At 40.6% G+C, this 72,089-nt stretch overlaps 3 protein-coding genes across 3 annotated transcripts; 2 read left to right on the forward strand and 1 right to left on the reverse strand.

The window, feature by feature from the left end:
* Positions 1 to 22,055: 22,055 nt before the first annotated feature.
* Positions 22,056 to 31,202, forward strand: LOC311083757 (uncharacterized protein; the record flags this gene model as incomplete). Its single annotated transcript, XM_084115512.1, has 11 exons — positions 22,056 to 22,161; positions 22,255 to 22,417; positions 22,544 to 22,712; positions 23,030 to 23,104; positions 23,321 to 23,410; positions 24,429 to 24,534; positions 24,636 to 24,706; positions 24,796 to 25,024; positions 26,593 to 26,739; positions 26,826 to 26,879; positions 30,888 to 31,202. 11 exons carry the CDS (start codon positions 22,056 to 22,058, stop codon positions 31,010 to 31,012), a joined length of 1,335 nt encoding a protein of 444 aa, XP_083971638.1. The 3' UTR covers positions 31,013 to 31,202.
* Positions 31,203 to 63,069: 31,867 nt separating this feature from the next.
* On the forward strand, positions 63,070 to 64,449 carry LOC311082638 (uncharacterized protein). Its single transcript, XM_084113586.1, has 3 exons — positions 63,070 to 63,434; positions 63,751 to 63,907; positions 64,001 to 64,449. The coding sequence occupies exons 1-3, from the start codon at positions 63,299 to 63,301 to the stop codon at positions 64,362 to 64,364; spliced, it is 657 nt and encodes a 218-aa protein (XP_083969712.1). The 5' UTR covers positions 63,070 to 63,298; the 3' UTR covers positions 64,365 to 64,449.
* Positions 64,450 to 65,052: 603 nt separating this feature from the next.
* LOC311083758 (uncharacterized protein) lies at positions 65,053 to 66,499 on the reverse strand (the record flags this gene model as incomplete). The annotated part of the gene is made up of 2 exons (XM_084115513.1): positions 65,053 to 65,986; positions 66,384 to 66,499. 2 exons carry the CDS (start codon positions 66,497 to 66,499, stop codon positions 65,053 to 65,055), a joined length of 1,050 nt encoding a protein of 349 aa, XP_083971639.1.
* Between the last annotated feature and the right edge of the window lie 5,590 nt (positions 66,500 to 72,089).

The following is a 72,089-nucleotide window of genomic DNA, read 5'->3' on the forward strand; positions in this document are numbered from 1 at the left end:
GTCGCTGAGATTCTATGTCCAGAAAAGAAGGGCTTGTTCAACAATCTCTCTCTATCTGCAAACACAGTGGCCGAGCGGATTAGCGAGTTGTCGAGTGACATTTATGATCAATTGCGCGGCAAAGCTAGAGTTTTCACTGCGTACTCTTTGGCGCTCGACGAAAGCACAGACAAAACAGACATTGCGCAGCTAGCTATTTTCATCAGGGGTATTAATGAACAATTTGAAGTGACAGAGGAGTTGTTAAGTTTGTGTCCAATGCATGGCCGTACTACAGCCAACGATATATTTCAGCAGCTGTGCGACACGAATGAGCGCGCTGGTTTGCCGTGGGCATTACCACTGATAGCGCCCCATCTATGACAGGCAAAAAAAAAAAAACGGACTGGTAGCGCTGGTACAAAGAAAGTTAGAAGAGGAAAATACAGATCCAGCAGTTGTTCTGCACTGCATTATACACCAACAGGCTCTGTGCAGCAAATGCCTGAAATATGAACATGTCATGTCTGTTGTCCTGAAATGTGTCAATTACATCAGGTCGAGAAGTTTACAGCACCGCCAGTTTCAGGCCTTTTTAGAAGAAATTGAGTCAACATATGGCGATGTACTTTACTTTACTGAGGTGCCCTGGCTCAGCAGAGGGAATGTCCTGAAGAGATTTTTTAACTTAAGAGCAGAGGTGAAGAGATTCATGGAAGATGGCAGAATGGATGTTCCTGAATTTGATGATCCTAAATGGGTCATGGACCTTGCATTCTAAGTGGACATAACACAGGAGCTGAACATCCTTAACTTGAAGCTCCAGGGTCCTGGTCAGCAGCATATGAAAGTGTGAAAGCTTTCTCCACAAAGCTGAGATTGTGGAAAACTCAGCTTTCTGCAAAAAACCTCAGTCATTTCAATACATGCAGATCTCTTGTGGAGGAGGGCACAGCATTCAGTGGTGATGAATATGCTTCTGCTATTGACAACCTACTGGAGGAATTTGATCAGCGTTTTGCTGACTTCAAGTCACACCGTGACACTTTCCAGCTGTTCGCAGATCCCTTCTCAACTGACGTGGAGAGTGTCCCAAGTGTGTTGCAAATGGAGCTTATTGACTTGCAGTGCAACAGTGAGCTAAAAACTAAATTCAGAGAGGCACAGGGAAAAGCAGACAAGACTGGACAGTTTTTGAGAGAGTTACCTCCATGCTACCCAGAGCTGTCCAAAGTGTTCAGTCGGGTAATGTGCCTTTTTGGAAGCACATACCTGTGTGAGAAATTGTTCTCAACTATGAACTTCAATAAATGCAAGTACAGGTCCAGGCTTAGTGATGCCCATCTTGAAGCTGTACTCAGGGTTTCAACTGTGACCTCCATCAGTGCAAACGTGGCTCAGTTGTGTGAGCAGAAGCGCTGCCAGGTGTCTGGCAAGAAATAGAATAGTGTGCAAATGTATTCAGGGATTGCATGAGTTCACTGCAATGTTTTGACAAGTTATTTAAGTTAAAGTAAAGTAAGGGAAAAAAGGTTGCACTAACTGTTAAAATTATATTATATATTGTTAAATATATGTTTAATATACTGATGTTTACATTTTTTTATTAAGTATGACACAAATATGTTAGTTACATAATCTGAGGTAAATGAGAGCTAACATTTCAGCAAGTGAAGTAAATTTCCAGAAAAATATTGTGCGTTCTTGTTGTGCTTGAATGTTAAAATGGCCCTCCTATGAGCTTTCGTTCACAGCAGTGGCCCCCAGCCAATCTGAGTTTGAGATCACTGGTTTAGATGCTGGAAAATCTCATTTCTATTCCAGCCTGTGAAACACACATGGTCATTTTGGACTGCTCTAACCAATAGTATGCCCTTTAACCTAATAAAAAAATTCAAGAGAGATTATCTCTGCTTTAACATATGTTATCAGCTGTATGCCACGTACTGTATGTGTGCCATATATATACTGTAGGTTATTTATTTTTACACCCAAGTTTCATCATTTAACCTGAAGTTTAATGTTGTGCAACTGTGTATATGGAAAGTATTTATGAGCAAAGACAAGGGATGGTTGTACTGATCTGGGTGTCATCAAGACAACCTATTGTAAGGCGGGTGCCAGTAAGTCTGGGCTACCACGCGAGAAAGCAAAAGGCTCTCCTGAGAATTAACATTTGAGCTCTCTCTTGCATATGTAACAGCAACATCCGAGATGCACACAGTGCAGCTCACACCTCACTTTTACAGTCGCATCATCTCCCCCTGCTCCCACTCTTCTCCTCCTCACCTAAAACTCACTAAAAACCTATGCAATGTTAAATGTGTACAATAAGTAATGGTATCAGTTTGGTATCATTTGAAATGTCTCAGTGCAACTGATACAAATGTCTCATTCCCAAAGAAGTAAAACAAAAAGTAATAATGTTTTTAAGAGTTTAGAGATAGCTTGCACACAGAGGAGGTTGTGTCTTCCAGGCAAATGGCCTCCTGCTCTCAAAAGGTGTAAACTCTGAATGCAAATTCCCATTGTTAGCAAATGTTTCCATGTGAAAGAGGTTTCTGTCTTGGTCTGGGTATATAATGAATTGCAACAAGAGGCTCGGGGCGATTTGTAATTCAAATTAGCCTGTGATGCTGAGTGTATGCAAAACACTTCGAATCAAGTATTTTATAATGTCAGGTTCGCATCTTCTCTCTTTATTCCAGAGCATTTGATGTTTTCTATTTATCTTTGAACTGATTATGAATTTGGCATGATACATTTACCTGACATAATAAATTCTTTCATTTGATTTATTCAGACTGACTCTGAAATCGTTTTCCCAAGAAGATTAAACAGATTTGTATGTTACCGCAAGTTTTGCGTCAGATTAGTGAAGACTAATATTTGGCACTAATTCAAGTGTACTTGGTTTGCAAAGACAAGAAGTGAATTTCTGTTTAGGTCAGCAAACGTGCTGCTTGACCACCCTAAATAGATAAATTTAGATAAGTGTACATGGGAAACCACGGCATGGCCAATCCAAAGCTATTATAAGAAAAGTAAAGTTGGTTGACTTTACTTACTTAGTAGTGACCATATCTCCACTGAAGTAAACGTTACGTTAAATTCAAGTGTATGCAATTCCATGGGGGCTATACCAAAGTATCTTTGATTGTGTAAGCGTGAATGCGACCAATCTCAGGTATATAGCAATTACCTCTGTTTGGTGATGAAAACTGACGAGCTTGTGAACGTGAGACCCGCGTTAAGCGTGAGGACCTCTGAGTGACATAGCTTCCTAATATGAAGGGGTAAAATATAAGTAAAGAGTTGAAAAGAATTATCAAATGTGATGCTAAACTATTACATGATTGACCAATAACTAATTGACAATCTAACCTAAATTTGAGGTCGTTATAAAATGGAGTCAGATAAAAGCTTAAATGGAATTAAATTACTTTTCTGCACAGAAAGACAGTAACAAGCAGAGACCTTCACCCGTTCTATCGGATGCCACCTTTGGACCGATCCAGGCGGGCTTACACTATCAAACAAGTAGTAAGCTAGTTAGGGAAAGGTTGTTGCCAGTGAGAAGTAGTTTTGTTGACATTTTCTCTTTGGTGGTTCTCTTGAGTGTAATAAGTATTGTCTTTCATTTGTGTCTAGGTCATGGGCTGATAATCATCCCTTTTAAGGTGGAGACAGAAGCTGCGTTTACATGGACCCTAATAATCCGATTGTATTTAAACTAGTTCAATTCTTTCACTGTGGTGCACTTTCGTTTCTCTCTAAAAGCCCAAACTTAACATCCAAATTAGGCAGAGAAGTTTGTGTAGTAAAATGCAGTCTACTCTTACTAAACTGCGGTACATGTTTGATATTAAACAGTGTTATTAAAAGCACATTAAAAAGCGCATTTCAGTGTGTGCGCTCCGAGTCGGAGCTCAACACGGATAAGCAAATGGCTTCGGATACGAGCCTAAACACGTATACACAAAAATGTCAAAATGTCTTTTTGGAGAGTATTCAAGTAAACACAAGGGGTTATGTCTTAAGTAAACATTCACAGCTGAGAAAGAAAACACGTGTAACAGTATATTGGATCCGTGCATTAGTTCTTAATTTGACAGCAGTCTAATATACCTGCTGCAGTCTGTCATTAATGATAATCAAACAACAAATGACAAAGGAAAATCAATCACTGATCTTGACTGAATAACTTAGCTTTAATAAGGCTTCATCTATATTTAATGTGTACAATGAGACTATGCAGTGTTATTTTACATTTGAATATTCATTTTTTGTTGTTGTAGGCTATTACTTAACTGAATACCATCATAAGTACATCTTCCTGAAATACTTAAAGGTCCCATGACATGAAATTTCCACTTTCTGAGGTTTTTTAACATTAATATGAGTTCCCCTAGCCTGTATATGGTCCCAAAGTTTCTAGAAATTTTAATCTGTGTAAATCGAGTTTTTGCTATTTTTCTCTGCCTTTGAGAAAATGGAAGCTCAACCGGGCTGATCTCCTCCTTATGACGTTATAAGGAGAAATGTTACCTCCCCTTTCTCTGCTTTGCCCGCCCAGAGAATATTTCTCGCCCATGAGAAAATGAGCTAGGAAGTAGAACGCGCGCGCGCGATTTTAGTTTGTCCACGAGAGATATCATGGCTTTTGAGCCCCAATAATTGGATGTACAAATGAACACCGAAGGGTACACACAGCTACACACCTCGGACAAGTAAGTCAACAAATGATATATAAGTGTGTTGTTGCTTTACTGTTTATGGTTACCTAGCTTCTTACACGTAGAATGTGGCTGTCACATTAGCTATGCAGTTACTCGCGCTAATGTAAAGGTAGACAGCATCAAGTTACACATACTAAGGACTACACGACTAAGGCATTGCAAGTATCCCACATTTAACTAAGGTTTAACAGAGGTTTAGTCTAAGCGGCAGATCCCTTGATAACAAGGTGCTTTAAATTAAGATGAATTAAATTAAAACTTTTGTGAACATTCACCTTTGTAATGATTCTGTGGTCACTGCTTGCAAAACAAAGTCCCTTTGACAATGCGATCACAGCTACATGCTATGAGTAGTAACTGTACCCAGTAAGAAAGTTATTTTCCTGTTGCCACGAAAATAACTTTTCTGAGAGTTGATAACCACCTTGGCAGGAGCTGTAGCATTGCTGTCACCTCGAGAGGAGTAGGAGAAGGCAGCTGCCATCACAGGAAGAATCTGTGGAAATATCACAGCCAACTGTGGAAGTACCTCTGTGACCACCGAACTCAGGACCACCAGATTTGGGACAACCTGACTCGTGACCACCAGGACACTAGACTAGGGACAACTGGATTGGAGAGCTCTGGGATCACTGGACTGGGGAGCTTTGGGACCACCTGACTGGGGAGCTCTGGGACCACCAGTAACATTTTCATAGACGCACTAACCGACATCCGCCAACTTGGATGCCAGTCAATTAGGTGTCCAAACTGGAGGATGAAGAGAACTCTAGGCTGAGCTCCGGGGCTGAAACGGACTCTGGAGACTCAGGGGCAGGCGTGAAGAGTGATTTCACAGAGTTGAATCCACTTAGGAGGGAATGGAGGATATACTGATCCAGTGTGCAGTTGTTTGTCTCCTAGGACATCTGTGGAAACAAAGGCTCATCCAAGCCCTCATGGAAAAGAGCCATTAATGTCACATCATTAAAATACACAGCTGTAGAAAGTTCTCAGAATTCCAATGCATTCTCATCTATCGGGTGGCCATTTTGGGAAAGGGAGAACAACAGGTCGGCTGGGCGGTTTGGAGTCATACCAGTTCCTGCAAGGTACTTGTTGTAAGAGTTCTGGCCTTCAGTCAGTATTTACCATGCTCAAGAGACAAGGAGTGGTATAACTCAGTTTCAGGTAATTAATTTTTAATTTATTGAACAGTATGTGCAGGAACAGGTGAAACAGGCAAGTAAACTTGAAGAAGAACAGTTCAATGTAATATTCATATAAATAACTTGGGATTTCTTATCTTAGGTCCCAAGCAGCATGCACAGATACAGGATTACAGATTCACATCAGTTTCTAGCTACATTCATATGTGGTTTGAAATAATATTAAAATCGCATTTCTGAACGGATTTCGCATGGTTAATGTGACTTTCTCACGTTACGTAAAACGCAAATGTCAGATGTTGTTATAGGAAACATGCTGAAAGTCGCTGCAGATACAAGGTTGTGTTGTTTTAGAGTGCAGGACGAGCAGAAAATGACAATATAAAGGAGACATTTTTTGAAACCGGTGGAGATGACAGCATGGAATAAAACCACTCATACTAGCCTCATACGGTTCTGCCGCTGCCTCAGAAGACAGTAGTCAGCAACACATTGTAATGTTGTAAATCAGACAACATCTGTATTGCAAACCCCTCCATGTTTATTTTATTTAATTTTTATTTATTTATTTGACTGGGACAGTGCATGTTAATGGACAAACATGGAATACATGCATGTTAACATGCCGGATTGTAGCCAAAGGCTAATTTCCATCCATAGTCCCACGAGCTAACGATGTTGCGGTTGTTGTTGCAGTATGCCTACCTACAAAACTTCATTGCCATAGAAACCAATTCAGATAATCCGGAAAATGAAAGAGTATCATGGACACACAAATAAGATTTGAACTGTTGCGATACACATTGTGGACATCAATAATTTTAGATCAGAGTCCAATCGGACACAAAAATAATCGGATTTTGACTGACAGTGTGAACGTAGCCTAACGGCCATTTCACACTGCAAGCTTTTCACACTGGAAGCGTTTGCGTCATGCAACGGCTCCAAGGCTACATATAAGCGAACATTTCTTTATAAAGACAACTAAAAATGTTTTTATAAGTTGGTAATTTGGGGGAGGTGTACAACATTTGCATGTGAATTGTAAACAACAAACAGAGACAAAAAAACTGTTCCGATCATGTTGTTTCAGTCATACTAGAATGACATTCAGATACATTCAGTCAAATTAGAATTGTAGTAATCAAATATTTGCTTAGTTATCACCAAAGCTCTCTCTATCCTGTTGTAGATCACCAAACCATTATGATGCCAGTTTTGTGAGGTACCTTCCTGCACAAATGCTGAATGCGATAAGGAATAGGCATGGTGTAAATAACTCTGCACACAGACCCTTAGTGAGTTTGCACTGAACTACAAGGCTAAGACTAACAATATAATGGGACCCACACAAAATTGTTCGTAATTACAATATGAAGGGTCATGTAAATATTCAGTGGGTCTTTTAATAGCTAAATCAACAAGCATCAAGTGAGTGTCTGGACATGACATGTGAAAGAAATGTAATCAGTAGGACTATTAAGGGGACATTGGACTTGCATGATGGTAAAAATGACCTGATGTTACTTGAGGCCACTCTAGCAAAAACATGTGCCTGGAAAACACTTTCTTTTCTTTAGACACATACAGGAATATACTCATGTTGGTGTTTCATTTTCTTATAGGCCTACATTGTTTTTAACCGTTGTTTTATAAGGCAAAAGAATGCTTTAGGATTTTATGTACATTGCTGAACAAACTTCAGCTTATACAACAAATAGATATACACACTGTGAACATGATCAGGGACATTAAATGGAATGACACAATGATCATTTGTAATCAGTTTATTATGTTATGTATTTTTGTGAACATTTCAAATAAAATGCATCAGAATCCACAGACTGGTTAAAACAGACATTCTTGATCTGACTGGGTACTGCAGTGACTAGGAACTCTCCAGTGGACTTTCTGTCTGTCTACCAGGTACAGTATATAAATACAGCTTCAATGTTATACTTGTGTTATAATGGTGAAGTTACAAATAATGAAAATCATTAAAGCACACTTTCATTGGAAGTGTAAGTGAATATATTTCATCTTTATTTATTTCTGTGGGTGGGAAAATTACAATGTTGTAGCAGCAAAACTTCACAAAAAGAAGACATCTAAAATGTTTTGCATGCATGCCTGGAAAATGTACACTTGACCAGAAATATATGGACATCATGGGCGGAGTTTGGGCGGAGTTTGGGGGGGGGGGGTTACTGGGGGGGCTGGGGGGGGAGGCACTGCCCCCCCAGACCAGAGCCAATTAATGCCTGTCCTGTGCTTTGAAAAATAAAAAAATAAAAAATTTTCACAGAACGTTACATTTACCTCAGGAAAGCCATTTAATGACCAACACGTTGACTAGAAAAAATAGCTATAGAGAGGAGTATTTTGCTAAATATGTGCACTATATTACATTTGTATTATATTTTTACTTGTGTCATAATTGTTATTATAATGAAAACCAAATTATATTTAATTTAATTAGTTAATTTTTAACCTTTAATAATACCAGCTGACAGGGCTCTCTGTATGTTTACAGCATTATGTGAGATATATTTTTTCTTGAGAAAAATTAACATGTAGGCTATCTACTGTAGCCTACCTAATATTTATCCAAAGAGTCAATATTGAATCAAGATTGAAATCAAATCCCAAGAATTTAATTGAAATCGTGAAAATTGTGTAAAATTCTGAGCAATTAAAATATCGTGATAATACCGTATACCGTGATAAAAGCTCAATCAATTAATCGCAGCATGAAAATCTGATACTGGCACATGCCTACATGGAGTACTCAATTTCACTGGATTCAGTTTTTTGTTTTTGCTGTCGCCACTTTTCTTCAAATATTGCAAGATCAGACGCAGACAAACTATTTACAAAGGTGGGAGCTCGGAACTGGAAAAAACTGTCAGAGAAGCTGACAAAACACGCTTCGTCACAGGTACATTTAAATAGCATGAAGATGTGGGAGAGCTACAAACAGGCTGGTGCATCGGGATCTGTGGCAGCACAGCTGTCACACAGCCATCAAAGCACGGTAGAAAAAAACAGACAGTACCTGTACAAATCCGTTAATATTATAAAATTGCTTGCTAAATTAGGCCTTCCTTTCCGCGGACATCGTGAAGATACTGATGCAGAAGCAAGGGGGAATTATTTAAGCATATGTAATTGGTTTTCAAAATACGACCCTGATTTCGAATCCATGCAGTCCAAATATTTTAACTGCACAAGCCGAGACTTTCAGAATGAAATAATTGCATTGTGTGCAGAGCTCGTTCGTGAAGAAATTTCTAAGAAAGTACACGAGACTGGTTTTCTTGCTGTTATTGCTGATGAAGCAAAGTCCTCAAAGACTGAGCAACTTTCTGTTTGCATTAGCTATCCAACTGCTAATGAACTGTTCCAATTCTCGCGATGCTGCAGGGTGTCAGGTTTGGCATAGACGAAGCAGACAGAATGGTAAGTTAAATGCTTTAATTTGCAGAATGGATCGGTACAGCGAAACAGGTGAGTAAACAGTAAGTTGAATTTCAGATGATAGCTTAACTGAAGTGTAACCAAGTCTCTCTCTCTCTTTCTCTTGCAGATGATGATGAAGGAGTTCCTTAGAAGACGGAATGGTGACTGGCTGAGAAGATCGGGATCGAAGGTAGGTATACAGGTAAGTATGGCAGAGAGTCTGTGTCATGTGTAGACGAGATCAGACAATGACTGAATGTTTGTAGCAGGTATATATGGGTGAACTGATGATGAGGTCCAGGTGACGGTGAATAGTAATCAGGTGACAATGAGCGTGTGAATGACTGAGTCGGCGGAGTGAGGGAATGAGTGGAAGGAGATGGTGATGGAATCCTGACACAGGGATTGTTTCTGGCATTAAAGAAGGATTGTAGTCGTGTGGGCTGAAGGACATTCCCATAATTGCTCAGGCATACGACGGAGCCTCTGTAATGTCGGGGCATTTGAGTGGAGTTCAGCAACGGATCAGAGAGGAATTCCCCTTTGCTGTGTATGTGCATTGCATGGCACATAAACTAAATCTCGTACTCGTTGAATCGTGTACAGTGAACAGAGACATTAAAACGTGTCTAAATGTCATTGACAAATTATACTCCTTGTTTGCAGAGCCAAGCAACCATTGCAGATTTCTCATGATGCAGAAAACACTGGCTCTTAAACCAAAAGAGCTAGTTCAGCAAAGTGAAACACGATGGGCTTGCAAATATAGGTGTGTTTCTGCTGTCAAATCACAATATGCTGCCATCACTCGCTGTTTGAAAGAGATGGAAGAAGAGGGAGAAAAGTGGTCTGTGGATGCAAGTGGGTTGTATAACCACATGACAAGTCTCCGCTTCATTACGTCCTTAATTGTTCTCGAGGAAGTTCTCAGAGTTGTACATGTAACACACAAACGTCTGCAAGGTGCAAGTACAACCATGGCTGATGCAGCCTTAGCAGTCAATAGTCTGATAACACATCTCCAGCGCTGCAGAGAGGAGAGTTCATGGGAGGCAATGTGGATGCAGGTGAAAACGTTTTGTGAGGATGTCACTGGTTTTTGTGCAGAGAGTGCCCCCCAAACTGCAGGAAAACGAAAAAGAAGTTTGCGACAACCTCCCGGCCTTTCGCAGTACATAGTACCAACTACACTTGGACAGCGTGATGAAAATGAGACGCAATGGGGATCAGAATCACAGACATTTAAATGTCATTTGTATCTCCCTGTTTTAGACACTATGCTGGCTGAATTGGACAGGCGATTTTCAACTGAAGCAATGGCCCTGAGTGTGGCATGTGATGCTGTATTCAATTGTGACAAGAACGGCATCGGTCCTTTTCTAAGCATGTATGCGAGCTTTAAGATTCACCCTCAGCTTGTGACAGCTGAAATGGATCTTGTGAAATGTGCAATCGCATTGCCGATCACCCTTAAAAAACTTCAAGATGAAGTACTTCTGCATTAGGTAAGATATGTTTTTATGCTATTCTTTGTATAGCAGTCCTTGTTCATTGTAAATGTATTTTAAATGTAGATGGTATGATATATGAAATATGGTACCCCATATAAAAAAATCTGAGCTCGTGGTCTGCCGGTAGGTGCCCCCCCCCACGCACAAAAGTGAAACTCCGCCTATGATGGACATCCTCTTATAACTAATGGGTTTGGCTATTGTAGTAATACAAAAAATGCTAATCTAAATGCTACAGCATTACATTCCTGAGAATTTTGGGCTTTCAACATTGAGGCAACTGTTTGGGATATTTCAGCATGAAGGGTTCACATACTGTCATTTTACAATTGCTTCTTCTGGCTATCATAACAATAACTCCTCTTACTTAAACAATGGAAGAGATGCAAAGACAAAAAAAAAAAAAAAACAGGTGTATTTCTACCCAGAGAGATGACCAACAACCTTATAGATGAACTGAACTGAAAGAATCAACATTGATAATGTGTTGTTTATGACAATTAAAAGTAAATTACACTAAAAAAAATATTAAAAATATCAATATAGCTTTTTTTAAAAGCAACACAAAAATTGCTTTGTTAGTATAAGAACGCTGGCAATTCTGATGACGTCACTAGAATGGTAGGACCTGCGAAGGTATATAGGCAGCTGCAGCTGCAGGTCCTATACACAGAAAATGAGTCATTTTGGTTACGCATTTGAGCCTGTGAGGGACAGGCCAGTAGTACCTGACTACCACCACAAGGAGGACGATCAGTTTCAGGCTCCACCTACAGTACAGGTTTGTTTGGGGGTAAGTGACTGGTGTGGGTGCGGGCGCTGCCGGAGCATGGACGGTGCACCGGAATCAATCTGTTGCAGAGAGGTCAACCTGGAACATTTATTTTTGAAATGCGATATGGAATTAGACCAAATCGCATCGATATAGTTCAAATTTGTGATCCTTGCTCCCCGCTCCTCCTTTTCCACTCTGCGTGCGTGTTTAGAGCATGTTATGTTATGAGAGGCGAATCATGACTAACTTACTTCAGAAAACCCAGCACAAGAACTACCAGGCAGTGACATAAGTGTACGCTGAAATAAAGTTTTTCACCTCAGAAAAACTGACTTTCTTGTCCTGTCAGCCGTTATTTACATTTACATTTAGTCATTTAGCAGACGCTTTTATCCAAAGCGACTTACAAATTAGGACTAAATTAAGCGAGTCATCATGAAGAGGCAAAAACAACGCAAGAAGTGCTCAAAATACGAAGTTCAGGCATTATTCAGAGTAGCATAAGCCCGATAAGTGAGGTTTTAGAGGGAAAGGGAAGTTGTTGTTTTTTTATGCGGTTAAGTGCTCACGGAAGAGATGGGTTTTCAGCTGTCTTTTGAATGTTGTCAGGGATTCTGCTTTCCGGATGAGGGTGGGGAGAGCGTTCCACCAGCATGGAACTGTGAATGAGAATGTTCTGGAAAGTGATTTTGTGGCTTTCTGTGATGGGACCACGAGACGTCGCTTGTTGACCGATCGTAGGCTTCTGGTAGGGATGTAGACTCGTAGGAGTGAGTGAAAGTAGGAGGGAGCTGAGCCTGTGATAGATCTGTAAGCAAGCATCAATGCCTTGAACTTGATGCGAGCAGCGAGTGGTAGCCAGTGCAGAGAGATGAACAGAGGAGTGACGTGGGCCCTCTTGGGCTCGTTGAAGACAAGACGAGCTGAGGCATTCTGAATCATTTGTAGAGGTTTAGTTGCACATGATGGAAGTCCGGCCAGAAGAGCATTGCAGTAGTCAAGCCTAGAAATGACCAGGGCCTGGACGAGAAGTTGTGTTGCATGCTCAGTAAGGAAAGGCCTGATCTTCCTGATGTTGTGCAGTGCAAACCTGCATGATCGAGCTGTCTTTGAAATGTGATCTGTGAAGGTCAGCTGGTCATCAAACGTTACTCCAAGATTTCTGACCGACCTTGATGGGGTGATTGATGATGATTCTAGCTGGATAGTGAAGTTGTGCCGTAGAGACGGATTGGCAGGGAGGACGAGAAGCTCAGTCTTTGCCAGGTTGAGCTGCAGGTGATGTTCCTTCATCCATGTCGAGATGTCCGCCAGACAGCTTGAGATCCGTGCAGCTACTGTGGGATCATCTGGTTGAAATGAGAGGAAGAGCTGTGTGTCATCAGCATAGCAGTGGTAGGAGAAACCGTGTGCCTGTATGATGTGTCCCAGTGATGTGGTGTAGATGGAGAAGAGGAGGGGACCAAGAACTGAACCCTGGGGAACCCCTGTGGTCAGTTGATGTGTTCTGGATACCTCGCCTCTCCATGTGACCCTGAAGGACCTACCTGTGAGATAGGACTCAAACCAGTGGAGTGAAGTTCCTGTGATGCCCAGTGATGAGAGGCTGGACATAAGGATCTGATGATTCACAGTGTCGAAGGCAACAGACAGATCCAGGAGAATGAGGACTGAAGATTTGGAAGCAGCTTTTGCGATCCGTAGGGCTTCTGTGACCGACAGTAACGCAGTCTCAGTTGAATGCCCTTTCTTGAAGCCAGATTGGTTGACATCCAGCTGGTTGTTTAGAGACAAGAAGGATGTTACTTGGTTGAAAACAGCTCTTTCAAGTGTTTTCGCAATGAATGGTAGGAGAGAGAATCCTGTTATCCTGTTCTCGTAGCGCACCTGTTATCCTGTTCTCGTAGCGCACCTGTTATCCTGTTCTCGTAGCGCACGCTCTTCAATTGCACACGCAAATGCAGCGGCGCGCGCTGTATCGCCTCACTGATCAAGTGCAAAAGAAACTACGAGCATGCAACGCCGTTACGTTGTAAATTACACGAAATAAAAGTAATGCAGGTATGATACAGATTGTATTTGCAATACATAGTCAATTATTAAATGATGTTTTATTAACAAAGTTCGGGAGGAGCACGTTCAAATAATCAATCAATCAATCAACTCATCAAACAATTACCATGTCTACCCTATCAGCATGAGAGAAAGCATATATATATTCACTCTGTCAACTCACCTAACTTCCTTGACAGTTTCAGCATCCCTCCACCACCCCGACTCCTCACTCTTGGCTTGTTCTTTCACAGCCAGGAATACGGGGGGAGTACTCTGGGTTCGGGCCGAATACCGAGCCCGGAGCCCTCTCCTCGGACAGCACGCCAAATACGCATTTATTCTATCTGACTTATTTGTAAGTGTGAACTCGTGAATGGAGCATAGTGGTTCATGGTGTTATAAGAGGGAAATGTGGTGGGAGGTTGGAGGGCTGTAGCCTGTCATGCACTCTCATTTATTGTATACAAGCACATTTTTAAACATTTTTTAACATTTATTAAATAGAGACTGCTTCTATATGTTGTGTGCATTTAGAGAAAAATACTAAAACATGGTTGAGGTACTGTGCGTTTTAGAAAGTCGAGGCAGATAAATGGCAAATGTGATTGGACGAATTCATCCAATGGAAGCGCTTGTTAAGTTAGCTGCACGCAAAATGTTAAAATCAAAATACTGCACGGCCGGTTACTGCCAGGCGGGTAATCCATCAACCGGAAGTTGAAGCCGGCCGCGTGCCACCATCTTGTAGCAGAACTTCACTTACGTTAGCATTCCATTGACTCCTATTCATTTTGGCGTCACTTTGACAGCGAATAACTTTACATCTGAGGCGTTTAAAGACTCCATTTGTCCATTATTTATTTCTAAAGAAACACGACAATGTATAAATGGCTCCATTACCTTCTATGTTACATTATGGCCCCGTAGAAACAGTTTTTGTAAAAATAGGCTAACGATTGCGTCATAACCACTCGACTCTCTGTCGCACAGTAGAGAAATTACCGTACAGGCAGGAGGAGAAGCTCGCAGGCAATTGGGGGGACGTCAAGGGAGAAGCCCATAGATATATTATACTGTCAAAATAATTCATCAGAATACTTACTCCTGCTCACTCACGCCAAAGAACTCTTTGCTCAAGCTCGCCGTCTCTGCAAGATTAACGTTGGCAGTTTGCACGCACAGCTACTATAAGATTTACATCTGTCAGACAGGTTGCTCACGTCATCAAGCTTAGTTTGAGTCGGTTTGAGTCTGCGCGTCAGGAACGGAAGTGCTAAAAAAAAAAAAATCGCTAAAAATGGGCTTCACTTGTCTCAATTGAGTTCCAATGAGATGGCTCTGTCCACTTCTTATACTGTCTATGGTTACTGCACAGAGGTGGGGTCAAGATGGCGCCGCGTTAACAGCAACTTCGTCACGCTCTTAATCTATTATATATGCGGTGCTTGAAGCTTTGACTTTCCATGTTCAGTTTTTTCTATAACTTGTTTCGGAAGCTCAGCATATTCTGTTAAGACTGCCTTTAATGATTTTGGGACCCTTTTAAATTAATTTTGTTAGTTTCCATGCCTGGGAAAAGTAGCTCGGTTGCTACAAACATGGAGGAAGATATGGACACGGCCTCTGTTGAGGCTTCTGCAAACAGCGATAATCTCAAGATACACAACTATGCAAGACGCCTAGAAAACGCTTTTGGGAGCTCTCCGGACACTCCTAGTAAATCCCCTGCTCAGAAGAAATCTCGAACAAACACTCCTGACACGGTATCTAATTCTGTGCTGCTAGCGGCAAACGAAAAGGTTGGCAAGTTACAAGAAGAGTCGTTGGTTAAACTGCAGTCCGTCGAGGTGTCGGTGAAGGAAAACACATCTTCAATCTACAAACTCACCTGCTCGATTGAAGCCATTAACAAACAGGTGGAAGACGTGATGGAGAGGGTGGTTTCTCTGCAATCAAAGGTTGAGAACCTGGAAAAGGAAAACAAGTCTCTTAAAGGGGGGGTACAATGGTGTTTCATGTATTTGTCACAGGTCGGGGTGGGCAACTACAAGGAGATGACCCGGCCACACCCCTCTTGAATTTGGGACACCACTGTGAGGAGCCGATACCACGGGCACACAGGCAGACAAAGGACCAACAAAATGAATAAGATTTAAAAAGGTTTTATTTAATTGAAAAATACTAATTAAAAATAAAGAGAGCTTCGACTTCTTGCAGTTAGCCCACACTGCACTGACTTATTCCTCTTCACCGGGGCTCAGACAGACAGAGAATGATGGCTTCTTCAACGAAGCTAAACTGGTTCTCTTCACGGGGCTCAAGCGGACAGAGAATGGTGGCTTCTTCAGCGAAGCTGAACTGGTTCTCTTCACGGGGCTCAGGCGGACAGAGAGTGGTGGCTTCTTCAGCGAAGCTGAACTGGTTCTCTTCACAGGGCTCAAGCGGACAGAGAATGGTGGCTTCTTCAGCGAAGCTGAACTGGTTCTCTTCACGGGGCTCAGGCGGACAGAGAATGGTGGCTTCTTCAGCGAAGCTGAACTGGTTCTCTTCACCGGGCTCAGGCGGACAGAGAATGGTGGCTTCTTAAGCAAAGCTGAACTGGTTCTCTTTACGGGGCTCAGGCGGACAAGGAATGGTGGCTTCTTCAGCGAAGCTGAACTGATTCTCTTCACGGGGCTCAGGCGGACAGAGAATGGTGGCTTCTTCAGCGAAGCTGAACTGGTTCTCTTCACGGGGCTCAGGCGGACAGAGAATGGTGGCTTCTTCAGCGAAGCTGAACTGGTTCTCTTCACTGGGCTCAGGCGGACAGAGAATGGTGGCTTCTTCAGCGAAGCTGAACTGGTTCTCTTCATGGGGCTCAGACAGACAGAAATGGATATCGTTGCTTCAACAACGCTGAAGCGGACACTGCTGGAGACATAATAATACCGGAAGCAGTGAAAAGAAAACCATCCACTGACTCATCTTGTTAAAGAAGTAATGGAAAGGAGTTCACCACTGGTTGATCTCATTCATCGGATTCCGAGACAGAAAATATATTATTTTCATAAATGGGCTGGATCTCCTCATGCCTTCGCTATGCACTCCCACTCGTGATTCACTGCAATCCACACAGAACTGCACACGTGATTACATCAATGTATAGCACTGCAAATCTTCATAACTCACAGCTTAGGGCGTTGGCAGGGACTTCCAATCCTCAATTCTTCAATACAATCTCCTTAACATCCACAATAAAGCATAAGGTGTCCAATCCTCTCCAAAAGATAAGTTAGAAGTCATAAAGTTCCATTGTATCTTTCGAAACATCCATCACATCACAATCTAAGCAATGTATAACACTTATCTCTCCTTAATGATGAATTCCCGCTGATAATTCAATCTCCACTCTCCAAGTATCCAATCCAATTCTCAAAGCGCTCCCCCCGGAAATCATGACCGTGCACAAAGGTTCCGCCCTTTCGAACAAAAGTTCCGCCTCTTCATTTGTCACCCGTGACATATTTAGAGTTGTTTACAGTGTTAAAGAGATGGATTCTCATGCTAAATATGGCCAAAGTTTAAAAAACATATTTTGGACGAATAACGGAGAATTTCTGTGCCGAAAATCTTACTTCCAAGTTGGTACAAGTTTCGGATGTTTTTTTTCGATCATGGATCTAATGACGTAGACGAGAGTGGAACTCCTTATATGAGCATTTCTCTCGGAAAAGCGCGCCCGCGCACACGTCGACCAGAGGAGAGCGAGACCGCGCACATCAACGCGCTTCAACAGGAAATCATTGGCAGCGCTGCATAGGATTTGTTCAAGAATGTCTCCAAAGTGTGTTTTTGGATGTGAGGGAAAGCTTACCTACATCCATCTGATCGGCCTCTTACCACGAACACACTGCTGAAGTTTCATCAAGATCAGTTAATGTATGCAGAAGTTATAACACTTCGTGTTTCTCTTTTCTCGCCATAAATTCGTTTCCTCGCTACGACCAAACCGTTCGAGATATCAAAAATCCATCCGCAATTTAGCATCCTCAATGTCTTGACTTCATGCCCACCGAGTTTGATGGTGATTGAATTAATTCTCTAGGAGGAGTGTTTCAAATTCCACAGCAAGCGTTCTCCAAACAACCCATAATAGCTGACTTCCTGTTGGGCTGGCGTATAACTTAAGAGTGTGAAAGTTGTTCGGCCCGATGAGATCTATATGTGTACCAAGTGTCATATTAATTCATGCAAGCTAGTTTGATCTATGGACCAAGTTTTCAGACCCCATTCAAGGGGGCGCTGTTGAGCCCCCCTGCCACGCCCGGGTACCAGCTTCAGCCCGGCCCTGATGGCCGCAGGTTCTGACCTGTGTGCAAAGTTTCAAGAGTTTTCGAGCACGTTAAGGGCCCCAAAAGCCCCTGAAACCTTGAAAAACAATTAGAAAAGCAAATTTCTCCTAACAGACAACCCCCCCCCCCCCCCACACACACACACAGAGAGACACAGATACAGAGAGAGAGAGAGAGAGAGAGAGAGAGAATTCTCCAAAAAATCACATTCAAACCTAAATATCTGACTTCCTGTTGGTTGCAGCTAATAACTGTAAATTAGAAAGTTGTCCGGCTCGATGAGAACAATATACATACCGATTTTTGTGATTCTAGGAAAAACTAAGCCCTTATTTTTGACTAAAGGTGGCGCTACTGAGCCCCTCACCACGCCCATTTCTGAAACTTTGCACATGTCTACTGGATAATAAATGTGATGAGTCTGTCGAGTTTCATGCATTTTCAAGCATGTGAAGAGTCTCAAAAGCATCCGAAAAGAATATTGAAGTTTGATGCGTTGCCACGTCAACAGTATCTAAGATATCAATAATCCTTTCACAGGTCTACATTTGTCGTGTGTCTACATTATACACATAAAGTTTGAAGCAAATTGGGTAAAAATAAGAGAGTGATTTCAAAGCATTTTGAAAGTGACACACTTCCTGCTGCCAGTTGGTGGCGCTATAACTTTGACTCACAATAGTCACATCCTTGTGTTCGGCCTCTTACAACGAATACACTGCTGAAGTTTCATCAAGATCAGATAATGTATGCTGAAGTTATAATACACTTCCTGTGTCCCTTATTCACCATAAATTTGTTTCCTCGCCACGGCCAAACCGTTCGAGATATCAAAAATCCGTCCACAATTTAGCATCCTCAATGTCTTGACTTCATGCTGACCGAGTTTGGAGGCGAATGGATGAATTTCCTAGGAGGAGTACATCAAATTCCACAGCATGTGTTTCCAAACAACCCATAATAGCCGACTTCCTGTTGGGCGGAGCTAATAACTTAGAGTGCGGAAGTTGTTCGGCCCGATGAGATCTATATGTGTACCGAGTTTCATATTAATTCATGCAAGCGTGTTTGATATATGGACCAACTTTTCAGACCGTGTCCAAGGGGGCGCTGTTGAGCCCCCCTGCCACGCCCGGGTACCAGCTTCAGCCCGGCCCTGATGACCGTCTGTTCTGACCTGTGTGAAAAGTTTTAAGAGTTTTTAAGCAAGTTAAGGGCCCCAAAAGCCCCTGAAACCTTGAAAAACAAAGATTAAATGGAATAGACAATAGGCCCTAATAATAATCCTAACGAAAACAATAGGGCCTTCGCCCTTTCAGGGTTTGGGCCCTAATAATCCTAACGAAAACAATAGGGCCTTCGCCCTTTCAGGGCTTGGGCCCTAATAATTATCCTTACGGAAACAATAGGGCCTTTGCCCTTTCAGGGCTTGGGCCCTAATAAAAAAAATCTATAAAAAATAAAGTATTATTCAAAAGGTTCTTTATAAAATGGATAGTTCCAGTCTTTGATTATGATTGGTTGAGCCACGTTTGAAGCCGTTGTACTATACAACAAACATACCTGTGGCACATTACATCAGTATTACTGCACCACTGTCTTGTGTTGTGCTGCAGCGTCTGTCCGTTGTTTGGCAACCATTATATTACATATAATATAACATCATATTTTGTTTATCAATAGCTTTACATTTTTGTGTTTGTGTGTTTATTTTATGAAACCTTGCCAGGTATGCAAAATAACAGTTTTATAAAGGCAATAAGCCCAGTGAAGCTGTGATTTACAGTGAATTTAGAACAGAGTGTTTTAGTTGATTTAACAACGACCCTTAGCTGTTCTAAATTCACTGTAAACCATGGCTTCTTGGGGCTTATTGCTTATAACAATATATTGCTTATTACACCATTAAGGTCCTTTATAGCACAGTTCAAAACATAATTCTTTATGGGGGAAAAAGAGTTGCAAAAGTAGTTATATTTATTCATTCATATTCATTTATTCCTATGGCAGAGGTTAGTTGTCACAGAGGCTATGCACCTTTTTCCTAATAAGCCTACTACTTTTTAGATTATGGGAGACACTTATGGTTTGTAGAAGTTCCACTCACTGAAACAAATCATTTCAAATCATAAGGTTGTGCTACAAATAATCTTTATCTGTCAGTTGAGGATGACATGGTGTAACAAGAATATCTATGGCAAGAGCTCTTTTATCTTTTTTTCTTTTGTATTCCACTGTATATATGATATATCCATGAATAATTCACTGGAATGCACTAAGAATCTCTTGATTTTCTCCACAAATCCTCACATCTCCTTCCAGGTTTGTTTTCACAGATGTATTAAAATATAATTGTCTCCCTTTTCACTTCTGATTTTATGAGCAGTGTTTACTGGAATGCTTCTAAAGCAGGAAACACAATATTTATTGTCTGTCAAAATTACGGAAATCACTGAAATATTATCACTTAATGTTCCAGTTAATGAACATTTTTGATGAAGGCAACATATGTTACACAATACAGAGATATATTACTACAATGAAATATTTTATTATTGAAATATTTTAAAATTTACTTTTAATGTTCGATGGTTGAAGAGTGAGTAGAATAATATCATCTCACTGTACCCAGTTTTTAAAAATGCATATTATTGCATTCACAGAGCAAACTTTTCGCTGATTGTTTACAGTTTAACAGAAGTTACTCCCATAATTTGAGCAGAGTCATGGGACAGAGGACAAGCCCCACTGCATAAAAGCTTTTTGTCTAGCAATGTTATCTATGTTGGTTTCAAACACCTTTTGCCACATTTAAACATCTCTTTATGATTTTTTTTTATTTTTTATATATATATTTTTTTTTATCAGTCATTGAGTAAATTAGAGTAAATCTAAAGGCCAGGCAACTTAAGGCAATGCTCAACTATATCAGTGACCTGAAAAATTTAACTGAAAATTTGTTCTGGTGGGGGTGTGGGTGGGGGTGTGTGGGTGGGTGGGTGGGGGTGTGTGTGTGTGTGTGTGTGTGTGTGTGGGGGTGTGGGGGTGTGGGTGTGTGTGTGTGTGTGTGTGTGTGTGTGTGTGGGGGTGTGTGGGTGTGTGGGTGTGTGTGTGGGGGGGTGTGTGGGGGGGGTGTGTGTGTGTGTGTGGGGGGGGGTGTGGGGGTGTGGGGGTGTGTGTGGGTGTGTGGTTTACATGGACAACACGCCAGACATTTCACCTGGGCTCCACGGACCTAAGGGTAATACGGGGACTATGCCAAGGTCCTCATAAATCAAAGAGTGTAACTGCATTTGTTAGTGTCTGAATAACATAAATTCTCTTTTTCTTTGAAAGTCCTTATTTACCACTTGACCTGATTTTGAGTGTATCCCAGTGTATATAACAGCGACCCCACAGTTGGGTTTTATATTGCAGTTTCATACACATTTCTGATACACACGGTGCATTTTGGCGGGCCGTCTTGTGATTGGCTGGTTTGCGCACGTGGGCGGTAACAAACGGAAGTCGACGGGAAGCTCCGCCCACAGCGCATGGCCCAGCTGTCAATAATTAAATACCTAATGGACCACACCTCGGAAGTGTCAGCTCGACCAGCTTTTGACCAGTCAGTTGCATGTTAATTATTTGAATAATTCTAAAACAGATCTAATGCCAAAAGCATCACAGTGATAACATTTCATTTCCTGGTTCTTTTTAATGTCATCATAATCTGTAATTCATATTGACCAAAGAAACCAAATTTAAAAGGACTTTGAACCCCAAAACACAATGTGAGTCCCATTACTGTCACATGAAGAAAGAGAAAATGTAGAGTATGACATAAAGAGAAGAGAATCTGACAGAATATGTAGGCTATCAATTTAAGATTTTAACCTGGAAAACTAAACACAGCTGCTCTTAATTAACTTTTTCTTGCTACCTGTCTGTTATTTTGTGCAAAATATGCTGTTACACTTTTCAATGTATTCTTAAAAGAATCAATAAAATATTGTGAACATTGTAATCCTGACAATAACTTTTTGTAATTTAGGCTGTGACACCTGTAAAGAGTAAACATGAAGCGGCGTAGACGCATTAATTCAAAGGATGATGCAAGATTTTATATTACTGCTGAAAGTGACAAAGTGGGACTTGACATCAAGTACATCAATGCTGAAAAGGGTAAGTTGAATCTTCTGATTGTTTAATCATGATTTGACTTTAATATATATCATTTTTTGCCAATTATTTGTTGTTTTGTCTTTGATGAATTAGGTCGCGGCATCTTCGCCTCTGTTCCATTTGAAAAAGGAGACTTTCTATTGGAATACAGAGGTGATCTAATAAGCAAGCAAGAATGTGAGAGGAGACAGAGAATTTACCATGACCTCCTTAAAGTGTTTATGTTCGAGTTCCATTTTAAGGGAAAACTGTGGTGGTACGTATGTCACTGGTTAATCTAATCAGAATTATGACTCTCTTTCTCTTTTCTCACGTCAGGTTAATTTACATTGCATTAGTATAAAAACTGATTGTTTTGAAAATGTTACTTGTGTTTTTGTAGTGTTGATGCAGCAACAGAGAATGATGACCATATAAACCCTAATGCCAAGATAAAGTACCTCACTGTGCAAGGGATGCCCCATCTCTGTTTGTTTGCAGTTCGAGACATAAGTCCAGGAGAGGAGATCACCTATAATTATGGTGACTCAGACTGGCCATGGAGATGCAAGGTGGGCAAAATTTGACTTTGTGAAATTGATAGTTCTCATATAATAAATGCTTTAACCATAGAACATTTCACATACCAAAATACTGTACATTTTCCATCTAGCTTCAGGAGGAACATGATTTTTATAGCTTTTGTTAGCAGTTTGTTAGCACCACCTAACCAGCACACCATAGATGATACTGACCATTACAGACTGGTAGAACAAAAACAATGAAGTCATCAAATTCTGTGTTCATCAGAGTGTAGTTTTCATAGTCCACGGTCTACAATATATATATATATGTATTTATTTTATTTATTTTATTTTATTTTTTACAGGGCCTTGATGATGAAATGGCTCCAAAGATGTGTGGTACCACAAATCCCCCTTCCACAACTGATGATACTGAAGAGGTATGTCCTCACAAAAGATATATTTTTATTAATATCTTGCTCTTGATTGTTAATATCAGAAAAGTTGTCAGTGAGTTTTAAAGCAAGGTTTTCCTCTGTCTTTCTGTCAACAGTAGAATGGTTTATTTTTTAATTCAGATATCAAATGTCCTCTCTAGTGTCACGCTCCCAGGACTTTCTCTTTATTGTCTTTTGTCTCTGTTTCATCTTCTACAGCTGACCACTGAGAGCAAGTGCACCCATACAGCCGTCAGCCACCCGAATCAGACTAGTCCAGAGCTCAGCCCACTCACCAAGGTTGGAGAGGTAAATTAAATCTCATGTACAACTTATTTGTGGCAAAATGTTAAATCTGCCAACCTATTTCAATATGTGTGTGTGTGTGTGTGTGTGTGTGTGTGTGTGTGTGTGGTCGCCTGAGTAGAACATGCTTTATGTGGACAGTCGCCTGAGTAGAACATGCTTTATGTGGACAGTTGCCTGAGTAGAACATGCTTTATGTGGACAATGGAATGGAAGGACATTTGTCTAAACGTGCTTTTTCAAGCTTCAGTCAGTATAATATCTGAGTGTATGTGTATCAAACCCTGAACCCCACCCAAACATGACTTGGGAGGTCCATACAGTTTAGAGGGTCCCGTCCCCAGAGGCATCACTTTGGTTTTTAAGAACACTTGGACTGCCTGCATTGGATCTGTGTGTTGGTTTAATGTGAATGCTAAGTTGTTTGGTTACATGTAATGGATAGCCACCCTATTAGTTAAACTGGGCTAGAAGAAGTCAGCTCCTGACACTGAGGCTAACCACAAATTCTCCATCTACAATTTAAAAATATGAAGAAGGTATATCTTCATATAGGATATGCTTGAAATAAGCTGCATATAAATAAGATAAGCTATAAATGACAAAATACAATGCAATAAAAAGGTAATCATATGTATGAGGTAAATTAAATGTCACATTGGTATTGGATTTAAAGTGATTGGATATCGACATGTAAATATGAAATCGTGAGCTTAGAATTATAAGGTTCTATCTCCGTTTAGGGTAGGTCCGAGATATTGAGCATCAAAGTTTTTACATCCCAGCTGGCAAAACTGAGATGGAACCTTTTTATTTTATTAATAACTACTAACAAAATATTTTTTTTTACAAAAATAACACCACACAGGCATTAATAAACACCTAATGGATCAGATTATGTCAAAAACTCAATTTCGACCAAAAGTGGAGATAGAACCTTATAATTCTAAGCTCACGAAATATCTTTCTGTCCAAACTATGTTGCATAAATAAATACTACAATTCAATTTTTCGCCAACAGTGTCAAAAACACCGCCTTGTGTGCGCAACAGTATCCTCCTTGGACAAGTGTGTTCGTTGTGTGGGACCCGTATCTTCCTTCAAGTGGCTTGGCTATCAATGCACAGGTTAGATATTTAGTGAATTAGTATAGAGTGTATATGTGTTGTGCTCTAACCACTTAAATAGACCTGCAGTGTTAACATTGTTTTACTCAAATGTGTTCCAGTTTGTTCAGGGGTCTGGCATAAATCCTGCCTCAAGCAAATTAAAAGAGATGACTTTAACAGCACAGCACAGGTGAGTATCTACTAAGTGAGTGTTGAACTTGAACTGTCTATATAAGATTCAATCACCATGTCAAATAATTTGCTTTCTCACCAATTCAGGCGCAGCAGTCTCAGAACTATGTTCAACTTGCAAAACTCACACTTGCACAAATCAACTCACCCTGCAAATCAGATTTCCTGGGTCACGACATCCGTGTTCACTGCGACTTCTACAGATTACCAGTTCCCACAACACAACTGGCTAAGTTTTCCAAACTCCTTTTGTCAATGGAGAAAGGAAACATTTCCAGCATGCAGGGGAAGTCACTGGATGAGATTGAAATTGAAGGTTTGTACAGAAATTAGCCCTTGTAGATATTATCTGTGTTTATGGTTTTTCCTTTGAATGTTAATTTATAAACATCTAGAGTTGGTGTAGTCAGCATCCCTTTCCAAGAAAAAAAAAAATCACCTTTCATGTCCAAATATGAGTCGAGGACTACTATTAAGAAATATAAACTTAAGTCTACAGTATGGCTGGACAGTAATTAAAAATTATGTTTGTGTAGGTGCAGTCGAATTACGTTAAATATTAACCTAAAATCATATTGTGTAATCATTTATCTTATGTGCTCATGGACCACATTAAACAAACGCAGATATAATAGCTCAAAACTACTCAAGTAAAAACAGTTACTTTGAAAAAAAGTGGCAAGTACAAAACCATGTACTATCTTTCCCTAGGTCTTTTTATTTGATGTGGCTATTTCAACCACAGATTTTTATGTCCAGCTATTTATGAGAGTTTTACCAGAGCTGTAAACTATTTGAGTAAATGTAATTAGTAACTGTACTTGAGTATATTTTTGGCTACTTTGTAGTTGTACTGAGTATCAAAGATATTAGCTACTTTTACTCTACTTGACTACATTTTTGAAGAAGTAAATGTACTTTTTACTCCAATACATTTGTGATGAGTAATGCAATTACAAATTACATTTGGCACCTTACTTTTTCTGCAGCAGTTTGTTTTTGCTATAAAGAAGTGATATTGACTGAACTATATCTTGTGCGTTTTGCCCTTACTCACCCAAACTTGTCAACAAGTCTACTTTGTGAATGCGAGTGCATTAGTAGGTGCTAAATCACAGACGTTTGATTTGGGAGATGAGGTCATGACTGCAGCCAGTGATGAGTCCGAAACCAGCACATCCAGTGCAAGTAGACTTTGACTATTTAATTTTACTTAACATTTTTTTATTTATCCACTATATTGACCAGGCCTTTTTGAAGGATATTGGTTTACGTGTGGCCTTTTTGTGCACTTGAGCTTAACTGAGACTTGAGAGGTTGTAGACACTTAAATAGATGGTTCACCCAAAAAAGAAATTTCTGTCATTTACTTACCCTCAAGTTGTTCCAAACTTGTCTTTGTTCTGCTGTACTAGTCAATGGCTGGCAAGATCTGCTTGGTTACAAAAATATAGAAAATATCTATCTTTGTGTACTGCAGAACAAAGAAATGTATACAGGTTTGGAACAACTTGAGGTTGACTACATGAAGACAGAATTTTCATTTTTGGGTGAACAATCCCTTTAAGAGGCTGTTGTGTCGACCCTGATTTATTGCACTATTGAGGTGTTCAGTTTTATTTAGATTTTAGAAAATAAACATGACTTCTCATTTTACAAATCAATTGTTTCTTATTTTCACCTGCATGTCTCAGGTGTCAAGGACTAGTGCATCTTTGAGCCTAAATTTAGTATAAGTAAAATACTAAAGTATTGTTAATCACTTTTACTCGTATTGGTGACTTGTAATAGAGTAATTTATGCTGCAATGTATCTGTCTTTTTACTCAAGTATGGTTTTCAAGTACTCTTTACACCTCTGAGTTTTACTAATGCCATTTTCCAGATGAGATTGCGTTAAGTGATGCTGAAGACAGTGGGAGTGAATCTGATGACAGCAACACAGATCTCACCGCATCAGAGCTTGGAACTGTGGAGCCTATGGATATTGACTCTACAACCACAGAGCAAGACCATGACATGGGAGACTTTGGTATGTTAACTCAATTCATAGTCACTGCTGATAAAATGTATTTTTTCCTGTGACAAAAGTAACTTGTTAAATTATGTTTTCAACAGGATCAGTTTCATTTGTGTCATCCACAGTAAGTAAGAGTGTACCTCCCTCTGAAGGTAAGATTCAGATTCAAGAGGTTTATTGTCTATGCACAGAAGAAACACAGTGGTTTATACCCTACATTGAAATTCTTACTTTGCCAAACTCCCTTAAAGGGATACTCCACCGTCTTTTCATATTAAACTGTTATTCCCTTAACTAAGACAAGGTGATACATACCTCTCTCGTCTCAGTGCGTGCACTCAATCGCTCTGGCGCGCGGCGACACTTATAGCACTTAGCTTAGCCCAGTTCATTCATTAGAGACCAAACAGAGGTGAAGTTAGAAGCGACCATACACCTCCACGTTTTCCCTATTTAAATACGGTTACACGAGTAGTTACACGACCAAGTATGGTGACACAAAATAAAACGTGGTGCTTTTCTAAGCGGGTAAAAAGGATAACTATAATGTATGGCGGGATAGCACTGGGAGCACTTCGACTCGGCGCAGTAAAAAGTCACGCCTGAAAAATCCTCTCCCTCTCACTTCTGTCATCAGAACCATTGGACTTTTTACTGCGCCGAGTAGAAGTGCTCTCGAGTCCCAAGTGCTATTCCGTCATACATTTGGATTGTTTGGACCCTGCTGAATGAACTGGGCTAAGTTAAGTGCTATCAAAGTGTCGCCGCGCCAAAGAGTATAGAAGTACCAAGAGGCGAAACTCAATAGAACGTTCCATTGCAACAAACTCACCCATGCGCAGAGCTGCAGCTCCGCCATCTTGGACTGAACGCAACACAGCTGTCATAGAATTGAACGATACCGGTTCAAATTCAAAAGCGGTTAAATGAACTAAAAAGTAGTTTCTAGTTTTTAATATCTCTAGAGCAGACATCCCATGTCTCCCGGAAGATCCGGGAGTCTCCCGCATATTGATAGCGGCTCCCTGATGCCCACAAATTAGCTAAAATCACCCGGAATCTAGAGCGAGCGAGCAAGAGCGCGCAGCTCCAAACCGTGTAACGTTAGAGCACACGGCAGAAAGGGTGAGGATGCGAAATATCAACATATCAACCTAAAATGTGGAACACAACTTGTTCAGATTTTTTGCTTTCATTTTCTTGCAGTTCTAGAGTAAAATATATTTTGTAATATATATATTTTATATAAAATATAAATAATTATATTTTAAATCAAATCAAAATCAAATCAAGTATATTTGTATAGCGCTTTTCACAATACAGATTGTATCAAAGCAGCTTCACAGTATTAAAATAAAATAATACAACAAAGTTTGTTTCTAGTGGAATTTATTGATTGATAGAATAAAATTAAATATCCCCAAAATATCCCCAACTGAGCAAGCCAAAGGCAACAGTGGCAAGGAACCGAAAAACTCCATCAAGTGACCTAATGGTGTCCTAAAACTCCATCAAGTGACCTAATGGAGAAAAAAAAAACCTTGGGAGAACCCAGGCTCAGTCGGGGGCCAGTTCTCCTCTGGCATTTATGAACTAGAGGCCGGATTGTTTGAAACTGTGAGATTAACAATATTATATGAATGCCTGGCTGAAAAGATGCGTCTTTAATCTAGTTTTAAACTGGGAGAGTGAGTCCGAGCAACGAACAGTATCAGGAAGACTATTCCAGAGTTTCGGAGCCAAATGTGAAAATGCTCTCCCTCCTTTGGTTGATCTGGATATCCTAGGTATGACCAAAAGCCTTGAATTTATTGATCTTAAAGAGCGCGATGGATTATAGGGTGATAGAAGATCCGTTAAATAGACTGGAGCTAAGCCGTTTAGGGCTTTATAAGTCAGTAGCAATACCTTATAATTAATACGGAACTTTATAGGTAGCCAATGTAGTGATGATAAAATTGGTGTTATATGATCATATTTTCTTGATCTAGTAAGAACTCTAGCGGCTGCATTTTGGACTAACTGTAGCTTGTTTATTGAGGATGCAGGACAACCGGCTAATAAAGCATTACAGTAATCTAGTCTCGAGGTCATGAATGCATGAACTAACTTTTCTGCATCAGAAACTGATAGCATATTACGTAGCTTAGCAATGTTTCTAAGGTGGAAAAAGGCTGTTTTTGTAACATACGAAATATGATTTTCAAAAGACAGGTTACAATCGAGTATAACACCCAGGTCTTTTACTGTAGAGGATAAAGTAACAGGACATCCTATGATGTCAAAGTTGTATTGTGAGAGGTTTTGTGGGCGGTTTTTTGAACCGATAAGTATTACCTCTGTCTTGTCTGGATTTAATAATAGAAAATTACGCGTCATCCAATCTTTTATATCTTTAACACACTCTGTCAATTTGGATAATTTAGCGTTTTCATCCGTTTTCATCAATTTGGATAATTTAGCGTCAATTTGGATAATTTAGCGTTTTCATAGCGTTTTCATCCATTTTAAACTTGTACATTTTAATAAACTCAAACTTATATAACGTTTTTCTGTTTACTTTCATAATTTATTTCACTTCAACAATAATCTGACAAATTAAAACAAGACCAACCATAGGTCTAAATTCCAAAGCATTCTTGAATTACAACCATTAAGTTTGGATAGTGATTTTCATGTTTATGCGAAAAAAAGTTAAAGGGTTAATTTAGTGATAACAATGAATTAATAAAGCGGTCATTTGCCAGGTTAGGTGTTCATATATCTCTGAAAGTATGCGATTTAAAAAGCCCATTTCGAGTCTTGACTATTTCGACCAAATACATAACATTAGCAAACTGTTAACTTAATGCGGTTATGGGATAGCTTACATTAACGTTACAGCACCTGTTATCGTTGACGTTAGCTCACTTTAAAGTTAATAAAAACCTTTTCTACTTTACCTCTCTGGATCTTTGGGGAATCTATGAAATGGTAGTTGATTGGCTGTACACTGGTAGTTGTTGCAGTTGATGGCAGAACACTGTTTTCTTTGTTTCCAATTATTTCCAGACATGCTGTACAGTAGTTGTGCTAACGGTAAAGCCGTTGGTTCAGTCCAAAATGGCGGCCGCGCTACCGAAGCGCCACCTAGTGGCTGTTGTCAAAACTGCAACGGAGTTTCGCCTCTTGTTACTTCTATACTCTTTGGCCGCGCGCCAGAGCGATTGAGTGCATGCACTGAGATGAGAGAGGTATGCATCAACTCGTCTTAGTTAAGGGAATAACATGGTTTAATATGAAAAAACTGTGAAGTATCTCTTTAACAGAAGGATTATTATGCACGTCTTTGTGATGTTTCTTGTCTCTGAAGTTTTCAACTATCAAAATGCAAGAGTAATCTTAAAGAAAGAGATGTAAATGAATAGCCCTAAATTTAACTGTACTGCATTTGTACAAAACATCTTGTCTGCAAGAGAGCATATACACTTACTTTATTATCAGGAAATGTATACTGAATTTGAGATAAAAGTAAAGTTACCTCCTTCTCTTCACATGTTCTCTTGATTGCCCATGAGTACGTTCTATTAATTCTCTTTTTAGCAAGTTGGTTAAAAGACTAAACATGAATTGGTCTGAATGACTGAGTCACAACATGCCACAAAATCTGGAAGATTAAGAGGTTAAAAGTAGTATTAAGCTGATTGTTACGTATGGTTTCAATATCAAGACTAAACTTTCAGACCAAGTTCCAACACTATTTAGCTAACCTTATGAAATCAGATTTAAACTGAGAATCAGACCTTAAACCCCATAGTCTTTGTTTCATTTAAAATACGGTGTGTTGAAGTACAATGCCAAAATTACTTAAGACATGTTACTAATTGTAGTATTACTTACTGCAATTAATTCAAATATCAAAAGGTTTGGCCACATAAATAGATGAACAGCAAAGACATTCTAAAAATACACTCCATATTGTCCACACTCTAATGTGGGCTAGTAAAGTTGGTGAAATCACATCGAGTGAGACACCAACTGATACCCAGAGTGAATTAAGAAAAGTAAACTGCAATTTCTTGTCAACTGTGGCATTAACTGAACTCATGTTTTGATGGCTTCAACTGGACAACACATTTTGTTTGTGATTTATATAATTTTTTTGTTTGCCTATCTTCCAGGGAATTATGCTGATGAGGAACATGGATCCAGAAGAGTGGCAAAGAAAGTGTGGTCTAAGGCTGAGGTCGCCGCAGTAATGCGACACTTCAAAGGTCATATAAGCAGGGGAAAACTGGCCACCTAAACTGAATGCAGTCACTGCAAACGGGTAGAAGACCCCGTGTTGGCACAAAGAACAGTGCAAAATATAAGGGACTTGAAATAGAGGAATAGCTGCAAAGAGGCAGTCAGAAAAAGAAAAGATTTAAATACACTGACAATTGTGGTGGTGTTTCTATGTTTGTGTTAAAGGAACACGCCAACGTTTTGGGACTTTAGCTTATTCCCCGTATCCCCCAGAGTTAGATAAGTCCACACACACCATTCTCATCTCCGTGCGTGCTGTAAGTCTGTTTGACGCACCCACCGCTAGCCTAGCTTAGCACAAACACTGGAGGTAAACGGCTCCAGCTAGCATACTAATCCCAATAAGTGACAAAATAACACCAACATTTTCCTATTTACATGTTGTGATTTGTATAGTCACAGCGTGTACAAATAACAAAGTCACATGACACAGCCATCTTCTAACCGTACACACACTGGGAACTATATTCTCATAGAATTCACTATATAGAAGGCCTAAGCTCTGCTACTTCTGCGGAGTGATTTGCTCGCAGCGCCTGAGAAGCCCTGTGGTGAGGAGCCGAGAGTTCGCTCAGAGGGTTGCGCTAATCACTCCAGCCAGCAGTGCTTCGCCTTCTGAGAATATAGTTCCCAGTGTGTGTACGGTTAGAAGATGGCTGTGTCTCATGTGACCTTGTTATTTGTACACGCTGTGACTATACACATCACAACATGTAAATAGGAAAATGTTGGTGTTATTTTGTCACTTATTGGGCGCAGTATGCTATCTGGAGCCATTTACCTCCAGTCTTTGTGCTAAGCTAGGCTAGCGGTGGGTGCGTCAGACAGAGTTACAGCACGCACGGAGATGAGAAGGGTGTGTGTGGACTTATCTAACTCTGGGGGATACGGGGAATAAGCTAAAGTCCCAAAAGTCTAAAATTTCTTTTCAATGTTAATTGACATGGCACTTGTGTTGTGTGACAATCTATTGTTTAGCTCTTACAGGCTGTTATCTGGCTGTTAGACCGTGTCACCAACTAACACTGGTGATGTTAGAGTTGTGCAATAAAATAATAAATTCAAGTCCCATTAATCCTTGGTGGTGTCAGGTTAATGTGTATTTGTTAATGTGTATTTATGTTAATGAGCAAGTGACGTCATTGTCCCTTTAAAGTCCCAATAATGTTTGTTTTGGTCCTTATAAGTCACATATTCTTCAAAATGAGAACTGTCTCTATAAACCACAATAGTTTTAGGGTGGTGTGTATCAAGCTCTGAAGGGTGTATCTGAAGTCTAAAGTGTCCTGAATTTTTTTCATTTTTTTTTTGAGTGTTTTAATCGAACTCTCATAGCTCTAGGACCTCAGGAAAGGGTAGTCCATCTAAACCACCACCGGGCCTGTTTGGAGAAAAAGTCTGGCTAATCCACATAAACGTGTGTGTGTGTGTGTGTTGGTCCTGTTCCTGTTCCTGTCGACGGTTTGTTTCGTGCTCTTGTGCCTGTTCCTGTTTCATCGGACTGTCATTCATTATCTGGATTACTTCACCGCTCACCTACATCACCGTCTGATCACTTCACCACCGGACGCTGACCATCTAATCCCTGCGTCACCAGACTGCCTGAGGATCTGTTCATTCATCATTATTACTAATAAAGAGTTTTACTTGCATCCTTCCTTCCGTTTCATTGATCGTGACAACATCGATTTCTCATACTCACATAAACACAAATACAAACTTTTATCATTTCTTTCTGTTGTACATGTTATTTTATACAGTTCAAAACAATGGCTCATATGTAAAACTTTTCAAAATAAATAAAACCGTACAATATACCCCTTAAACTTGCAATAAAGGAGGGGCCAGAGCCTTTGGGCTGGGCTCATTTGACTTGAGCCAGTACTTAATCACATAGCAATCACCCAGCACACTCTAGAAACAGCATAGCAATATGCTAACAACCACTGAAGACACCTTAGCAACTGGATAGTAACACTATTGCAAGCACCCAGAACAAGTTTGCATGGGCATGCACCACTTACATTTTCTATGTAGATTTTCCCAAAATTAGTTGTATGTTACTTTTTCCATTTTTGAGTTTTTACTAAATGTATTTCCACAATAGACTTACTTGCTTAAAATATTGCTTAAACCTTTCATAAATAAAAAAAACATTAAAAAAAAGTTTGCTGTGTCAACATTCCCCATACACCACATTAATCATAAATAGTATATTTTTTCCTGCATGGGCAATAATGATGTTTGTATTCAATAAATGTCATGTTTCTATAAAGAAAAAAAAGAAAAAAACCGCAAGACAGGACAGATAAAAACAAACAAAACAAACAAACAAACAAACAATAAGAAAAAGCAAATACAATAATTAAAATACATACAGACATTTCAGCCAATGCACTCTCAGTCTGGATGTGTACCTGGAGCAACTCACTAAGGGATTTGAGAGTGCCACCATGATACTGTCGGTAGACTCATCCAGACGTTGCATAAACATCAAATTTCTTAAAAGTGCTTTCAGTGTGGTTACTCCTACAGATACAAACATCTGACTAGCACTCCCTCCTCTGGGAACATTGAGTAAAATTATCATTGCATCATTGTAGGCAACTTGTAACTTCTGCATGCTGTTTTTTTTTTTGTAAGAAGACCACAGATGGGCAGTATAGAGTGGTGTACAGTAAGCTTTGAACAGAGCACTTTAACTTGAGTAGAACAGTAACTAAACTTACGTGCTATGGTGTTTGCCTGTGCATATAACTTATAACACTGTCTGTATATGTCATCATCATCATTCATATCATCTGCAATACAATGACCAAGGTATTTAATCTTTTTGCAGACCTCAAGACAATTATTGGCTAGCATGAACACAGGAAAATTAAGCCATTTATCCTGTTTCGTTCTGCATATTAAAACAGCACTTTTGCTGGAATTGTATTTTATATCAAATTCCACCCCATAGTCAGAGCATATATTAAGAAGCTCCTGCTGCCCTGCACTACTCGGACTAAAAGTAACAAGGTCATCTGCATACATAAGATGATTCACCAGCATGCCACCAATCATACAGCCAGTGTTGCAACCATTAAGTCTCCTTGACAGTTCATCCATATATAAATTAAATAAGACGGGGGACAAGATTCCTCCCTGCCTAACACCATTGGACACTCTAAAGGGGGCAGATATGCTACCCCCCCCATTTGATATGCATCTGCTGGTGGGCATACCAATAGGCAAGAACCCTCACAATATACCCAGGGACTCCCCTTTGCTTTAGCTTAATAAAAAGCTGTTTGTGATTCACTCGATCAAATGCTTTGGAGGCATCAATAAAACACATGAGAATAGTGGAATTTTTAGACTTATACAAATTCACTATTTCCTTAAGAGCATAAATACACATGTCTGTGCCATGGTTTGGCTTAAATCCAAACTGATTATCCAGGGAAGAGATATACCCACTCACTCTATCAAGGAGGATTCTTTCCATTACCTTGGATAAGATACTGGCCAATGCTATAGGTTTATAATTATCCAGGCAGCCAACTTTTCCAGCTTTGTTCTTAATAACTGGGACAAGCGGAATAGATAACATTGAATCTGGTAGTATGCCATGGATCAACAAACCAGTAAAGTTCATTGCCAGGAGGGAAGCAAGCCTAAGACTGGCATTTTTCAGATGCTCTGCAGTTATTGAATCCATACCACATGCTTTATTGTTAGGTAATTTCCATATGGCATCAAATACCTCATGTGTCAGAATACTTATTGATTCATTACTGATAGCAGAGTCCTCCACATGTGGATCATGTTTAAAACAGTTAAAGAGGGAGCTATAGTGCTGTCTCCATATTTCAGCAACATTATCTTCTCCGGAGACTCCTTCAACAGTACAAGGAAGGGAAGATTTACAGTTATTGAGGGACCTCACCTCCTTCCAAAAGTCAGTAATATTGTTGCTCATCATTTTACTGGCCATAGAGTCAGCCCTCATGGCTTGCTCATTTCTAGATATAAAACGAACAGCATACTTATATCTGGCATTGGCAAGCTTTTTATTCTCAAGCTCAGGGCCCTGTCTAGGTCTCCCAGCCAGGGCCAAAAGCTTGTAAGCTTCCCGAGCTTCAGTGTGATATGGTGCTACATGCTCATTCCATCCTGGTCTAATATTATAGGCCCTGTTTCTCCTGTGTTTTTGAAGAGGTTTACCACCCTCCAACAGAGCAGCCACAACATCATCATACATGGCACATAGATTACTCTTGTGCTCCTCAATCTGACAGTTGACATCCTTACACATAATAGCTTCTCTGGGCAGATAAACATTACTTAGATAATGGTCTGTGTTATTATAATAAGCCAAAAGATCCTCTTCAGAAAGAGTTGACCAGTCTAATTTAGTACTCACATTACCACTGATAGCATTGTTGTTGCTGACTGTAGATGGTAATTCTTCAATGTTAATTGTGAGGGCCAAAGGTATATGGTCTGTTATTGTGACCCCATATACTTAATACCCATATTCTCTATGGCTGCATGCCCATCAGCTGTACTAAAACAATGGTCAAGCCATGATGTTTAGTGCCAGGCTTCACTTATGTATGTATAACTGTCTGCAGGCAACAGTACTCTACTTGTATATATATATATATATGTATAGTTAGATAAATGTTCAATATTTACTGCAAATTAGTAGTCAAAAATTATATATTTTTTGTCATATTTTTTTCCATCATGCATTCAATACTAATTGGATTTGAGTAATAAATTACATTTGTCATTCCATGCAAAAGTCGGATGTTATTGAAGAAATTATATCTTCTATGCGTTAAGGTCTTTACCGCATTCAAAGCCATTTCCTTAAAGGAGAAGTTCACTTTCAAAAAAACTTTTGCTGATAATTTACTCACCCCCATGTCATCCAAGATGTCCATGTCTTTCTTTCTTCAGTCGCAAAGAAATTAAGGTTTTTGATGAAAACATTCCAGGATTTCCCCCCATGTAATGGATTCTATTGGGACCCAAACGGTAGAAGGTCCAAATGACAGTTTAAGTGCAGCTTCAAAGGGCTTTAAACGATACCAGACGATGAATAAGGGTCTTATCTAGCGAAACGATCGGTCATTTCCAAAATAAATAAAAAAGTTTAAGTTTTATAAGCACAAACGCTCGCCTTGCTCTGTTCTGTGATGCGCGTTGAAGACGTCACGTAATACGCAATTACGTTGAAAAGGTCACGCTTGACGTGTTTACGAATGTGCGGAAGGAGGACCATATACACATTTTCAAATGTATTTGTGTCAGTTTATCGTTTAAAATGCCCATTTCGTGTGCGTATCCTCGGTGTTTTAATATTAAAAAGCCAAAAAGAACATTTTCTTCAGGACAGAAATTTTTCAAGCGTGACCTTTTCAACGTAATTGCGTAATACGTGACGTCACGAACGCACATCACAGAACAGAGCAAGGCGAACATTTGTGCTTATAAAACTTAAACTTTTTTATTTATTTTGGAAATGACCGATCGTTTCGCTAGATAAGACCCTTATTCATCGTCTGGTATCGTTTAAAGCCCTTTGAAGCTGCACTTAAACTGTCATTTGGACCTTCTACCGTTTGGGTCCCAATAGAATCCATTACATGGGGGGAAATCCTGGAATGTTTTCATCAAAAACCTTAATTTCTTTGCGACTGAAGAAAGAAAGACATGGACATCTTGGATGACATGGGGGTGAGTAAATTATCAGCAAAAGTTTTTTTGAAAGTGAACTTCTCCTTTAATGTTTCAAAACCTGCTTGGCATCCTATTGGCATGTTCCTGCAAATGTTGCCAAATGCCAACCGTGACGACTGCCCTGTTGTGCCCTGCAGCTCAGTCTACAGAAACATGTACTATATATATATATATATATATATATATATATATATATATATATATATATATATATATATATATACTTGCTCTCTTGGTCATTTCTCCTACAGGACGTGTTATATATGCCTGTGTGATGTAAGTGGCTCAAAAGGAATTCAGAGTGTGGGGTCAATCCTTGTTCAATTATGGTAAATAATCCTATAAAAAAATAAAAGGAAAAATATATGTTTAAAAATCAAATGCTATTCTCAATGTTGTTGGTGTCAGTAATGGTTACAACCCTGCCTGAAACTAAATTAAAATGTAGTCACTTTTTTTCTTTATATGAGACAAAAAGTGAAGAAATATATGAGACATTCTCAAGGTATGGTAGTGGCAAGATGTTTGTAAGGGACAGTATTTTGAATGACCTGTACATAGTTGTGTATGTAAAGTATATTCAGGCCTACATTGCAATGCCCTCAGAGTGAATGAACTGTATGAAAGTACTGTCAGTAACGTGCCAAAACATATTAGAGAAGTATGCAATAAGGCAGCTTGGCTTCATAGACTCTTTAACATTTAAAACACATTAAGATGAGAGGTTGACAACTTCACACCTGCTGTGTTTTAAACTGTTTTGGAATAGCTCTCAAATAGTCTGAGTTCAGCAGCTCATAAAGGCTTCAATAATTGATAGCCACAAACAACTATAAAGCTTCTCATCACTCACAGCCCTAAATACCTTCAGGGGATATAGTGTTAAGCTCAGAAATAAACAGATAAAGCAGAACATGATTTACACACAGCATTTATTGTGTTTTGAATTCTAAAAAATACATTTTACAAATTAAAGAAAAGTGCATTCAGTGTTTTAACATGTTAAATGTCAAAACTCATGGAATCACCTAGTTGATACATATAAATTAATTTGCTTTGTTACCATTTCAAACTTTTTATATCAAAGTTAACATTTTAAATTATCCACAAACTGAATAATTCAGCTGCATAAGGTTACAATATAAAGAACAATCTTTTCAATCTACATTTTCTTTAAGCCATAAATGTTTGATTACTTTGTTTATCATGTATGAAGGAAAAATGTTTATTTTTTTTATCAAGACAGTCATCAAGACATCCAAAGTTTGCTTATATTGGTCGTGTCCCATACACTTGGCTGCAGTGACCCTATTCAAAAGACTGACACCCACATTCCTCTATCTAGTTTCCGCTGTCAAAGCTACATTTATTTCTGAACATGCCAACTGCTAACATGGACCATAAGGAGTTCGAACAAACAGCTGCCAGCTTAGATCAGCACCAACTAATTACCTGGCATAATTGAGTTAACTGCATTGAGCTTTGTATATTTGTATATGAAATATTTTATTTTAAATAAATTATTAGCAACACATGCTATGACAAATTAGGTCTGAGGCCTTCATAAATTCCCTTTCTTGATAACCAACCTAAAGGTAACAGTTTAATTTAATGGTAGCTTTTTTTTGTGTGTGTATTGAATTAATCAGAATCATATGTTGCTGAATTGCTTAATGAACTTTCAGTGACTTGAGGAGGGAGAGGGGGGATGAGTTGAAGTCAAACAAGGGGACAAGGAGATAAGTTTGGGCAGGACAAGGTTCTGTGCTCTGTCTTTGCTATCTGCTGTCCAGGGTGCATTTTATGGCTTTATTGCAGGGTGCGTTTTGTTTTAGCAGGAAAATCAGTTCTTACAACAGGTAATCCATGTGTCAATAAAACAGTGTCTCTGGTTTACAGTGCCAAACTGACTGGTCATTTTTTGAATCATGGGTATTCCAGTCTGTTGAAGGTAAACTGTTGCTGATTGTGTTTTCCGGTAACACTTTAGAATAATGGTCCGTAGTTAACAAGTAACTATGCAGGAAGTAATAGGTAGTACTGCATTAACACCGAACTTAATACTATTAACTAATATGGAAGCAATATTAACTAAGCAGTAAGTAATATCTAAATTAGTACAAAGGTAGTTCCTTGGTAGGTATTTGATTATTACTAAAGAAATGTATCCTCACTGAGAACTACTTGTGAACTAAGAAAGAATAACCAATTAATTACTAATCACAAAAGTAACATGTCTAAAAAGTGAACAATTGTGGGGTTTTTTTTTACTCTTAACATGGTCATAACATTTCAGAAGCTTGTGCCTCAAATGGGTTCTTAGTGGAAACCAGTTTATGAATATATAAACCCCAATATATTCCAATATATTCCCCCAAATACATTAGCTACAGGTTGAGATTGTGACTACTACTCTTGCCAAAGGATGGACGCATGTTCTCTGTTTATTTCAAACTTAAACATAGAATAATACTAATAATGATAATTTGTTTAAAATTTTAAACAATTAGGAAGTGATGCTGACACTCATGATTGGATTAGTTCACTATTATGAGCTCTTGAGTGTCAGTTCAATATGTCTCAGACTCCAAAGACCTACCTTTATGTTACAGTAGCCGCCAGAGGAGGACTTCTCTTTAGGATATGAATATAAACATTGATGTTCTCTTGTCAAAAACAATTTGCATCCTTAATGAAGAAATTGGCTGCATTTATGTTGCGATAATCGCAAAACCACATCTTCCAGATTACAATGTTTGTTAGAATATTACTAGTGCCTGTACAGTATGTGTTAAATATAAAATTAAATAACTTGTATTACTTGTGAAAAACATGCTAATTCCTCACTAATTACTCAAGCATTACCTTGTTATTCCGCAGGAACTACTAGTGATGTGGCCCATTATTTTAAAGTGAAAAACATGCTAACTCCTCACTAATTACTCAAGCATTACCTTGTTATTCCGCAGGAACTACTAGTGATGTGGCCCATTATTTTAAAGTGAAAAACATGCTAACTCCTCACTAATTACTCAAGCGTTACCTTGTTATCCCGCAGGAACTAGTGTTGCCCATTATTTTAAAGTGAAAAACATGCTAACTCCTCACTAATTACTCAAGCGTTACCTTGGTATCCCTTGTTAACTACTAGTGCAGCCTGGTCTCATTGTAATACGTAGGTATTAATACGTAATTTTCTCAAAGATAGAAAACATACTTTTTTGTACGTTTCGATGCTGAAACGTATAACGTTAATATGGACGTATCTGCAACGTTTAAACGTAACATTATTACGATTTTACAGCTAAAAAATGTAAACTATTTACTAATATTTCATATCATAACGATATCTGTATAATTTCCCTTTTACCATTTTATAGATTATAAATGTAAGATCTCTTAACCCTACTCCCACACCTAAACATACCCATTTTATTGACAAAATTAAAAGGATAAAACTTAATGGACAGATATGTGTAGGGAAATGGCAGTTTTATTAACAATATAGCATTAAAACATAGTAAAACTAATCCTACCCCTAACAATTTCTGTAAACTAAGTTACGTAGGCTAGAATTATAAAGAAAAACAACAGACAGGTATAATCACAATCATTTATTTATTGAGAAAATATCAAAACCGGTACCAAAAGTTGTTCACATGACGATGTGTCGCAGTCCTCTCTGGCAGTATTGTATGAGGTAACGTTACAGAGCAGAATATAAATTATTAATCCATGAAAATGTTAATCCGGTTTCGGTTCGCTGTTCGCTCTGTGAAGGCGCGTGCGCTTCTCCAGTTCAAATATAGTACACCAATTTAAACACAGCATGTCGTAATCTGTGACGAAGCATGCGAGAGCCAATAAGCGTCTGATATCACTGCCGTAAAACATGTCGTAACGCTTCGGGAGAAGCGGAAATGGAGATGAAGATCACTGGATAAAGGGCTGAATTTGGATCTGTTTCTTGCAAACAACGTATGGATTCTAAATATTTGGATTACATCAAGCTAATAAAATTGATATATTTTGTGAATTTATGTTGTGTTTTAGTGTATTATGGGTCTTGAATGCAATAGAGTCAAAACATTAATTTCGATTAATTAGTGAGGAGTTGGCATGTTTTTCACTTTAAAATAATGGGGCACATCACTAGTAGTTCCTGCGGGATAACAAGGTAACGCTTGAGTAATTAGTGAGGAGTTAGCATGTTTTTCACTTTAAAATAATGGGCCACATCACTAGTAGTTCCTGCGGAATAACAAGGTAACGCTTGAGTAATTAGTGAGGAGTTGGCATGTTTTTCACTTTAAAATAATGGGCCACATCACTAGTAGTTCCTGCGGGATACCAAGGTAACGCTTGAGTAATTAGTGAGGAGTTAGCATGTTTTTCACTTTAAAATAATGGGCCACATCACTAGTAGTTCCTGCGGGATAACAAGGTAACGCTTGAGTAATTAGTGAGGAGTTAGCATGTTTTTCACAAGTAATACAAGTTATTTAATTTTATATTTAACACATACTGTACAGGCACTAGTAATATTCTAACAAACATTGTAATCTGGAAGATGTGGTTTTGCGATTATCGCAACATAAATGCAGCCAATTTCTTCATTAAGGATGCAAATTGTTTTTGACAAGAGAACATCAATGTTTATATTCATATCCTAAAGAGAAGTCCTCCTCTGGCGGCTACTGTAACATAAAGGTAGGTCTTTGGAGTCTGAGACATATTGAACTGACACTCAAGAGCTCATAATAGTGAACTAATCCAATCATGAGTGTCAGCATCACTTCCTAATTGTTTAAAATTTTAAACAAATTATCATTATTAGTATTATTCTATGTTTAAGTTTGAAATAAACAGAACATGCGTCCATCCTTTGGCAAGAGTAGTAGTCACAATCTCAACCTGTAGCTAATGTATTTGGGGAAATATAAACTGGTTTCCACTAAGAACCCATTTGAGGCACAAGCTTCTGAAATGTTATGACCATGTTAAGAGTAAAAAAAAAACCCCACAATTGTTCACTTTTTAGACATGTTACTTTTGTGATTAGTAATTAATTGGTTATTCTTTCTTAGTTCACAAGTAGTTCTCAGTGAGGATACATTTCTTTAGTAATAATCAAATACCTACCAAGGAACTACCTTTGTACTAAATTAGATATTACTTACTGCTTAGTTAATATTGCTTCCATATTAGTTAATAGTATTAAGTTCGGTGTTAATGCAGTACTACCTATTACTTCCTGCATAGTTACTTGTTAACTACGGACCATTATTCTAAAGTGTTACCTGTTTTCCTTTGATTGTTGGGAGTGAAATTCACCCAAGCAAGTATTACGCAATGTTGACACCCAGAGTGTCAAAATCTTTGCTGTTTGATCAATAGGGTAGCCTAAGTGTATTGTGATTGTCAAAACATTTTAGTAACTAAACTGAATTTTATTAGGTTTAGTGACAACATGTTACAATGTTTACATGGTTCAATTTCTGGAAAGCTACGCTTTTTAATTATTTCAATTCAATTAAATTACTGTGATTTGAGTTAATATTGAGTCATTTGGATAAATATTAGGTAGGCTACACAAGATTTTTTCTCAAGAAAAAAACAACTCACCTAATGCTGTAAACATACAGAGAGCCCTATCAGCTGGCAGTATTATTTAAGGTTAAAAATAACACAAATTAAATATAATGCAATATAGTACACATATTTAGCAAAATACTCTCTATAGCTCTTTTTTTCTAGCCAACTAACGTGCTATAGCCTATATGTGACCCTGGACCACAAAACGTCTCGGGTTACTGGATGTAACCCTGGTTCCCCGAGAGAGGGGAACTCCCGCTGCGTCTAATCAACGCTACGGGGAATGCCTTCGGCATGCGCTATCTGAAGCCACTATACAACTATTCCAATCTGGATTGGTGCGCGTCATCGTGCGTCATGACGTTGCATGTGACGGTGACCCGGACACTATATAAGGGTCACAGGAACAAGGAAATGACAGCTTCGACAAGATTCAAAGCAGCTGTTCTCAGGGCGCCCCGAAGGTGGGGAGAGGGGACGCAGCGTCTCGTTCCCCTCTCTCGGGGAACCAGGGTTACATCCAGTAACCCGAGACGTTCCCCATCGTTACGGGGAACTCCCGCTGCGTCTAATCAACGCTACGGGGAACGAGTACCAGCTAGCCCCCACAGAGAACAGGCGCCCCGGTGTGAAACATCTGGCACACTCAGAGGCGCTACGCTAGGAGTTGACAGATCCCACTAGACTAAGAATCATAATCCTTATTTGGTGTGGTAAGGGAAAGATGCCTCAGCAGCTTCAAAATTGAAATTTAACCTGTATAATATAAGCAGGCCCTTTTCAACTCCTAACCCGTCTAGAGGGAGACTCCTTTCTTTGGAAGCCCCAAAACCAGGCTCTCTTGCACCGTCCATGCAACAGAGGATAAATACCTGAAGAATTAAAAGCCTCCGGTCCCATAGAGACCGGGGATGAGAGAAAAGCTTATAATCCTAAAACACCCTGCAGCGCCGACAGGAGCCAGGGGTCACCTGTCAGCCTGCAACGACAGGATTCATCCAAGAAGCTACCGGATCAAATGGAGGTTATGGGACGGTCCCACGTGACCACCCTCAGAGCATACGGAGGCAGTATGCGCCATAGAGGCTCTGAACATGGATGAGAGGTCCCGGAAGGGTGTAGAAATTCCCGTACTGAAGCCAATGGGCAGTAAAGACTGGGTTCACCCTCCCTTAAACTATCCTGCATAGCCAAGAGTTCCGGAAGAAAATTAGAACTAAAGGGATCTGGACCCCCTCAAGGGCCAGACCCAAAGATTCCAATCTTCAGGGCGCGGGTGAAATAAAGAGCCCGCCGCCTGAGTCAAAAGATCTCCCCTAAATGGTAACTGCCATGGGGAGTCTGCCAGAAGACTGACCAGGTCGGAAAACCAAATCCGTGTCGGCCAGAACGGAGCCACAAGAATAATATCCACTCCATACCTCCTTACTCTTTCCAGAACTCCAGGGAGCAGAGACACCGGGGGAAAGGCGTACAGACGTCGCCTCGGCCACGTCTGTACCATAGCATCCAAACCCAAAGGTGCAGGGTGCGAAAGAGAGAACCAGAGCGGGCAATGAGAATTCTCATGAGAAGCGAATAAGTCCACCTCCGCCTGGCCAAATCTCTCCCAAATGAGCTTCACCACCTCAGGGTGAAGCCTCCATTCCCCGGGCCTCGGCCCCTGCCTCGACAGGGTGTCTGCTCCCACATTCTCAACCCCAGGTATATACATGGATCTCACAGAGAGAAATTTGTCCTTAGACCACAGTAATATATGATGGGCTAACTTACACAGAGGTCGAGACCTCAAGCCCCCCTGATGGTTGATATAAGAGACCACTGATACATTATCAGACCTAACCAGGACATGATGGCCTCTGAGATCTGGGAGAAAATGCCTAAAGGCGAAAAACACTGCCATCATCTCGAGGAAATTAATATGTCGAGAAAGATGGCGGTCTTCCCAGACCCCCCGGGTGAAACGGCCCTCCATAACCGCACCCCAGCCTGTGCGGGAAGCATCCGTGGTCAGAATTTTTCTGTGACCCGAAGTCCCCAACACCTGGCCTTGAGACAGGAACCGAACATCTTTCCAGCTGACTAGAGCACGAAGGCATCTGGACGTAACTCTAATCGTGCGGAAGGGGTTCCCTCTTGGGGAAAACCCCCTGGTCCTGAGCCACCACTGTAGGGCCCTCATGTGGAGCAAGCCGAAGGGAATTACCACTGAAGCAGCTGCCATAAGGCCCAAAACTCTTTGAAATCGTTTTACAGTGATGGCCTGACCTAGCCTAATCGTCTTGACCTCAGTTAAGATACTGTCGATACGAGTTTGAGTCAGTTGGACTCGCATGGCTTGCGAATCCCACTCTGTCCCCAGAAATGTTGTTCTTTGCTGGGGACACAAGGAACTCTTCTTAACATTGAGTCTTAATCCCAAGCACTGAAGATGACGCAAAACAACATCTCGATGTTGGATTGCCAGGCTTTCTGATTCCGTCAGAATTAGCCAATCATCTATATAATTAAGAATGCGAATCCCCTGAAGTCTCAATGGAGCAAGGGCTGCATCCATGCATTTCGTGAACGTGCGAGGAGATAAGGCTAGGCCGAAAGGAAGAACCCTATATTGATAAGCTTTTCCCCCAAAAGCAAATCTAAGGAACTTCCTATGATAAGGAATGATGGAAATATGAAAATAAGCATCCTTAAGATCTATCGTCACAAACCAGTCCTCGGATCTAATTTGTTGAACGATATTAGGTATAGTAAGCATCTTGAACTTAAATCTCCTCAGAGATCTGTTCAAAACCCTAAGATCTATTATAGGACGAAGTCCACCATCCTTTTTAGGAATGATGAAATACCGGCTATAGAAACCGAATTCCCTCTCCCGAACGGGGACAACCTCTATCGCCTCCTTTGCTAAAAGGGAATTAACTTCATCTTCCATCACCTGGCTTTGATCAGCAGGAACCAAAGTGTGCAACACCCCCTGAAAATGAGGTGGTTGAATTTTAAATTGGATCCTATAACCCTTCTTAACTATATCCAGAACCCATTTCGATATATTCGGAAGGCCTTTCCAGGCGTCTAAATAATCTGAAAGTGGGATGAGTCTTTCTGGGCTAGTCTCAGGTGATAAAGCAGATTTCACAGTGACCTGAAGCAGTTTACTGGCAGGAAGTAACTGAATCCTTTTCTTCTCTTTTTCAGCAGACCTCAAGAGGGTCGAATGAGACAGGGTCTTTGATAATGCCGTACATTCGTTAGAAATGGGTGTAACCAGAGTCTGGTTACATCGATTTCCTGAGGGCTCCGTGGAGCGAAGTTTTAAAAATGTCACACGGAGGGGGACACCCTCTGAGGCCTGCGGATCCCGTCATGGCCTCTTGGCCGAAGCCTTCCTGCCCTGAATGACGGTCCTCAGATCCGTCTTCTGAGCCGGGGCTTTCGACCGAGAGAGTTGCCTCCGGAGCCAGGCCTTTTGCGGGGGTATCCGGGAGGCAACACTCTCCTTTTGCTGCTGGATGTGCGAGGAGCTAGAGGCGGCGCCCTCACGAGACTGCCCCCTGGCGGCAGGCTCGCGAGTTTTGGGATGACGGCGGGGAATCAGCTGTTTAAATGCGGCTGACTGCCTCCTCGTCTCCTGAAACCTCTCGACGACGTTATTAACGCCGTCGCCGAAGAGGCCACGAGGAGAGAGGGGGGCATCGAGCAGACAAGCCCTGTCCTTGTCGCCGATACCCGCTAGCGTCAGCCACAGGTGCCTCTCCGTAGCCACCAGTGCTGCTTGGTGGCACGGAGAGACACGTCTACCGTACGACATAATTCTCGAATATCGTCGTAGGAGACTTCCCCACTCTCATCCACTTCTTTTAACATGTCAGCCTGGTACGCCTGAAGCAGCCCCATAGTGTGCAGGCAGCTACCAGCCTGACCTGCCGCCATATATGCCTTCCCCACCAAAGCTGATGTTGTACGGCAGGGCTTGGTGGGGAGCGCCGGAGCCTGCAGGGATGATGCCACGTCGGGAGAGAGATGAGAGGCGAAAGTCTCCTCCACCCGCGGCATTGTCCCATAACCCATCTCCCTCGCTCCCATTATATCTGCATAAATATGTATGTTGGGACCGGAAACACGGGAGGAGAAGGGTTTATTCCATGTTCTCGACACCTCGGTGTGGAGATCATGGAAAAATGGCAGGCTACGGCGTGGAGGTTGTGACCGGGTTTGCAGGAAACGTTCATCCAGCTTGCTTTTAACAGCCGTTTCCTGCACCTGCGGTGGCCACTCGATATTTAATTTGGCCACCACTCTAGTCACAACATCCAGCAGCTCCTCGAAAGCAGGGGAATGGGATGGCGGTGTCACACATTCCTCTGCCTCGACGCCCACAATATCTAACTCCTCGGAGCTAGATAAGTGAAGCATCGGGTCCGTTTCAGGGACGGGAGAAGCCGCAGCGCGGGCTCCCGAACCCTGAGCGGGACAGATGGATCCAGCATTAGAATGTTGAGAAAGGACCTCGGTCGTCTCAACATCCATTGCTAAATCCTTTTGTGATCCCCATGAATGCATTCTCCGCGCTGCCTCAGCAGACGCGGGTCCTGATCCACGAGGAGCACGTGGTTCGCCTGACTCTTTATCGAATAGAGCCAGGCGGGAACGGAGCTTTCTCAGGGGCAATTTCTCACAATGCTCACAGGCAGCACCCTCGAGTGCTGCCTGAGCATGCTCCATTCCCAAACAAACCACACAAAGAGCATGAGTATCTCCTTCACATGAAAAACGTGGGCAAGGAGGTACACACTTTAGAAAACTCTTTTCCGCCATAATATAATCACTTTCAAAGACAAACAACACCAAATAGAACAAACAGTGACACAGAACGCTGCTGAAGAACAGAAGCTGTCATTTCCTTGTTCCTGTGACCCTTATATAGTGTCCGGGTCACCGTCACATGCAACGTCATGACGCACGATGACGCGCACCAATCCAGATTGGAATAGTTGTATAGTGGCTTCAGATAGCGCATGCCGAAGGCATTCCCCGTAGCGTTGATTAGACGCAGCGGGAGTTCCCCGTAACGATGGGGAACCAGTCTTATGGGTAATTTTTTTTAAATTGAGATTTATACATCATCTGAAAGCTGAATACATAATCGTTCCATTGATGTATGGTTTGTTAGGATAGGACAATATTTGGCTAAGATACAACTATTTGAAAATCTGGAATCTGAAGGTACAGAAAAATCGAAATATTGAGAAAATCGCCTTTAAAGTTGTCCATTTCTATTGGCGATTGTGCTGCATCCATTCACAAAAATAAATGTTGTATATATTTAAGGTGGGAAATTTACAAAATATCTTCATGGAACATGATCTTTACTTAATATCCTAATGATTTTTGGCATAAAAGAAAAATCTATAATTTTGACCCATACTATGTTTTGTTGGCTATTGCCACAAATATACCTGTGCAACATAAGACTGGTTTTGTGATCCAGGGTCACATATTATGGTCATTAAATGGCTTTCCTGAGGTAAATGTTATGTGACATATTGTTCTCCAGCTGTTTTATTGACCCCTTTGTTTGATTGATTGGTCGATATTATGTATGAGGAATATACATTTCGGTAAGTTGTTGTAGTCTACTGTATCCTTCAACAGTGTTCATTCGTGTTTAACGTTATTTAGGCCTACTATCAGCTAGAGATGATCGGTTCACGTGCCGCTAGTGATCTGTCGCGTCACATTTACAAGCGCCAAAACGGTATTTATTGTCTGAATTTCGTAATAAAAGTGACAGAATCTGAGAGCTGAGATTTTTTTTATATCATAAGTAACCTGCTCTGTCTAGTCTGTCGGTCTCCGTGTCCTCTTTGCTTCGCGATTTTTCTGTGCGTGAGAAAATGGATGTGTGGCGTGAGAGCGTGTGAAAAGTGTCAATTGCGTGTGTCTCACGGTGAATGCGTGAGAGTTGGCAGCTATGACGGTAAATTTAGTATAGGGTGTGGAAATTGTACAGCTGTGGCATTTGTATAGGGTGGGAATTCTGTATAGAAGATGTGTAGCCTAGATTTTTGGTACGGCGTGTGGATTTGGTAAGAGGTAAAGGAATTTCAATGGTGTGATTTTTTTTTTTCTTTCTAAAATTGTATGATGTTTTTGTTGAGTTATTATTACACAATACTTTTTCTGACCTTTTTGAATCTTGCCCCTGAAAAATAACCCAAATTACAGAAAAAGACTAAAACTAACACTAAAACTAATAAAAACTAAACTAAAACTAAGCATTTTCAAAAAATAAAAACTAAACAAGCAAACCCACTTTAAAAACTAATTAAAACTAAACTGAATTTGAAAACAAAAAGTCAAAACGAAATAAAAATAAAAACTAATGAAAAATGCAAAACTATAATAACCCTGCAACACACTGGCTATATTCATTAAAATAACATGTCTGGGGATGTTTTAAGAACAACTGTGTGTGTGTGTGTGTGTGTGTGTGTGTGTGTGTGTGTGTGTGTGTGTGTGTGTGTGTGTGTGTGCGCGTGTGTTGCAAAACCACAAATTGCATATTTTACTTCAAAATTCTGAGTAAAATAAGACGCATAGGGATTTTAAACATTAAAACATTTATACATTTGTTTGCCACAAAAAGCAATGAAAGTTGTCTCTTTTCTTTAAATAAAACTTTTACTTTCTTTTATTCTTTAAAAAAGACTGATGACCAGCATCTTTTATTAAAACTGTAGTCAGACAGTTTCCTCAAATGAGTAAAACACAATTTTCACTTAGAAAACTTTTTAAAATTTATGACTGATCCTTTTTTTCTTTTGACAAACCTACATTTCAAATGATATCTGAGGTGTGTAACAACCCCAAGGGATACATGTTGATTCCAAGTTTCAGTGTACAGTGCAAACATGCAATACTCAAGAAATCTAATCTTAGTGTAATCTTTGTGAGGTCAGAACACAAAACTTTGTTTTGAGTCATCCAGACAAAGCTTCATGCTAGAAAATATCATGGAAGTCAAGCTCAGTCACATCAGAGTTGAACATTTATTGTCCTGCATGTTTAACAGTGTTAGTATTCTTGGCCTCATCAAAGTTCACACAAGTCACAACATTTTCATTGTAGTGTTTTCACTGTAGCATTTTCATTTTCATTGTTCCAAAGTTCAATTGTTTCAAAGTTTCATTGTAGCATGTAACAGTTTGGAGACATTTGGGGGGGTTATGTATTATAAAACAAAATACAGTGCATCAGTGTACACCGATTTACCAGCAAATTACTTTTATCACTATTCTAAGTCCAGCCTCCTGAATTTGGTATTTAAATAAGATTTAGGATAATAATTAAATAAAAAAGACAACTACAACTCTAGTGTTACAATGGCTACTCCAAAAACTCCTGAAACTAGAGTGATGTATGTACGTGTCAAAGCAGTGATGAGTCTGAATCTGGAATAGGCCAGTAACGTTCATGCTCATCAGAATGCTGCAAAATGAGTCTATATTTTTAGTGGAGTGACATACTGTCACGGTGTGGTGTAGGCTGAAGACAAAGAGGCCAATGGCTCCAATACATATGTTTTACTAATTCACTCAGATAGGCACAGACAGGCAGAAGGTTTACACACACCAAACACGACGTAGAACGGACAAAGACTGACTGCACAGAAGGGAACTAAATACAAACACAGATGAACACTGATTAACAGAACACAGGTGATGCAGATGATTATGATAACGATGAACTAAACCCAGGTGATATAGATGAACTGATAATGAAGAAGACATGTGACAAGATGACAGGCAGACAAGTCCAAACTAAACAGAACACAACTGTAACATTACTCCCCCCTCCCGGTAGGCAAGTAGGTAGAAGTTTTATTTATATAGCGCCTTTCCATAGCTCAAGGTCGCTTTACATTGTAATGTACATTGTAGTAGAAGACCAACTGTGGAGGGAGGGGACTCAGGAGAAGGACGAAGAGCAGGTGAAGGCATACAGAAGACAGGAGGGACAAGGGCGGAGCAGATGGTGCAGGTGGCCAGGGCGGATATGACGGCGGGAGGAGCCATGGAGGAGGCAGGGTTGATGACTCCAGGGGGACGACTGACAGGGGCAGAGCAGGTGGGAGAGGAGACCAGGGTGGAGCCGGAGAACCGACGAGCCCAGGCGACGCCGAAGATCCAGCGGTATATGACGGGGCCGCCGGCTCTGGCGACTGAGGTGCAGGTGGAGACACAGAAGGGCGCGGTGAAGACAGAGGGAGTGAGGACCAAGGAGGAACTGAAGGGAGTGAGGAGTCCAACTGAGCCGGGGGGACGAAGGGACGAGGCGTAGCCAGAGGAGTGCAGTCCAGAGATGAGGGAAGGTGGACGAGCGACCAAGGTGGATCCGGGGGACGAGGGAGCCTGGCGGAACTGGTGTACTGATGGGCCACGGAGGAGCTGAAGGAGGTAAGAGCCAAGGGGACGTTAATGGACAGTTGGGCTGAGGCGGAGTTCTGGTCACGGAGGTTGGAGGCAGAGACCGGGGATCCACTGACCAGGCTGGAGCTGTAGGCTGGCAGACCCACGGCGACTCCACCTCTCTGAAGGTGGCTGAGGGGCTGACAGGCAGTGGTGGAGGAAGGGTTGAGAGGTGGTAGATGGGAGGAGGTGGGAGAGGGAGGCTGGGTGGGAATTTGGAGACAGACTCGGGGACAGAAGATTCAGTTTCGGCAGGACTGACGCGAAGCTCAGGCTCGGCAGGACAGCGGCAGGACCAGCGGTGATGGTGGTTGAGTGGCTGCGTCATTATCCGCCTCACCCACAGTGAAGGCGGACCCATTCAACAACAGCACCTGATCAAGGTATTGAGCGAATGAACCAGGTGTAGCAGCTGAAGTTGGCTGGTAAAGAGGAGCGTCCAGTCCAAGCTCGAACACGTTCTTAAGGACGTCCTCTGTCCAGGTGAGCTGGTGTGAGATCTCCAGGAACTCCCTCACATATTCCTCGATAGGGTGGCCGTCCTGAAAACAGGTCAGAATGCGTTTGGTCGAAGTGAGATGGGTGCGGGAAATAGCCATTTTAAATTAAGGTCCGTTCTTCTGTCACGGTGTGGTGTAGGCTAGTGATGTTACGTATGACACTGAAGCTTCGATGCGCATATCACACAAGCGACACAATTTCTAGTGAAGCCCCGTATCGGGGTGTGTATTGGTTTACTAGAGTCACGTGATCGACGACAAACGAAGCCTCACTTTCTGTCCAATCACGTGCGCGTTCCGCTTTGGGTGTCAGAAGGCTCGAACTCCAGATCGTATTTAACGAGTCATTGTTGCCTCAGTCTGGTTGATGGGTTTGTGAGGAGAGTGCTGTACTTTGAAAGTAAATCAATATATTACATTTAAATAACAAAAAAATATTTTTCACTACTTAGGCTATTATTTTTAGTTGTTGTTGTGTCTTTTTGTTTTTGTAAAATCTTTGCACTTTTGGTGACTTACAGAGACAAACATACAGAGAGCTGAAGATCCACTTGAATACTGGAGAATGCAGAAACAAGTCTACTAAGTATAGGAGGATAAATAGACTCAGCCCCAACACTGTGAAACAACTTTTATTTCTTAATAAAAATAATTAAAAACTTTATCACCTTTCTGTCATTCCTACAGTTACATAAACACTATCAGTAACAAGTGTCATAAGCACATTTAATAACAGATGATCCTATCAGACAATGTCCTTATTCATTATGTGTGTGTGCAGAGAGAGAGAGAGAGAGAGAGAGAGAGAGAGAGAGAGAGAAGGCCTACATTAAATCTTATTGAATCATATAAGCTTATATTATATTTTATTGTCACACTTTAATGGGAAAATTAATTTATTTAATGAACAAATCAAACACAAATATGTAAGGCTTTTATTTGTACACATAACATTGAGAGTGTGTTGTGGTTGCTTCATCTGCCAGAGCTTCTAACACAGGCTTCTGGCTGCTTTATTTTAAATAAGCACCAGATGGCGCTGTTCTCGACACTCTCGAAGCTTTGAATCTTTTCTCGGAACAGTCAGGGGAAAGCCTCAGTGATTCATCATGAGGCTTCATTTCCCCATCCCTAGTGTAGGCTGAAGAAGACAAAGAGGTCAATGGCTCCAATACATACGTTTTATTAATTCATTCAGATAGGCACAGACAGGCAGAAGGTTTACGCACACCAAACACGACGTAGAACAGACAAAGACTGACTGCACAGAAGGGAACTAAATACACACACATGTGAACACTGATTAACAGAACACAGGTGATGCAGATGATTATGATAACGATGAACTAAACCCAGGTGATATAGATGAACTGATAATGAAGAAGACACGTGACAAGATGACAGGCAGACAAGTCCAAACTAAACTGTGACACATACACACCATTTTCTCAACAAGGTTCGAGGGGCCTCGGAGATTGTTGGAGGCTTCCGGCGGATTTGGAGACAGCTGATCTGTGACTGGAGTGTGCATGGTAGGAAGTGGAGTAGATTCCGGAAGCGATCCAGAAATGGAGGATGAAAATTTTGCCGCGGAAGGTGGAGATAGTGAATGGAGTACAGTAGGAAATCGGAAAAGGAAGAAAAATAGAAGTAATGAATCTGAAACTGAAAGTGAGAATGGATTACACGTGACAAGGGGAAGGAAAGAAGAGTTTAAGGTATTGTTGAAATTTGCTGCTGGATCTTTCAGTGTCATTAATCCACTGAAATTATCTAAAGTGATTAAGGAAAAAATAGGACTGGTTGAAAGTGTGAAGAAGTTGAGAGATGGTAGATTGATTATATATTGTAAGGACAGTAGACAACAGAAAAAGGCTCTAGAAATGGGAGACGCAGTAATTGGCGTGAAAAGACTGAAATGCAATAGAAACAATGAAAGGGGAGATAGCCTATCGGTGATGATTAATTTTGATGAGGATAAGCTGCCAAGTAAAGTCTTTTTAGGATTTATGAGTTTCTCGGTTAGGTTTTACGTACCCCCTCCTCTAAGATGTTACAAATGCTAAAAGTTTGGACATGTAGCGGCTGTATGCAGAGGTAAACAAAGGTGTGCGAGATGCGGTGGAGAGCATGAATATGGCAAATGCGAGCAAGGAGTTGATCCCAAGTGTCGTAATTTTGGAGGGGAATATAGTGCGGGATATGGAGGATGTGAGATGAGGAAAAATGCAGCTCAAGTGCAAAATGTAAGAATAAAGGAAGGATTGTCATATTCGGAGGCGGTAAAGAAAGTAGGAAATACTTTGGAATCAGGGGATAAATGGTAAAGGAATTCATCAACAAAAGATGGAATTTGCTGCTGGATCTTTCAGTGTCATTAATCCACTGAAATTATCTAAAGTGATTAAGGAAAAAATAGGACTGGTTGAAAGTGTGAAGAAGTTGAGAGATGGTAGATTGATTATATATTGTAAGGACAGTAGACAACAGAAAAAGGCTCTAGAAATGAAAATGATCATGGGACAAGGTGTGACTTGTTCAGTTCAAGAAGAAAAGAAATGGGTTAAAGGAGTAATTACAGGGATCCCCACTGATGTAACAGAGGAAAAGATTAAGAAAGGTCTTACGGGAGACGCAGTAATTGGCGTGAAAAGACTGAAATGCAATAGAAACAATGAAAGGGGAGATAGCCTATCGGTGATGATTAATTTTGATGAGGATAAGCTGCCAAGTAAAGTCTTTTTAGGATTTATGAGTTTCTCGGTTAGGTTTTACGTACCCCCTCCTCTAAGATGTTACAAATGCCAAAAGTTTGGACATGTAGCGGCTGTATGCAGAGGTAAACAAAGGTGTGCGAGATGCGGTGGAGAGCATGAATATGGCAAATGCGAGCAAGGAGTTGATCCCAAGTGTCGTAATTTTGGAGGGGAATATAGTGCGGGATATGGAGGATGTGAGATAAGGAAAAATGCAGCTCAAGTGCAAAATGTAAGAATAAAGGAAGGATTGTCATATTCGGAGGCGGTAAAGAAAGTAGGAAATACTTTGGAATCAGGGGATAAATGGTAAAGGAATTCATCAACAAAAGATGGAAACGGCTCAGGAAAAAACTAAAGAGAACTTTGGGATTAAGAATAATGTGGCATTTGTAACCTTTATAGCTGAAGTGATAAATTGTTCTGTGCAAACAGAAAGCCGGACTGAAAGAATCATAATAATAATAAAAGCAGTTGAAAAATATCTAGAGATTGAGGGAATTTCTGTGGAAATGATTAGTGAAAAGTTAAAGATGCAGTTAACAAATACGCAAGCAGGATGTGGTGGTTTATAATGTTTTTAATATTCCAGTGGAATGCGAGAAGCTGAATTGCTAATGGACAAGAGTTTAAAAAATTCATCTCTGATTTGGATAAAAGACCAGATATTATATGTATACAGGAGACATGGCTCAAACCTCAGTTAAATTTTGTTTTACAAGGGTATCAATTAATTAGGAAAGATAGGAAAAAAGGTAATGGAGGTGGGGTAGCAACATTTATAAAACAAGGGGTGGGATACAGGAATGTAGAAGTGAGTGAGGATCAAGAGGTGTTGATGATGGAAGTATGGGAAGGGAATCAAAGTATTAAAATAATTAATTTTTATAATCCATGTGAAAAGTTATGTAAGAAAGCAATGGAAAAAATAAGAGGTAATACTAATCAGAAGGTAGTATGGTGTGGTGATTTCAATGCACATAATACATTATGGGGGAGTGTTAAAACAGATTATAATGGGTTGATAGTGGAAGAAATGCTAGATTGGGGACGGTTAGTTTGTATTAATAATGGAAATATAACAAGAATAGATGTGAGTAATGGGCGTATTTCAGCGTTAGATATTACTCTAGTTTCAGAAAATCTAGCTAGAAAATGTGAATGGAATGTAAGCAAGCAAAATTCATTGGGAAGTGATCACTATCCAATATGGTGTCAAATTGGTGTGGATATTGTACAAACCGTGGTGGAGAGAATGCCAAGATGGAAATTTAAGGAAGCTATTTGGGAGCTTTTTAAAGAACTGTGTAATAACAATGTGAACGAAATGGGAGAAATTGAAGAAATAGAAGAGTTACAGTGAGGAAAATAAGTATTTGAACACCCTGCTATTTTGCAAGTTCTCCCACTTAGAAATCATGGAGGGGTCTGAAATTGTCATCGTAGGTGCATGTCCACTGTGAGAGACATAATCAAAAAAAAAAAAATCCAGAAATCACAATGTATGTTACATTGATACAGCTGCAAATAAGTATTTGAACACCTGAGAAAATCAATGTTAATATTTGGTACAGTAGCCTTTGTTTGCAATTACAGAGGTCAAACGTTTCCTGTAGTCACCAGGTTTGCACACACTGCAGGAGGGATTTTGGCCCACTCCTCCACACAGATCTTCTCTAGATCAGTCAGGTTTCTGGTCTGTCGCTGAGAAACATGGAGTTTGAGCTCCCTCCAAAGATTCTCTATTGGGTTTAGGTCTGGAGACTGGCTAGGCCACGCCAGAACCTTGATATGCTTCTTACAGAGCCACTCCTTGGTTATCCTGGCTGTGTGCTTCGGGTCATTGTCATGTTGGAAGACCCAGCCTCGACCCATCTTCAATGCTCTAACTGAGGGAAGGAGGTTGTTCCCCAAAATCTCGCAATACATGGCCCCGGTCATCCTCTCCTTAATACAGTGCAGTCGCCCTGTCCCATGTGCAGAAAAACACCCCCAAAGCATGATGCTACCACCCCCATGCTTCACAGTAGGGATGGTGTTCTTGGGATGGTACTCATCATTCTTCTTCCTCCAAACACGTTTAGTGGAATTATGACCAAAAAGTTCTATTTTGGTCTCATCTGACCACATGACTTTCTCCCATGACTCCTCTGGATCATCCAAATGGTCATTGGCAAACTTAAGACGGGCCTTGACATGTGCTGGTTTAAGCAGGGGAACCTTCCGTGCCATGCATGATTTCAAACCATGACGTCTTAGTGTATTACCAACAGTAACCTTGGAAACGGTGGTCCCAGCTCTTTTCAGGTCATTGACCAGCTCCTCCCGTGTAGTTCTGGGCTGATTTCTCACCTTTCTTAAGATCATTGAGACCCCACGAGGTGAGATCTTGCATGGAGCCCCAGTCCGATGGAGATTGACAGTCATGTTTAGCTTCTTCCATTTTCTAATGATTGCTCCAACAGTGGACCTTTTTTCACCAAGCTGCTTGGCAATTTCCCCGTAGCCCTTGTAAGAAAAAATGAAGTGGACGTCGAAGATCTCAAAAATTAAGTTTATTACAGCATAGCAGTGGCAAGGTACACAAAGCACCTTGGAGTCAAACAGAATGACTCATCATCTCAGCTCAAACATTTATCCTCTATTTTGTTTGTCTTCCCCCTCTACATGTAAATTAAGCTCTGTTTTTATGTGTAATTTAAGAATAACAGATTCATCTTCCCTCTCAACATGAGGCTGAAACTCTGTCTTAAATGTAAATTGAGGATCTTTCCTCTGTGCCCACATCTTTATTGTTCTGTGAAGTCAGAACAGCAAAAGGTTAAGGTGATAAAATCTATCTGAAGTGGATCTTCTGTTAAAACAAAACGGTCAAATGTTTAAGGTGACAAGCTATTTGAAGTCCTTGTAATCAAGATGGTTGTTGGTTGCCCTCTGTGATACTACTTACATATTACTGAGATTAGATGTAATTGTCTCTATATGATAATTAAGCTCTTTTAAGTGAAGGAACATTTTGATATATATATTGGAGTGGAAGTTATTGGGAACAGAACATAATTTCTTATACCCTTTCCAGCCTTGTGGAGGTGTACAATTTTGTCTCTAGTGTCTTTGGACAGCTCTTTGGTCTTGGCCATGTTAGTAGTTGGATTCTTACTGATTGTATGGGGTGGACAGGTGTCTTTATGCAGCTAATGACCTCAAACAGGTGCATCTAATTTAGGATAATAAATGGAGTGGAGGTGGACATTTTAAAGGCAGACTAACAGGTCTTTGAGGGTCAGAATTCTAGCTGATAGACAGGTGTTCAAATACTTATTTGCAGCTGTATCATACAAATAAATAGTTAAAAAATCATATATTGTGATTTCTGGATTTTTTTTTTTTAGATTATGTCTCTCACAGTGGACATGCACCTACGATGACAATTTCGGACCCCTCCATGATTTCCAAGTGGGAGAACTTGCAAAATAGCAGGGTGTTCAAATACTTATTTTCCTCACTGTAAGTATGAAAATAACTAATGTGTTAAGAAATACGGCAGAGGAAGTAATAGGAAAAAAGAAAACTATAAGTAGTAGAAAAGCAGTCCCGTGGTGGAATGAAAAATGTAGTAAGGCAGTGAGGGAAAGAAATAAAGCAATGAAGAAAGCCAGAAAATCTGTATTGTTTACTGATTACATTATTTTTAAGAGAGCTCAGGCTATGGTAAGGAGATAAATAAGAATAGCAAAAAGAAAGTTCTGGAGAGAATATTGCAATAGAATAGGGGAAGACATTGAAATAAATGATGTTTGGAACATGATTAGGAAGATGGGAGGGATCCAGAGAAATAATAATATTCCAGTTTTAGTAGGAAATGGGAAAATAGCGATAAAAGATAGTGATAAAGCAGAGATGTTAGTGGAAGAATTTGTAAAGGTGCATAGTAATGATAATATTACAGATAATATGAAGAAGTATAGGGAAAAGAAAGTGAAAGAGAATGAAAAGAAGATTCCATCAGGAAGTTGTCAGGTTTGGCATAGACGAAGCAGACAGAATGGTAAGTTAAATGCTTTAATTTGCAGAATGGATCGGTACAGCGAAACAGGTGAGTAAACAGTAAGTTGAATTTCAGATGATAGCTTAACTGAAGTGTAACCAAGTCTCTCTCTCTCTCTTTCTCTTGCAGATGATGATGAAGGAGTTCCTTAGAAGACGGAATGGTGACTGGCTGAGAAGATCGGGATCGAAGGTAGGTATACAGGTAAGTATGGCAGAGAGTCTGTGTCATGTATAGACGAGATCAGACAATGACTGAATGTTTGTAGCAGGTATATATGGGTGAACTGATGATGAGGTCCAGGTGACGGTGATTAGTAATCAGATGACAATGAGCGTGTGAATGACTGAGTAGGCGGAGTGAGGGAATGAGTGGAAGGAGATGGTGATGGAATCCTGACAGTACCCCCCCCTCCCGAGGCGGCTCTTGACGGCTGGGAAGAAGAGAGATGTTGCCGGCGGCGCGGTCGACTACGACCCCTGGGAGCTGGGCGGTCAGGATGGTCAGAATGGAACTGGGAGAGTAAGGCTGGATCTAGGATATCATCACGGAGCATCCAGGAACGCTCCTCTGGATCATAGAAGGCGTGCCACACCCGGGAGATGAATTGGGGTCCCCTGTCCGAAACGATGTCTTCTGGAATGCCGAAATTTCTGAATACATGATGAAACAATGCTTCAGCTGTTTCTAAAGCCGTGGGTAAACCAGGTAAAGGTATCAGCTTGCAGCCTTTGGAAAATATATCCACAACGACGAGCACACAGGTAAATCCACCGGATCTAGGAAGGTCAGTCATGAAGTCCACTCCGATGTGTGACCAAGGGCGTCTGGGTATAGGTAGTGGCACAAGATTACCCTCAGGTAGTTTCCTGAGAGTGTTGGTGATGGCGCAGACTGAGCAGCCACGGACGAACCTGGAGACATCTTCGGAGATGGACGGCCACCAGTACCGCTGACTGAGGAGCGAGAGGGTACGCTTGCTACCTGGATGTCCAGAGCCCGGAACTGTGTGAGCAGAGTCCAGAAGGGGAGTATGAAGATGTTGAGGTATGAAAGTACGCCCTTCTGGACCTCCCGGCGGAGCAGGATGGCGAGAATTTTCCTGAGAGATTTGCTGGTCGATGTCCCAGAGAATGGGACTGAGGATTAAGGCTGGAGGGAGGATGGTTTCAGTACTGAGGTCCTCTGAAGATGAATGATGGAGTCTGGAAAGAGTGTCTACCTTGCAATTCTTACTTCCTGGACGGTAAGTAACAACGAAGTTGAATCGAGTGAAGAAGAGTGCCCAGCGGGCCTGGCGAGGATTCAATCTTCTTGCCTCACGAAGATATTCCAAGTTGCGATGATCTGTAATTACTTCGAACTGGTGATTTGCTCCCTCCAGCCAATGTCTCCATTCTTCTAAAGCCAGTTTTATGGCTAGCAGTTCCCGGTTGCCGATGTCGTAGTTTTGCTCCGCCGGCGACAGCTTTTTGGAAAAGAAGGCACATGGATGGAGTCTGGGAGGCTCACCCTGCCGCTGTGACAGCACCGCTTCAACCCCAGTGGAAGATGCATCGACCTCAACGATGAAAGGAAGTTCTGGATTGGGATGGATGAGGATTGGTGCTGTCGTGAAGACTTCTTTGAGGCGATGGAAGGCTTGGATAGCTGTGGGATTCAAGGACAGAGACTTGGGTCGATTCTTTAATGAAGATGTGAGAGGAGCACTGATGAGACTGTAGTTCTTGATGAATCTTCTGTAGAAGTTTGCAAAACCGAGGAATCTTTGAAGTTCTTTGACAGATGTGGGTAATGGCCAGTCTTGGATTGTTTCCACCTTCCTCTGGTCCATCTGGATACCATGCTGATCTATGATGTAACCCAGGAACTGAACAGAGGTGATATGGAACTCACACTTCTCCAATTTCAGGTAAAGCTTGTGTTCTCTCAGTTTCTCTAGTACTTGAATGACATGACGATGGTGTTCAGCAATTGAAGATGAATAGATGAGGATATCGACAATGTAGACAATCACAAAGCGGTTGAGGTACTCACAGAACACTTCGTTCATGTACCCTTGGAAGACCGCTGGAGCGTTGGACAGCCCGAAGGGCATAACCTGATATTCATAATGGCCAGATGGGGTGACGAACGCTGTCTTCCACTCATCTCCATGCCGTATACGGATCAAGTTGTATGCACTCCGAAGGTCCAGTTTTGAAAATATGCGAGCCCCACGCACCTGCTCCAAGGCAGCTGGGACCAGAGGAAGGGGATAACTGTATTTGACGGTTTGAGAGTTGAGATGACGATAATCGAGGCAGGGCCTCAAGCCTCCGTCCTTCTTACCCACAAAGAAGAAACTTGAAGCGGCAGGGGAGGTCGATGTGCGGATGAACTGTTGTTGTAAAGCCTCCTCCACATACTCCTCCATGGCCTTCTACTCCGGGATGGACAGTGGATAGATACGACCTTTAGGTAGAGTGGCTCCAGGTAGCAAGTCGATTGCGCAGTCCCATGGCCGATGAGGTGGTAGTTTAGTAGCCAGTTTCTTGCTGAACACATCCTGGTACGCCTGGTACTCCACTGGAATCTCTACTTGATGCTCTACTTCAGGGCTCTCAACCGAGGTGGAACAAACAGGAACTTTGGACCTCTTCTGAGGCGTCGATGATGAAGAAGGGATTTTCTTGATGGATGATAGACAGGACAAATGGCAGGACTCACCCCAACGTAATACTTCACCAGATTTCCAGTGGAGCGTCGGCTGATGTTGAACTAACCAGGGGCGTCCCAGGATGAGCTCAGCGGTGGACTCCTCCAGCACCATAAAAGAAATCTCCTCTGAATGAAGACAACCAACACGCAGCGTCAGAGTAGGTGAACAGTGACGAATTCGACCCAGCGGTTTTCCCTGGATGGTTTGTACATGGAGGTCTTGAGAATTGCGATGTTTGCGGATGTTAAATTTTTGGAGAAGCTGTGTGGAGATGAAATTCCCCGCCGAACCAGAGTCAATAAGGGCTTGCGCTGAGACACAAATACGAGAAGTTAATACATGCACAGTGGTGCGATTTAAAGCTTCAATTTTAGGTGAGACTTGAATTGTGCTTACCGCTGGGCATGGAGGTCGAACAGGGCAAGAGCTGAGAAGATGATTATCAGATGCACAATAGAGACAGAGTTTATGAAGAATTCGTCGTTGACGCTCTGAAGCTGGAAGATGGGCGGAGCCGAGATCCATAGGCTCTGGTGCTGGAGGAGTGACTGATGGAACCGTGGGCGGAGGACATACAATGGGAGTCGGAGAATCACAGGCTGATAGTCTTTGCGAAACTCGAATGGATTTTTGAATTAATTTCTCAATTCCCAGACTGTCGTCGTAAACCACCATCAACTGATGAATGTTAGGGTTCAAACCATGACGAAAAGCTGTGATCAATGCTGCCTCATTCCAACCACTGGATGCTGCTAAAGTGCGGAATCGTAAAGAGAAAGTACTCACAAAAGATTGGCCTTGACGAAGATTGTAGAGTTGATCATGTACTGATAGATCGGCAGCTGTTTGACCGAAAACTTCTTTGAAGTGTTGTATGAAACCGGAGAGGGATTTGACGACTTCCGAATCCGAATTCCACAGAGACTGTGCCCACTGAAGTGCTTGCCCAGACAGAAGTGAAATGATGAAAGCAACACGAGCAGAATCGTTGATGAATTGATGTTCTTGCATGGAGAAATACAAAGATACCTGAAGTAGAAACCCACTGCAGTCCTCCGCCTCACCGGAGAATGTCGCTGGTCGGGCCATGGGACACGCTGAGGCAGTGAACGAAGCAACGGGCGCTTGAGGAAGTGAAGCTGAAGAGGTGTGTTGATGAATGGCGATCGGATTGACAGGTGAATTCGCTGTGGATTCCGAAGGATTCTGCATGGTGGTCTGATCTTCTGTCAGGTTTGGCATAGACGAAGCAGACAGAATGGTAAGTTAAATGCTTTAATTTGCAGAATGGATCGGTACAGCGAAACAGGTGAGTAAACAGTAAGTTGAATTTCAGATGATAGCTTAACTGAAGTGTAACCAAGTCTCTCTCTCTCTTTTTCTTGCAGATGATGATGAAGGAGTTCCTTAGAAGACGGAATGGTGACTGGCTGAGAAGATCGGGATCGAAGGTAGGTATACAGGTAAGTATGGCAGAGAGTCTGTGTCATGTATAGACGAGATCAGACAATGACTGAATGTTTGTAGCAGGTATATATGGGTGAACTGATGATGAGGTCCAGGTGACGGTGATTAGTAATCAGGTGACAATGAGCGTGTGAATGACTGAGTAGGCGGAGTGAGGGAATGAGTGGAAGGAGATGGTGATGGAATCCTGACAGAAGTAGGTTAGACTCAAAATTTACTTTATATGAGTTAAAGAGAACACCTGTAGGGGTTAAACATACTTCCCCAGGAAAGGATTAAATCTGTTATGAGATGATTAAGCAATTGTCAGATGTATCATTGAATATAATTTTAAGACTTTTTAATAAAATTTGGGATTCAGGGAATATTCCTGTGAATTGGAAACATGGAGTAATAGTTCCAATCGCTAAACCTGGAAAAGACCATTCCCAGCCAGTCAGTTATATACCTATTGCTTTGACATCCAATTTATGCAAACTTATGGAACGGATGGTTATGAATAGGTTGACGTATGAAATGGAGAGTAAAAGTATTCTGTCAACATGTCAAAGCGGATTTAGAAACGGGCGAAATACGATGGACTCAATTCTGAGTTTGGAGGCGGAAATTCGAAAAGCTCAAATTAATAAAGAAATGTTGGTGGGAGTCTTTTTCGATGTTGAAAAGGCTTATGATATGTTGTGGAAAGAAGGGCTGTTAATGAAATTGGAAAGTTTGGGAATTGAGGGAAAAATGTATAACTGGATTTCAAGTTTTTTGTTTTGAAGAACGATTCAAGTTAAGGCCATTGCACACCGAGTCCGAAATTCGCATCCGAATTTTTCGGACGTTAAAAAATAAATACGACCTCACGTAATGTCAATCACGCTTGCACACTGCCTCCGAAACTTTCGTCCGTAATAAAAATATTCGGATTGGCTTCGATTTTCTGTGCTTTTCGCATCCACAGGCAGCGTTTTGAGAGGATTTTTGACTATTCAGAGCCACCGTACAAGCGAACGACAACATCCAGAATGGCGTCTGACAAGTTGATACACTTGGTCTCGCAGCACAAAGCACTGTATGATAAACAAAATGCAGATTACAAAAACACTGAATATAAAGACAGATTGTGGCAGGTGATTGCTGAACAGCTTGGGAAACAGGATGGTAGGCATTAATTTCAAAACAAAGTGTGTATGAAAGCGTATTGTATTTTGTTCAAGTTAGCTATACTCTTTTGCTAATGTCATTCATTCGTAGTGAATAATGAACCAGGGTTTATTCATTCAATTGCTAGCATACTTGGACTTTAATAGAATACATGCAAAGCTCTGGTCACCTAAATTACTGCAATAATATAACAATATATATATATATTATGTTACAATACATGATATTAGTATATGATATTACATATTATGAATAAATAACTGCAATACATATAATATAATAACAATAATGTACCTTTTTTACATGATGTTAGTTGAAGCAGTGAAGAAAATTTGGCGAAACCTGCGGGACACATATGTCCGCTATAAAAAAGAAGGACAGGGCAGAAGTGGACAGGGAGCCAGCAAGAAAAAGAAGTGGGTCCATATGGACTCAATGTCCTTCTTACAACATTCATTGGCAAGGAGAAGGTAATGTTACCCTATCCATAAATGCACCATAGAAAGCTTGCAGAGTGCAGTGTAGCCTATCATTTCATAACTCAGATAGCCTACTTTCAACAGGTCAGATGGTAATATCCAGATGGACGATGATGATGAGGAGGATGAGAATGAGAATGGAATAGGGGAAGATGATCAAATGCAGACAGAGAAGGAGAGAGACAGCGTAGTGATGGAGACAGAGAGAGAGGGCAGCACAACTTCTTCAGATAGCTGCGGTGCAAAAAGCAAGAAGATGCAGGCAGAGAGTGAGGACAACTTAGAGAGGTACTGTCAATGGAGAGAAGCAAGGGATGAAAGGAGAGAGAAGGAGAGAGAGGCAGAGCGACAGCAGCATCAGGCCTGGCAGGACCTGCAAAATGATGAGGTGTCCACCTTTCTCTCCAGCTTGGCCCCCAGCATGAGGAGACTCACCCCAGAGAAATGATCCTATCTAAAAATTAAAATGCAGGAATTGGTTCACAATGTTTCATTTGGAGGGGTTTACTATCAGCAGTTTTCCCAGGATCCAAACTACCGTTCTCTGTAAATAAACTAGTTTTTGTACATGCTTAAATATTTTTTCACAACCATTAAGTGTTAAAGTAATTATTAAAATTAAAGTAATTATTTTGATGCATTATTCTAGTTTAACTGGGCTTAAGAGGTTCATCTAAAATTTCAGTTTAAATTATTATTATTATTGATATGCAGAAACACATTTTAAATGTTTACTTGATTTGATTCTGTTCTTCTGGGCAGCAAGTTCTTTTAAAAGCAGAATAAACAAGAAATGATTCATTCAACTGTCTTAAGTTGTTTTTCTATATATATTTACATGTTTATTATATACATATTGTATAACAATACTACAATACAAAAATGAATACAACAAAAACTACAATACAAAAATTAATACATATTGTATGTACAAAAAAATCATGTTTTACAGAGTATAATGTATATTTAACAATCTGTGGATCAGTGTTGCATTGAATGTAATAATAATAATAATAGTTTAAGTAATAATGTTAACTGATTGTATATATTTGGTTGTGTTTACAAACTACACTGCATACACAAATGCATACATAATACACGACTGAGGTCTATACGTTGTGATTGGTTGTGTGTGTCTACAATCTGAGTCCACGACGCACACGTTCATACTGCCATGGTACCTCGCCACCAGGTGAGACAAAATATTTTGTGTATGTGTCTCTAATGTGGAGAGCCTCTTCAGATGCGCGGTTGCCCCTTGGCCTCTGAAGCTCCTGTAGACAGGCATTGCCACTGCCAGCATCGTCAACATCAAAGCTTTCACCCAGGCTGGCTTGTCCCACAACTTCATGGCGCAGGTAGTTGCATAAGATACAGGTTGCCTTGATGATGCTGTCTGACAGGTCAGGGTTCACCTCCATTGGCCTCTTGTAAACCCTGAATCTTTGAGTCAAAATGCCGAACGCATTTTCTGAGATGCAAAGGGCTCTTGACAGGCGGAGGTTGAAGATGCGCTTGTCTTCTTCAAAGCGCTTTCCACCGTAGGGTCGGAGCAAATAAGGCTTCATGGGAAAGGCCTCGTCTGCCACGATAACATGGTTGACCTTCCCCAATTCAGGCGCAGATGGGAGCTCCAATGGGGGTGGAACATTCAGGGTCCCACGCTGGAGGGCCCGTCCCAGTGCAGAATCTGCAAAAATGCCTCCATCGCTGTTCCCACCATAGCTCCCCACATCGACGGCCAGGAAACGGTAATCAGCATCTACTAATGCGAGGAGGACAATGGAAAAAGTGCCTTTATAATTAAAAAAAAGGGAACCTGTGTTTGCAGGGGCCTCTATCTTGACATGCTTCCCATCGAGAGCGCCAATACAATTAGGGAAGTTCCACTTCTCATTGAACCTCATCGCCGTGTGTTTCCAGATGTCCTCTGTTGGAGTTGGCATGTAGGTGTCCTTGAGCTGCAGCCAGATTTGGTCACAGGTCTCCCTCACAATCTTCCCTACAGTGCTGATGCCCAATCTAAAACTGCTGGCGATGGTGGTGAATGAGTCCCCAGTGCTCAGATACCTAAAATTATACATATATTATTATAGAACATGAAATGATGTGGTTTTGTATGCTGTTTTCAATAATGTGTGTGTGTGTGAGGCCAGGGGGAGACAAGCCAAGGCTCTGGGAAGAACAGCTCGTTCCGCACATGCGCAGTCCTTTCACTTTCGGTTTTCAATTCGATCAAGTGTTTACATGTTCTCTCGATCGTATTAGAAAAGGATTATAAACCACTCCTTTCAATTTGATCGAAATTTCGGATCGATTAAGGTGTGATTGAGCAGCCAATTCGAATACTAATATATTATTTGGTTAAAAAAATAAAGCCTGTAGGCTACAGCTGTTCTGTTTGCCCAGTGCTTCCGCCGGCCGGCCGTGTGTGTGTGTGTCTGTGTGTGTGTGTGTGTGTCCATACCTTAGACATACTGCCAGTTTCTGTTCAGGATGGATTGGTTCACGATAATTGGTGGTCTTCTTTTTAATATGTGACTCCAGTATCGCTAGCAAATCGTCAAACTGTTCCACTGACATTCTGAAGTAAATTTTAAATCGCTCGGGATAATTTCGTAACTCCTTAAAGGGACACTTTACCTCTGGAAAGATTAATGTGTATTTAAAATAGGTCATTTATGTAGAAGAAGTGTGAAATTATTTTTGAATTTTGAGCTTTCTAGACTAAGGAAAGCCAGAAAATGTATTTTTGGCTTATGTGGATGAAAGACAACAACTCCCAGAATGCACTTGCTTCGCTGCCCTAGGAGGCCACTCCCAAGCCACGCCTACCGGTAAGAGAGGGCAGTTGACAACAACAAAGCTAAGCTACTAGCGAGTCTCCGTGATGAGTTTGCCCGGGATTTCGAGATCGCCCAAAATGTCCGGGATTCGGCTTTTGCGTTCTACAGTCGCCATTCATCATGTTTACTGTGGCGAGCAGGACGAGGCTGAGGGGCACGGGAGAACGGCGCGAGGCCGGTGGCGTCATTACTGAGACGCACCGGTCTCGCATCTCTCACGGAGGAGCGGGAATTTTCTTAGCAATGTTAAAACGCACATCAACCGATCACTTGTTTAGCGTTCATGTAAACACTACATTCAGATTCACCAGTCGGAATGAATTCAGTTAGATTGAAACAAAAGGTGTGCATGTAAACAATGAATGGCGACCGCAGAAAGCAAAAGCCGAATCCCGGACATTTTGGACGATCTCGACGGCTGGACATGTCCGGGAAAAAAAGGATGGCATTGGAAATCAAACGCACTGGCACTGATCTGTGATAGGTCTGTTAGCGCATTAGGTCCAACCCCCTATGGGCGGGTTTGAAAGGGTGTACTAGTGCTTGAACTTGAACTAGTGCTTGTAGTCTCAACAGAAATCCCCCCCTCTTACACTTCCTCCGACAATGACGCAAAATGACGATTTTTGCGTCATTGTGGGAGGAAGTGTTAAGAGGTAAATACGGATTTCTCCCGTCTCAGGGGAAAATGAGAGAGTGTTGCACGACCATTCAATAGTATGACTGGGTTTCTAACAATGCAAAGCTTAATGCAAACGGGTGGAGTGTTCCTTTAATTAGGAGGTGAAACTCTCCTTCCTCTCGCCGCAAAGTCAGAATTGGATGGACCCAATATTTCCTCTTTCTTTTCTTTTTAAGAAGAGACAGGGCAACAAAATCATCCTCTCACTGCTTGACGAATCCATTTTGTATTGTTTGCGTTTTTTTCCGCAAATGTGTAAAAAATACGCATCGGACTCAGTGTGCAAGGTTTCTGTGCGTGACGAATTTTTAGGCTGACGAACACGAAAAAACGCATACGAAAAATTCGGACTCAGTGTGCAATGGCCTTTAGAGTGGGGTCTGCATATTCTAGGATTCTCTCAATTGAGAATGGAACTCCCCAGGGAAGTGTGAGCAGCCCTATTCTTTTTAACTTAAAGGAGCTGTATGTAAGAAATGTATTTCAATTAATCATAAAATGGCCCTGATATGTCACTAGACATTAAGAAATCATGTTCATTTCAAATACTTATATCACTGACAACAGTAGTACGGCCAGGATATTGTCATTTAAAAAGTGAAGTTGCAGCCCTCAACTGATGTTGATGTTGTCATCTTGTGTTTTGGCCTGAAGCGCCACCCTCCACCTATCTACCAATCACAAAGTCAGTAGTGTTTCGGCATCCGGGTTGCCAGCTCAGCTCTAGTTACCACAGCTGCAGCTACAAACGTTCGTGCTGGATCCTGCAGCCTATCTGGCAACCTCGAGTCAGGGGGGAGGGGGAGGGGATACACTGCTCTACAGTAATTTGAAAATGATTGCAGTACCAGTTTTGGCCACAATCTTACATACGGCTCCTTTAATGATTAATGACATATTTAGTAATATTGAGACTGGAATAGGAAGATCATTGTATGCAGACGACGGGGCATTGTGGAAAAGGGGGCGTAATATGATATTTGTAGAAAATAAAATGCAAAAACCAGTGAAGGAGGTGGAGAAATGGGCAAATAGTTGGGGTTTTCGGTTTTCTGTGGTAAAAACACAAGTAATTTGTTTTTCAAATAAGAAAAATAATCCTATGGTAAATATTAAAATGTATGGTAATCAGCTGGAACAAGTCAAAGTAGTGAGATTTCTGGGTATGTGGATGGATTCTAAATTAAATTTTGGAGTTCATATTCAGAAATTGATAGAAAAGTGTAAAAAAGGAATAAATGTTTTAAGATGCTTGTCAGGTGCGGATTGGGGGGCAAGTTGCCAGTCACTGAAAAGAATTTATTATGCAGTGATCAGGTCAAATATAGACTATGGAAGTATGGTATACAGTTCTGCGAATAAAACTTTACTTAAAAAAATACAAGTAATACAAAATCAGGCCTTGCGAATTTGTTGTGGAGCATTTAGATCTTCTCCGGTAGTATCACTACAAGTTGAATTAGGAGAATTACCGTTGGAACAACGCAGACTTCAATTGAGGATGAGATACTGGTCTGGTGTATGTGGACATCTCATCTCACTTTCCAGTCATCCAGTAAAAAAACTTCTGAAGGAATGTTGGGAGTATGAATACAAAGATTGAAAGAAAGAATATTTAATAGCCCCTTCTGTTCCAATACCAGCAATTCCCCCTTGGATGTATCCTATGCCATTAATTGACTTACAAATACATAAAGAAATAAATAAACCAATAAGCATACCAACTGAGTTAGTAGTTAAACAGTATGTAAATCGAGAGTATTATTCAGTGTTACAGGTATTTACAGATGGGTCAAAGAAACCAGAGTCTGGTAGAACTGCAGCAGCAGTATTCATTCCTACATTTAATATAAAAATTGCAAAAAGAATATCGGATCATGTGTCCGTATTTACTACTGAATTACTAGCTATCATATTAGCACTACAGTGGATTGAAGAAGTTCAACCAGCAAGAACTGTGATATGTACTGATTTAATGGCTGATCTCACTAAGAAAATCTGAATCTCGGCAAGATTTAATATTTGAAGTTTTGCAATGTTTATTTAGAGCAAGGCAGTTAGGGGTATTGGTATTCTTCCTCTGGGTGCCAGCACATGTGGGTGTGGATGGTAATGAGGAGGTAGACAAGTTGGCAAAGAAAGCATTAAATCATCCACAAATAGAAATTAATGTATCACTAAGTAAATCAGAAATCAAGAGATTAATAGCAATTGAAATTAGTAAAAGATATGGAAAAGTGACTCTAAAGGAAGACATCTTTATCAAATTCAGGAACGGGTTGGAAATGAGAGGAAAAGATATGGAAATAGGAAAAAAGATGTCATTATTACAAGGTTAAGAATTGGTCACACTGCATTAAATTATAGTCTTTATAAAATAGGGAAGCATGATACAGGAAACTGTGATAATTGTGGGGATTCAGAAACAGTGCAGCATATTCTTTTAGAATGTGCTGCATATGAATGGGAGAGACAACAGTTAATTCAAGAGTTACGATTGATGGGAGTTGATACAATTTCAATAAAAGTATTGTTAGGAAATGGGTCAAGACAATCAAGAATTCATGAATTAATATTTAAATATCTAAATAAAACAGGAATAATAAATAGAATGTAATTTATTTTATTTTTATTTTATTTTTTTTTCATTTCTTCCAAAGCCAAGTATACTCCACACTCCAGATCAGTAGGTGGCGGGAGTGCACCATTTATGTTGGTCTGCCAATCCGCCATTAAACACCAGAAGAAGAAGAAGAATTTTCTCAACAATAGACAAAGCTGTTAAAGTTAAGTTGGATTTATTTTGAGCATTGCTTATTGATCAATTAGTATTTAATCCTGGTGATGGGAGTGAATATGTATTGAATAGGGCCGTGTTACAGCAAACCTGAAGATTTGTTCATTGTACTCTATATGTACAGTAGGGGTGTAACGGTACGCAAAAATCACGGTTCGGTACGTACCTCGGTTTTAAAGTCACGGTTCGGTTTATTTTCGGTACAGTAAGGGAAAGAAATGCAAACATTAAACTGCAGGTTGTTTATTACTATAAACTTTTTTTTTAACAATTTGTTTACACTTTTTTAAACACTTTTTAATAAAAAAACAATATCACATAATAAAATATAATGAAAAATATAAATAAATAACTATGATTACAGTGCAGCATTACCAATCCCAGCTTGTAGGCCTGTTCATATTTAAAAATTAAGGCTGGGAATCGATAAAAAAAAAAGAACTAATTAATTGCACAATTTGCTGTAATTAACTGCAATTCCTCCAAGCTTGTAATCATCAATAATTAAACTTAGAATCACCTAATTAAATGAAACACCAAATGAAAGGAAAAGGAACAGAAAATAGCCCTATATTAAAATAATATTAAACATAAATATATCAATGTATTATTATTTTTCAATAATCAATCAACATAATCAATTTAAGATTTTTTTTTTATTTATTTTTTTTACTAATTATCAAAATAAAATATAGTCCTACAAAGCTATTATTACCAGACCATGTGATCAGAGCAGGTCATTTTACCATTGTTGCCCAGCATGACTATACCAGCTCAGCAAACAGAAGTCTACTACTGAGAAATTTCACCTTATTTGAGCGGACTTTGCTTTTCCAGTGCGTGATCGGTACATGATTGGAGTGTTTGGGCCGTTAACGACAGAGCAGAACGCGCAGCGCAAACACGTAGTCGAACATTGAACATGAGCAGAGAGCGCAGCGCGCCAACACACACGGAACGGAGAGTGCGGCGGCGCACACGGAGCGGAAAAGCTTTTTTTCGCCCTGCAGTCGATTTCATTGGTTTAGGTTACAGTGACGACGGGTAGGGTAAAACTTTAAAATCAGCTGCAGGGCGGGATTTGAGCTGAACGCAGAGACTTCCACCACTTAATATGTTCGTGTGGAAACACGAAAATGTACCTATGTTCCGCACACAAAATATTGCATTCGGTCATTCGGTGCACACGTGCACCGTACCGAAAGCCCTGTACCGAAACGGTCCGGTACGAATACACGTACCGTTACACCCCTAATGTACAGTGATACTGTAATGTATTGAGTTGCTTCTGTTTCTGTTACTTGTCCCCATCTCTGTGTTCCTTGCTATATGTTTAAGTGTTTTTGTTTAGTGTTAAAGTTTTTAACTGAACATAGCATCTTAACATTATCATAGAAGTTAACAAAGTCTGCACAGAATGAAATTCCATGTGGTGACATGTTGTGCACATGTGGTGACATGTTGTTCACATGAGAACACATGTGATCACATGAGGTCACATGTAATCACATGTGGAAAACATGTGATAACATGTGAAATTCATGTGTTTTTTCTGTAAGGGACCCCATCTACTTTCTAAATGCATGTTATGGATCTTTTTGTGAACAATTCACCAGTGCATATGTTTTTTTGTTTAGTTTTTTTCACATCCTAAAGAATCAGGGTCGCAAGTTGTGTAATAGCTATTGTTTTTTTATATATATATTATATATGAGCTCAGACATGGGCACAAAAGAATAACAAGTTAAGTAACTCAACCTTTTATTCCATGACCATACAATATTGAATATATATTCATATATGATTGAAGTAGTAAAGAAAATTATTTAAAAAATGGCCAACCCAGTC

Source organism: Abramis brama, assembly GCF_963993115.1.
Source record: "Abramis brama genome assembly, chromosome: 5".
Classification (NCBI taxonomy): Eukaryota; Metazoa; Chordata; class Actinopteri; order Cypriniformes; family Leuciscidae; genus Abramis; species Abramis brama.

Excerpts from the sequence above, each read along its gene's own strand:
- LOC311082638 (XM_084113586.1), top strand. The coding sequence starts at position 63,299 with ATGGCGTCTGACAAGTTGATACACTTGGTCTCGCAGCACAAAGCACTG. Across the intron at positions 63,435-63,750 it reads ACAGCTTGGGAAACAGGATG|TTGAAGCAGTGAAGAAAATT; the intron begins GTAGGCATTAAT and ends ACATGATGTTAG. Across the intron at positions 63,908-64,000 it reads CATTCATTGGCAAGGAGAAG|GTCAGATGGTAATATCCAGA; the intron begins GTAATGTTACCC and ends TACTTTCAACAG.